The 72,089-nt window shown below is 37.0% G+C and overlaps 2 protein-coding genes across 2 annotated transcripts; both read left to right on the forward strand.

The window, feature by feature from the left end:
• Positions 1 to 25,596: 25,596 nt before the first annotated feature.
• Positions 25,597 to 26,526, forward strand: LOC144366558 (olfactory receptor 2Y1B-like). The gene has a single exon (XM_078020802.1). It carries the CDS (start codon positions 25,597 to 25,599, stop codon positions 26,524 to 26,526), a length of 930 nt encoding a protein of 309 aa, XP_077876928.1.
• Positions 26,527 to 44,941: 18,415 nt separating this feature from the next.
• On the forward strand, positions 44,942 to 45,880 carry LOC101959209 (olfactory receptor 2Y1B). Its single transcript, XM_013365484.2, has one exon. The coding sequence runs from the start codon at positions 44,942 to 44,944 to the stop codon at positions 45,878 to 45,880; it is 939 nt and encodes a 312-aa protein (XP_013220938.2).
• The last annotated feature ends 26,209 nt before the right edge of the window (positions 45,881 to 72,089 follow it).

The raw sequence follows: 72,089 nt of genomic DNA on the forward strand, positions 1-72,089 counted from the left end.
CTACATATGGTCCTTACCCATCAACTGATGAGCTGACCTCAAGGCGTCAGCCTTTTGTCTTAGGTTGGTACCATTGCAATTGGATCACACCCATCATTGACTACCGGCCCAGCATACAGCCATACTTGTGGATAGGCCTTTGCACCAGTGTGGGGGAGTTAGGTTCTTTGCCTCAACTCTGTTGGCCCCCAAATTTTAGCAGAATGACCATCAGAAGCAGAAGGGAGGAGGATACAAAAATGCCACAATACCAAACCAATTGATGGCTCCTTTTGGAAAAATTGTACCATTGATGACACCATCAGCAAAGATACCCCAGCACTACCACAATTCGCTGCACCAACAGATAGTTCAGAATGCATACAAGTGATACATAGTCCAGGCAAGTTCTGCAAGCAGTTCAGGCAGAGGAATCCATCAATATATTCATTTCCTCCCAAAGCAAATTGACTGCTTGATTGAGCATCATTTGTTGAGTTACATTATTCATTGATGCATCAGTTTATATAGTTTGTTGTGATAGATATCGAAGAAGCTGTAGTTTGGTTTTATCTTTGTCTTAACCTGCACTGGAATAAAGATAGGAATTCTGGCAATGATGGCTAAAAAAAAATTATGTAACATTCCAGCAGGCACTAAAAGAAAGCAATTGTCTAAACAATTTAGTATCCTGAATATAATAAGATATAATGAAAAGGAAAGGTGAAAGCAAACAAACAGATCTGTTAACCTCCTTTATTGCCCACATTTTAAAACAATCCTCAACATCTGTTTACCCAATTTAAATTAAACCATTTAAATCATGTGAATAATAAAAAATATATTTGGATCCATTTTTTCATAAGTGCTCCTCATATATGATATATGGACATACGCACATACAGACATACAACACAAAACACAAGTGTGCACACATAATACAGTACATACAACACATAACATAATAGTAAAGGCCTTGTAGCTTTTCACAGGTGAAATCCCCATTGCAATGCTCAAAAACTACACAGTCAAAAAATAGAACTGATCAGAAAAACATTAACCTAGGTCTGTATGGGCTCAAAAAATAAAATACAACTTCATGATGTGGGAGAGGGCAATAATAAAATAGATATTGAATAAAAGCATTCTGGTTACCACCTGGGTTTGACTTTTCTTTTGATATCTCATCTTTCTTTCTGTAAGTTGCATATGGGTCTGAAGGTATTACCACAAGCAAGCCCCAAGGTTTTTTACATTTGAAATAAGCCTTAATGGTGTTCATTATTCTTTAGCCTCCAGGTTTGGGAGAACCACTGTCGCAGATGTAAGAATAGCTAAACTGAAGTTCTGGATATCAGTTGTTATGGATTTGAGCCAACTCATCTTCTTTTTGGTCTGTAGAAATCACTTTAGTTAGTCTCTCTGGAATCCAAATCGGCTGCTGATCTCCCTGTGGAAACACACAAACAGACCCTTGACTCCAGACAATCACTGGGTCAGGACCTTTCCATTGTCCTGTTAGAATATCCTTCCAAAGTACCTTGGGCTTATGTACATTTTTTGGACACATATGCCTTTCAACAGAACTAAGCCCTGATGAATCCGAATTTAAAAAGTTTAGAGTAAAAAGGGTTATTTTAAGTTTATCTTTGGGGGATATATACCCCTTCCCAATTCCCTCTTTTTGCTTTAATAAGTACATTTAAAGAGTTTGATGAGCTCTTTTAACTATGCCTTGTCCCTGTGGATTGTATGGAATTCCTGTTATGTGAGAAATGCCAAATGATGAGCAAAATTGCATACAGAGGTAGAAGTATAGCCAGGGCCATTATCTGTTTTTAAGTGTATTGGAACGACCACAGTGGCAAAATATTGTAAGCAATGAGCTATAATATCTTTAGATTTTTCTCCGGCATGAAGGAAGCCCATCAAAAATCTGGAAGAAATATCAACTGTAACATGCAAATATTTTAATTTTCCAAATTCTGGCAAGTGTGTGATGTCCATCTGCCAAATATGGTTAGGTAACAGTCCTCTAGGACTGACTCCAAGACTAACTTGTGGTAAAAGGGTCACACAATTTTGACATTGTTTTATTATTTGTCTAGCTTGTTCCTTAGTTAAAGTGCTTTTTTAAAGTATTTTCATTGTCATGGATGGATTTATGAAAATTTGTAGCTTCTTCTAGCGTAGAAAAAATATGTATGTCATGTGTAGTTTTATCTGCTAAATCATTGCCCAAACTATGGGCTCCAGGCAATCCTATATATGGCCTTATATGTCCTATAAAAAAATGGATCTTTTCTGTCCCAGATTAGACATTGTATAGTGGAAATCAAAGAGAAAACAGTGGAGGAAGGGGAAATCCTACCAGCATCTTCAAGGGATACTATAGCATTAACTATATACTGACTATCAGAAACTAAATTAAATACAGAATTTTTAAACATCAAAAAAGCTTGTAATACTGCATTAATCTCTACCTTTTGAGCTGATTGTTTGGGTACTAAAAATGTAAAAGTTGATCAGGGGTAACTACTGCTGCTGTACCATTATTTGACCCATCAGTGAATATATTTGGAGCATTCATAATAGGTGTTTTTCTTGTCAATTTTGGAAAAAACTACAGGATGAGAAGACCAAAAATACAACAAAGGATTAGATGGTAAGTGGTTATCAAATGAAACATTAGATTTGCACATGATTATTGCCCAAGTATTTAACTCATTAGCTAACTCATCATTTTGATCCATTGTATATGGAGTGATAATTTTATTGGGAGAAATTCCAAACATTCCCTTTGCTGCTTTTATTCCTTTGAGTATTAATTGTCCTACAGCCTGAGGATACCTAGTAAGAATAATGTTAGGAGAATAAGATAAATGTATCCACAATAATGGACCTTCTTGCCAAAATACTCCTGTAGGAATATTTTTTGTTGGTAGTACAATAAATAATAAAGGCAAACTTATATCAATTTTATCCAAATGTATATTTTTCATATATGTTTCAATAATATTTAATGCATTTTTTGCTTCAGGCATTAACATTTGGGGTGAATTTGGATCTGATGGACCTTTTAGGATATCAAATAAGGGTACCAACTCTCCTGTTGGTATGCCTAGATAGGGCCTTATCCAACTTATGTCTCCTAATAACTTTTGAAAGACATTAAGTGATTTGAGTTGATCTACTCATATTTGAATTTTTGGTGGATGGAACATGGTTGAGGATAATAGAACTCCTAAATAATTAATTGGAAAATTTAATTGTACTTTATCTATTGCTATCTCTAGATTATAATTTTTTGATAAGTTTGTAAGTATGGCATAACATTCTAGCAATGTGTTTTTATCTTTGTGTCCTAATAGTACATCATCCATATAGTGAAATATTTGTAGTTCAGGATTTTGATTTCTAAGTGGCTGGATTACTTTGTTAACATAAATTTGACACACAGTTGGGCTGTTAGCCATCCCTTGAGGGAGCTCTTTCCATTCATATCTCTGATCAGGACCTTCATGATTCAGGAAGGGATAGTAAATGCAAAACGTGGACTATCCTCAGGATGAATTGGAATTGAAAAAAGACAATGTTTAATATCTATAACTAAAACATACCAGGCTTTTGGCAAAGCAGACAATTGGGGAATCCCCAATTGAGCAGGTCCCATAATAACCATCTCATTACTAATGGCTCTTAATCTTGCAATAATCTCCATTTACCAGATTTCTTTTTGATGACAAAAATGGGAGTATTATGGGGAGATATGGAAGGTTGTATCTGCTACTTGTTGTTTGACCAGGTCATGGGTTGCTTGTATCTTTTCTTTAGTCAGGGGCCACTGAGTGACCCATACTGGCCTTTCTGATTTCCAAGTAATTTTTATTATCTCAGTGACCTCTCCTGAAAACACAATCCATGTCTGTCTGTTCCTTGATCTATTTGTATTGGTGCTGCTATACCTTGTTCTTGTTCTCCTAATCTTTTTCCTTTCCTAAAACCTTGTCTAGCCATAATAGTGGGAGCATTTGGATTGATGTTATTGGTTAATGTCAAACCTAATTGATCTAGGACATCTCGTCCCCATAAATTTACGGGAAGATGATCCAATACATATGGCTGTATAGTTCCTTCACATCCTTCAGGATCCTTCCAATCTAATACCATTGCACTTCTATGGGGATTAGTCGCCACTCCTAGGCCTCTAAGCATTTGAGTGGTTTGTTGTAATGGCCAATGTTTTGGCCATTCTTGATGAGAGATGATGCTAAGTTCTGCACCTGTATCTAGTAGCCCATTAAATTTATGTCCTTGAATATTTAGTTTTAGCATGGGACAAGAATCTAAATTTAAAGAAAGCATAGCCCAATCTACACCTGTGGAGCCTAATCCCCTGGAACCTCTTTCTATAGTATGGCTGGAAAATTTGTCATGTAGGCTGGGTATGATTAATAACAGTGCTATTCTATCTCCTGGTGAAATTACTGATATACCCTTTGGAGAACTGGCTATAATTTTTATTTCACCTTCATAATCGGGTTCAACTACCCCAGGACTTATCATAAGTCCTTTTAGAGTAGAAAAACTGTGTCCTAATAATAAGCCTAGTGCTCCTTGGGGAAGAGGTCCTTTTACCCCTGTGGGAATGATTTCAACTCCCATCTTTGCAGTTAGTACTGCTCTGGCAGAGGTGCAGCTGTCCAATCCTATGCTTCATCTTGTTTATCTAATGAGGGACCTGAGGGATGTGTCCTGGGCACTGTCCTGATGGTGTTTCTGGGTTCTTCTAGTGCCCTATTTATTTGTGTTCATGGGCCCTGGAGCATTGGACCCCCCTGTCCATTTTTTGGCAATGGAGCCCGATGCCTTTCTCCACTATATTGTGGATAGACACCTGGTCCTTGTTCAATTTTTGATAATGGAGTACAATCTATGGTGGTTTGAAAATGGCATTCATTAGCCCAATGTCTCCCTCTGTGGCATCGTGGGCAAATACCCAGTATCCTACCCCTTTGATACCTAGTTTTGTTAAACCCTCCACCTATGGGGCAACTCCTTTTAAAATGTCCTGTTTTTTCACAATTGTAGCATGTTTTTGGCCTGGCATCTAAAGCCTGTTTTACTGAAGCTGCCAGGACTTGCCCTTGTTCATTAATGTCTCTACATAATTTAATATATTGTTTAAATCTTCATGTTTCCATGGTCTCATAACCTCCTTCACCATTTGTTTGCTTGCTCATAGGCTAGCTGTTTAATTAATGGCATTGCTTGCTCTGTATCCCCAAAACCTCTTGTAGCTGTTTGAATAAGCCTATCTACAAATTCAATGTAAAGTTCATTAGCTCCTTATATTACCTTAGATAATTGACCTTGTAAATTTTCCTGCCCTTATAAAGTTTTCCATGCCCTAGTCGCAGCTGAAGCGATTTGTGAGTATATGGCAGGATTATATCCAACTTGTTGCAGCTGACCCTCATAAGATCCCTCTCCTAGCAACATATCTAGATTTCTTTGAGGGTAACTGGGTGCTGCATTTCGTCTAGCCGTCTCCGTGCAAAATTCCTGATTGGCAACCTTCCATAACAGATATTGTCCTCCATTTAGCACAGCTTTGCACATGCTAGTCCAATTAGCTGGCATCATGTCCAAGTTGGTCATGGATTCGACCATGTTTACAGTGAAGGATGCTTGGGGACCATAGGTTGTTACAGCCCATTTTAGCTGCTTCACTGTTTTGAAATCTAAAGCATGGTGAATTCGCTGCCCTCCTCCCTGTTCAAATACAGGGCATGCTAATCTTTAAGGTCCTGTCTCAGGATCCCATCTATCAACTACGGGAATTGGGGGCCCCCTAGCCTATGTTGTCTCCATAGGCGGAGCTCTTGGTTGGACACTTACGCCCTCTGGTGATAGAAAGGTGTTAGTAGCAGCCTCCTGTTGTAACTTTTCCCCTGATAGCCCTTCCTCCTTTAAATTTTCTCCTCTGTCTGACTAGCTCGAGAGACCTTCTCTTTTGCTTGATCTAAAATGTCTTCTCTTTGACTAAGCAAACAAGATTGTACCAATGTCCATAACACTAATGTGCCAACTGGCAGAGTTCCTGGGCTTTCCTCTTCTATTCTTTTAAATCTTCAACGTATGCCCTAATTGTTCTTGATTTTACTGGGGTGCCTCCTTCCTCTAACAATTTACTTAACACTTTTTTGGTTTGTTTTTTACTAATTTTTAATTCCATATTTGCTATAAAAGTAACACAACCCAAAAAGATAACACAAAACAAAACCAAAGCAAAACGAAACAAAAACGGAACAAAAATTGTTGTATCAGTTTTCCTATTTTCTTGATATGTGTATCCATGGTTTATCTCTATCTCTTCCTCAAGGCCAAACAGCTTTAAACCCTGAGCCTAACACTTTCTCCAGTTTGCCTGAGAAAGTTCTAGGGACAGGCAACTTGAAATAAAAACAAAATTAATCAAAAAAAAAGAACACATTGTTTTTTGAAATGGTCACCCATTCTCTTGCCCTGTCCTCAGGGGCAAGCAATTTTACTTACCCACAAGCTTCAGGTGTCCCCCGCATGGGCCACCAAATGCCGCAGTCTGGCTGGGCACAAATCATGAGCCACTCCAGCAGGAACAAACTTTATTTCCTTACTCCTGCAAACACCACCCACACAGCCCCTCCAGGAACACCACACCCCGACCAGAACTCCCTCCACCAACTCCACCCACCAACACAAACTCTCCAGGAATCCCCAGAGGATCTCAACTGAAACTCAATGGGAACTCAGCAAGAACTCAAAAGTAGTGGTCTCCCAAGGCAGCAGGTGCTGCCCTATTGCCAGACAGCAGGAGTCTAATATAAAACTGAATACACAGCCTGTTTAAATCCAGCATCATCCAGTCACAGCAATTATACACAGCTTAACTTGATTTTTATCATCTTAATGGCTCGATGGTGTCACCTCTCGACCATTACTATTGGCAAAATTCCAGGGGCCATTCCGACTTGGCTGTCGCTCTCCACAGATAGGCACCTTACAAAGGTCCCAAATCTTGAAGAAGGGAGACTCAAAGTATTTTCTCCCCATTGCCATAAATTATTATGAATGCATGTATTGTATTGCCAACAGAATTATATATATATATATATATATATATAAAATTCTGTATATATATATATAATTATATATAATATATATAAATATATAATTCTCTCTCTGTCTCTCTCTCTCTCTCTCTCTCTATATATATATATATATATATAGAGAGAGAGAGAGATGTATAGATATACATGTATATGTATGGGTATATATATGTCACTCTTCATTTTGATTTCATACTTGTTCCCCTAGTTTTTGATACTGAACTCTCAACCCAATGAATTGCATTTGTTCCAAGCTTTCAGAGAATTAACTGGTATCATTCTGTGTTTTCTAAGCCCAGACTTACACTTGCTCTTCTTAGTCATTCTTTGACCTCTTATCTTACCTGCCATGGCCTCAAATCCCAATTTTTCTCTCCTCCACTTTTCCCCCTATATAATGTAGTAGTAACTTTACTAGATTTAATAATCAATTTATCAACCTATACTTGAATATTCCTAAGATAATATACCTGTCTAAGAGACTGTAGAGAGTATTTTCAAGTTTTGTTTTTCCTTAAGGTTGATAAATATGTGACTTTGCTCTGTTTAGTGTCTTCTCTCAAAATGATAATACTTTAGCATCTTCTCTCAAAGTGATAATATTTTAGCGTCTTCTCTCAAAGTGGTGCTGATACTGAAAACAGTAGAAGTCACAAGTTAAGTTGATAGTTTCATATCAACATCTGGATTTTCACCCAACCTGGGGCTCTTATGGGTGGACACTCTAAATAGTCTCTTGCATACAAGTAGAGATTATAATCATGCTGGTAGATGGGTGGACATAAGCAGTACAAAAATGGAAAGGAACAAACAATGCCAAACAGTTAATACTTCAACAAATGATCACAATGATATTGCAATAGAGAAAACGGTTGAGAAATTATTTAGAAAATTTGTACTTAAAATATTCCAGAGGTAAAAGAAGATGTAAAGCATGAACTTCAAAAATACAGAAAGTGGAACATCATGTGTGAGTGTGTGTGTGTGTAGACAACAAAAAAATATTTCTCACAATTCAGGAAGATGAGGAGTCCAAATGAAGTTGTGCACATTCTGTGTCTGGTGAGGGTCTATTTCCTTGTTCATAGATGTGACTTCTGTGTTCTCACATGACAGAGGGAACTAGCAAGATCTCTGTGGTCTCTTTTATAAAGGCACTAAGCCCAATTATGAAGGTTCTGCTCTCAAGGCCTGATCATCTCCACAGGCCCTAATATCTAATATTGTCACCTTGGATGTTAGAATTAATCTTTGGCATTTGTGGAGGACATAGGCAACCATATGTGCACCCCTAAAATCACTTGGATATTTCTTTGCTCCTGTGCTAATGTATTAGTCTAAGACTGCCATATCAGAATAGTACAGACTGGGTTGCTTAAATAATAGACATTGAAGCTGGGCATGGTGGCACACATCTGTAATCCTAGCAGCTCAGGAGAATCATGAGTTCAAAGCCAGCCTCAGCAATTTAGTGAGAATGTTTCAAAATAAAATGTAAGAGGCGCTGGGCATGTGTCACAGGGGTTAAGAGCTCCTGGATTCAATCTGCAGTATCACAAACAAAAACAAAAACCCAAAACAGACATTTAATTCTAAAAGTTCTATAAAGTGCAATTCCATGATGAACAGGCTGGCAAAATTTCTGGTGAGGGCCCTTTTCCAGGCTTCCAGACAGCCACCTGCCTGCTATGTTCTCACTTGGCTTCTTCTGGAAGACATTTTAATATATGAAATGCTTTATGCTGTAATACTTTGATTCTTGACTTGGTGAAACTGAAAACCCTGGCCTATTCTCAAAAGCCTTTCTCCTCTCAGGATGTCTGAATGTTCCATGTATTAATCTGGCTAGGGCTTTCATGGAAGCTTATGTATGACAAAATTAGGTCAAATGTCAGGATGGTCAGCATGGAATTTTGGAAGACAACTTTGTTCTATAGGAGCTCTGTGGCACAGCCAGTGACTGATCCACTGGAGTAGCAGGGCTGAAGAGATCTGGGTAGATATGTCGAGTTCTGGAAGAAATGTGTACTCAATTGAATGGGGTCCTGCCAATTGAATTGTGTCCTTCCTAGGGCCTCAGAATGTGACCTTAATTGTTGCAAATATAATTTGCAAGATGAGATCCTACCAGAATAGAGTAGGCCCTAATCCAATAATGCTGTGTCTTTATTAAAGGGAGAAGAGAGTCAAACACACAGGAAGGCACAGAAAGATGATTCAGAGCCATTTTGGTAAGAGTTAGCAATTCTGAAAAAGAAACCAAAAAGAACTCTTGGAAATAAAAGACACAAAAAATCAAATTAAAATTTGATGGAAGCATTATCAACAGATTAGGACAATTTGATGACTAGTTCTCAGGTCTCAAAGTATAATACTCTAAAAATAAAATTGACATAAAATAAAAGATATTAAGAGGCCATGAAAAGAATATTTTAAAATCTGGAATTACATTCATAGACTAAATATAAGAATTATTAGTATAGAAGAAGGCAATAAAATACAAACTAAAGAAATGAAGTACATTTTAAATAAAATATTATAAAATTTTCCAAACCTTAGGTTAGGATGGAAATTCAAACACAACAGGCATTTAGAGTAATGAACAGGCAAGATCAAAATTATTCTCTCAAAAACACATTTTAATTAAAATATCTAGTGTACATAAGAAGGAGAGTATTTTAAAAGCCCATAAGAGAAATGGAAGGTCACATTGAGAAATAAATCAACTTTGACCAAAACAGATTTCTCAAACCAGACTCTAAAAGTAAGGTGGTTTCTGAAAGATATCTGGTGCCAACCAAGATTACTTTATTAAGCAAAACTGTACTTCAGAATTTAATATGAAATAAAAAATTCCATGAGAAACAGAAATGAAAAGAATTTATAAACACTAAGTATACACTACAAAATATACTGAAATAAATATTTTATGCAGACAGAATAAATAAATAAAAAATAAAAACAGCATAGAAATGAATCATACTATAATATGCAATTAATGAGAATTGTCTGAAGTAAGCATTTGAAATAAATTAAAATGGCAGGATAAGAACCTATATCTCTACAATAATATTAAATGTATATGTTATAAACTCTCCAATTAAAAAACATAGGTTGGCAAATTAGATTAGAAAACAAGCTCAATCATATGTGGTTTACAAGATACTCACCTTATAGGCAAAGACATCCATAGGCTGCAGATGAATAAATCGAAAATGATACACCATGAAAGTAGAAACTTAATATAAGCAGGGGTAGCTACTATGAGACAAAATAGACTTCCTGCCAAAATTAGTCAGAAGAGACATATAAGGTCACTTCACACTGATTAAGGAAATCACCCAACAACAAGATATGATGATTGTAACTACTGGCTAAAACATCAATGTCTATGTACATAAAACAAAACTCACTTGACATAAAGAATCAAATAGGCACCAGTGCAATAATACTGAGTGATTTTAACACCTCTTTCACCACTAGATATGTCATCCAGACACAAACCCTTCTGAACTTAAAAACCTGTCCATCAAATGAACTTAACAGACACCTATGGAAAATTTTATCTATTGAAAACTGAATTTGTTTTCTTCTTAGCAGCATAGGAAACTTTCTCAAAATTGGAGGGCACAAAAATATTGGAGGGCACAAAGCAAGGTTTAGAAAATACACACACACAAAAAAACTAGAGATAAGCCCTTCAAAGCTATCAGATCATAAGAATAAAATTGCAAATTAACACCAATATAAAATACAGAAACAGAAACATTTTAAAACCTCAAAATTGAATAATACACTTTTGAATGAGGAATCACAAAAGAAATCAGGGTTGAAATAAAAAAATTTTCAGACACAAATGACAATTTGTGTCATTGTCCCACTGTCTGGGACAAAAAGAACAAAGTTTATAGCACTATGTTTTTACATTAAAAATAAAAATATCCAAAATAAATAATCTAACATTACACCTCAAAGCCCTGGAAAATGAAGAAAAAACTAATTACAAAATGAGGTGAAGACAAGAAGTAATTAAGATCAGAGCCAAAATTGATAAAAACTGAGGACAAAAAAACACTACAAAGATTAATTGCAACAAAGAGATGGCTCTTTGAAAAGATAAGTTTGAAAAACACTTAGCCAAAATAAACAAGAAAGAAAGAGAATACAGAAGCTAAATTGGAGGTGAAAATAAAGGGGATAACTCTGTGGACATTTCTGAAATCTAAAGGAACATTAAAAATTAATTTGAAAATTTCTACTTCAATTAACTAGAAAATCTTGAATATATTGACAAATTTCTAGACATATGAATTACTCAAAGTGAACAATGATGATATAGAAAACTTAAATGGACCAAATCAAGCAATGAAATTACCGCAGCAATGTTATGCCTTCCAACAAAGAAAAGTTTAGATTAGAAAGATTTGTAGGTTTGTGAGATCAGGCTCAAATTGACTCAGGACAAACTCATGACTCTATCAAAGACTTAAAAAATATATGTATGTGTGTGTGTATATATATATATATATATATATATATATATACACACACACACATACATATGTGTGTGTGTATATACATGTATATATATTTTTAATTGTAGTTGAACACAATAAATTTATTATTATTATTATTATTTACTTTATTTGTTTGTTTATATATGGTGCTGAAGATTGAACCCAGGCCCTTACACACACCAGAAAGTGCTCTACAACTGAGCCACAACTCCAGCCCTCAGAGACTTTTGTCATAGTTATTGGAGGCATGTCAGTGTAAGAATACTTCCTTTATAATCTCCCAGCATTATTTACTTTTGGTAGGGCTGACACAGGTACACATCTCAAATTACATTAAAAGAATCATTGTCTTTCCTTTTAAACATCCACATGTTAGGTAGTAGCTAGCAAAAAGCAGTGAAATACATGGCACCTACACAAGTGTTAGTTAAATTACTTCAGAGTCCATCTTATTCCATGTATTTCCTACCCCCTATCCTCTCCCTTCACCTCCCTCCCCCTTTGCCTTATCTAACGTTTCTTCCCTACTCCAATGCCCCACCCCCATCCCCATTATGGATCGGCATCCTCATATCAGAAAACATTTGGCATTTGTTTTGGAATATATTCTCCAATTCCATCCATTTACATGCAAATGTCACAATTTTATTCTTTTTTAATAGTGAGTCTTATTCTATTGTGTGTGTATACCACAGTTTCTTTATCCATTTATTTACTGAAGGGCATCTAGGTTGGTTCCACAATTTAGCTAATGTGAATTGTGCTGCTATAAATATTGATGTGGATGTGTTACTATAGTATACAGATTTTAACTCCTTTGGTTATAAACCGAGGAGTGGAATAACTTGGTCATATGGTGGTACCATTCCAAGTTTACTAAGCAATCTTTATATTGCTTTTCAGATTGATGCCACAATGGACAAAATTGAGACATCTGCAGTTGAGGGGAGAGATAAAGAATATCCATGTGATAATGTCCTTTTCAATATTTTATTCATTCAAAAATCACTCAATACAATTTCACTCTATAGGTTCTTAATCAAGAGATGACAATCCTTAATGCTGGAACTGCAATAGACATAATCAATTCAAAGCAAACAATTCTAAGTTAATTCTAAACACTGCAAACACACTTAATCTATTAGACCTACTACACACATTCCCTCTGCATGCTAAGTTTAAGTGCTAGATTTAAGGTCTTAAGTTAGGTCTTCAGTCCAGCACATGCACACTCACTTAGACTGCAGCGACTGGATCAGGAACTGATGGAGGCTACTCTTGGTGTGGAGCTGATGGCTGGCTGAGGTGATGTTCATAAAGAGATGTCGCCATCCTTACCAGGGTCAAGAGGCTGCTGTAAGTTTGAGAGTGGTGAGGATGATGCAGAGGATCAGGCAGATGAGGAGGAGAGTTGGATGTCAGTCTGGGTCCTCATCAGGCTCTCAGGCTTGTGTGCATAAAAGTGTCAGCAGACCCGAATATCTGTTTATTTGCTCCATCATTTATACTAAATTTTGGGAGCTTCTGTTCACCCTTCAGGTCCCTATCAGCTGTTACCAGGTTTCTTAGTGACATCTTACATCTTACAGTCAGGACATATGGTTTTTGCCCCAATCTTTCATTAGGGCAAAGGCAAATGATGGTGACTTCCCTATGAGTTTTATCAGGGTTATGAAAATGGTTTCTATTATCAGGCTATGGCTGATGACAGTCTTGAAGAGCTTTGTAGGCTTGCCTGGTGGGACTGCAGTTTTATTTTAAAATGGAGTTGCTTAGGCTAAGGCCATCCTTACAGTTGGCATCACCAATTTGGAATCCTGCCCGGGATGTATGAGTATGCCTTTCTCCTTCATCCTTGCCAACACATATTGTTGTTTGTATTCTTAATAGCTGCATACTTCTAATTTGCCTTTCTCTAATGCTAGAGATGTTGAACATTTTAAAAATTCTTTACATATCCTAGAGATTAGTGCTCTATCTGATGTGAATGTGGTTAAAAATTTGCTCCCTATTCACCTCCCTGATTGTTTCTTTTGCTGAAAAGAAGCTTTTTATGAAGACATGAGTATTGTGACTCTTTTCGTGCAATGAGAGTCATGAAAAATTGTGCTGTATATGTTTACTATAAATTGAAGTGCCTTCTCCTGTCATACATAACAAATTAGAATAAATACATAAATCTTTTTAAAAATGCTTCACAGTATCCATTAAATTCCCTCAAAGTGGATGGGAAAGCAAATTTGGGAAAGCAAATTTTCTATGGAAAATAAACAGAAGCAAAAGAGCTATTTGGGAAAATATACCAAAAGAAAATGTTTGAAACTAACTCTTGACAAGGTCCATCCACGTTGGTATGAGTTAGGGATTATGACTATAGATGTCTCCCTTTGTCACAAAAGGAGTATTCCTTCAGTAGTGCAGGTGTACTAAGGTAACTTCTGATCAGCTACTGACACCAATGCCCACTTTAACATGGGATTTACTTGTAGATGAAGATCCTTGAATAGAATGGCCACTATTACAGTCCTGGGGACATTTGTTCTCCTGTTCTTCTTATCTTTCTTTTTCCTGCTTATGTGGCTAGGCCCAGGAGATGTTTAGGTGGGATGGCCAAAGATGAGAAGCAGATGGAGGTATGTGGATGGAGCAGCCCAGGATACACGAACAACTTTTTTTCATCAGGATTTAGAAGCTTTAATGGGTTTCAATTTCTTAAATATTAATGGAACTGAAATGTATGATGTAAAGTGACTGTGAGCAGAAGACATAACAGTACAAGTTAGCAAGGAGCCAGGCATGGTGGTACATGCCTGTAATTTCAGTGACTTCAGAGGCTGAGGCATGAGGATTGCAAATTCAAGGAGAGCCTTAGCAACGTAGGCCATAGGCAAACTAACAAGACTCTGTCTCAAAATTAAAATTAAATACAATGTATTTCAGTGGTAAATGTCCCTGGGTTCAATCCCCATGCACATGAACAACTTTTCTAACTCCCTGGAGAGAGGGACAATTCCTGGGACAAATTACATTAACAACAGGTTGGAGCAGGAGCAGGTTATCTTGATAAGAGTGGAGGAGGGGCTCTGAACTCATTTCAATGCCTCTGGGGCAGTCTCCATCTTGCCAGACTCACTCAAATTGGCCTCCTTGACCCAACCTTACTGGATTTACCTGTCTATACTGACTGCCTTTTAATTCTGGCTTCAGTGTCCTCACTACACAGAAAGGAGGCAGTGAAGGTCACAATTGACTTAAAATATCATTATCTGGATATTCACCCAATCCAGGGCTCTTAAGAGAAAGAAGTGAACAAACTAAAAAGATTAGTTTTTATTGCTTAAAAGAATAATTGAAAGTTATACCAATAGATGGGTAGACAAAAAAATAACATAAAAAGGGAAAACCATCCCAAACAGTCCAAAAAGCTTCAACAAGTGATTTCATTAACACCACAGTGGAGTGGAGAAAATCCCAGAGAACAAATTTAGAAACTTTATAATTAAATTGTTCTATGAGTTTTAAAAAATATGTAGGAAGTTAAATCGCAAAACAAAAATATTGTAGAAGAAAATGTAAGTCCAACTTCCAGCATTTTGGCACAGAAATTGAGTTCCTTAACAAGACTCCTAAAGTATAAGAAATAAAATATAAAAATTCAATAAGTGGGATGACATTAAATTAAAAAGCTTCTTTACAGTAAAGGAAAGAATTAAGAGTGCTTGAGAGAGCTCAATGGATGGGAAAATATTTTAGCCACATGCTCTGCATGGCATTAATATTCAGGATATAAAAGAACTCAAAAAACATAACATCAAACCCCCACCCCCAACAACAAAACAACAACAATAATGAAAAACACAACAAAAACAAATAACCCAATCAATAAATTGGAAAAGACCTAAATTTCAGTTCTGAAATGAAGACATACAAATGACCAATAAATGTATGAAAAATGTTTAACATATTTAGCAATTAAAGAAATGCAAATTAAAAGTATATAGACATTTCATCTCACTGCAGTAAGAATGCCAATTACCAAGAATACAAATAACAATAAATATTGATGAAGATGTGGGGGAAAGATATACTGATATAAGTCCCACTTTTTTGGTGGGACTGCAAAATCACTCTGGTAAGCAGTATGGTAATTCCTTGAAAAACTTGGAATTGAATCAGCATATGACCCAGCTATCCCACTCTTCAGATATGTCAGAAAGATCTAAAGTCAGCATACTTCATTGACACAGCCATATCAATGTTTATAGCAACCCAGTTTACAATAGCCAACCTAGCTATCCTTCAACAGATGAGTGGATAAATAAAATGTGGTATATATACAAAATGGAGTATAACTCAGTCAGAAAGAAGAATGACTTTATGACAGTTGCCAGTAAATTGATGGAACTGGAGACTATCATGCTAGGTGAAATAAGCCAGTTCAGACAAAGTCAAAAGTCAAATGTTTTCTCTAATATGTGGAAGCCAATGCAAAATAAGGAGGGAGGATAATACAACAAAGGAAAGATCATGGAGTAGACATAGGGGAATGTAGGAAAGGGAGGATGACTGGGATAGTGAAAGACAGTGGAATGAATATGACCTATTTTCATACATATATAAGTATACTACAGTGAATCTCACCATCATGTATATCCACAAGACACTAATTAAAAAAAAACTGTAAGTAAATAATAGAATGATCAGTAGAATAGAAGGAAGCAAACAGATGTAAGGATTGGGGAGGGAAAAGAGAAGTCCTGAAGACTGATTTAGAACAATATATGTTCTATTATATACAGTTATGTCATAATGAATCCCAATGTTATTTATTACTGAAAAGAATCAAAATATAGTGCACAAATATGAAACCAAATTCTAGTTCTTTATATTTAAAACAAGGAATTCTCTAAAACCTTGATATGCTCTTAGCAATGTTTACAAACAACTGACTTAAATAACAAAGCTTTTACATTTTCACCAATATAATTTTCTATGCTTTCTGTTGATTTTGTTAGGTTTTATTTTATTTTATTTTATTTAGGTTTTATTTTTGATTGCTTAAAAGAATATTTAGGTTCCACAAAATTAGGGTTTGTTCAAATCTTTATTTGTTAATTCTTTTTTTGTGTATTACTCTGGTTTAATTAATTACTATTTTTACAACAATGAGACATACTTTGTTGTTACAAATATTCTGAAGCTTTAGACATCTGATATTCTAGATATTAAACTATAAATCATGAGCATTGTCTTAACATATTATAAAAGTATCACATTTTTTACTGCATTGCTAAACTCTCTATGTAGTGTTAGTATCTTATATATTGTTTTTGTTATTTTAAATAACATGATCCATGTCTCTGCAGTTAATAAGTGGTATATTTGTCTTGTTCATTTTACATCACAAGATGAATTTTATTAAAGATATTAATATAAGATATGTAAGGCTGATTATTTTTTTAAAGTTTTCTCAACTATACTGTTTACTTTATGACAGTTTGCAAAGCATATTTAAGATATGATAATGTACATATGTGTGCATGGATACATGTGTTATTTATTAATTAATTTTACAGTCTGTATTCAAAAATTTGCAGTTCTGTGGAACGTATCTAAAAAATTCTACAGATGTTGTTAAATGTGATGATGAGCTTTGTACTCAAATGATGTTACCTTTGTGGATTAGACAGTCTTTAGCTAACAGGCACTGTTTATTGCAATAATCTGAAAGAAGTTTTTTTTGTAGACATATTATTTTAATAAAATAGAACTAAAGGAGTTATGTTTATTAGTTCTAATGTACTATACAAACTGGAATTGGTTTGACTGTATTGGTGTCAAGATTCTTAACAGTGGATTGCTACTAAATTTCACCTAAGAACTGTTCAAATTTGGATTAGAAGGTGGTCTTTCATTGTTGGATTCACAGAGCCTTACTCTCCCTCTAACTGGAGACCAATCAGATCAATGAGTGGAACAAAGCTCCTGCTTCATGGAATCCTGTTTGATAAATAATCATCAATATCTTCAGAGGAAATCATTCAGAGATAGGGGAAGTTAGATAGTCACTTGTCAAATCCAATCAAAATCCACTCAGGCTAAAGAGGAGGTTTTTTTTCCTTGATTTAACACTGAAGTCTTTCCCATCAGCAGAACTGGTCAATATTTCAGACTTTTTCTCCTCCAGGGAAAGGAATCTGGCCCCTCCTGCTTCAGAGTTCCTTGATGGTATCTATACACTGATCCAATAATAAACTGTCAGCCAGATGACACCACACCACAGTACCCACAAGACTGAGGCCTAAATAAGATGAGGGAGCTGTAGCAGGGACCCATTAAAATTAAAAGCTCCAAGTTGTACCTAATCCCCAGTTTCCTGATAAAAGCTATTTTTTTACTCTCTGAATTTCCTCATGCTGAGAATGAATACCAAGAATATACCCACAGGCCCAGCAAACAGGAACTGTGACATGTTCCTTGGCTAGGACAGCCTAGCTAAATCTGCTAATCTAAAATCAATGGAGAGACAGACAAGCTGCTTTTCCCAGTTCTGGTCAAACCACAATAAATCCATGTTTTCATTTTGCATTTTGTGTTTGTTTATTCTGCACTGGGGATTGAACCCAGGGGTGCTTAATCACTGAGCCACACTTTGTATATTTTATTTTGAATATAAAATAAGCTGCTGAGGGTCTTACTAAGTTGCTGAGGCTGGCCTCAAACTTGTGATCCACCTGCCTCAGTCTTCCAAATTACACATGTGCACCTTTATGCCCAGATTATTTTTCCTTTTTATGTTTGCTTATTTCTTACATGGGGTGGGGGGTGGCAGCCAGGTTTATCCAGCTGGTATCTAGGCAGATTCCCTGGCTTGGCTACCAATAACAAATTCTTTGTGGTGTGAACGTTATGGATTGTAATTTCAGAAATCTAGATGGTTTGGCCTGACATAACTAGGCTATATGATGGTGGTGGTGGTGGTTGTGGTGGTGGTGGTGGTGGTGGTGGTGGTGGTGGTGGTGTGTGTGTGTGTGTGTGTGTGTGAGAGAGAGAGAGAGAGAGAGAGAGAGAGAGAGAGAGAGAGAGAGAGAGAGAATGTGTGTGTTTGTGTACAGAAACACTCCCTTCTTTTTAAAAAAATAAAAACCTTAAATCCACTGTAAATGGGATTCTACTTTATCTATTCATACCTGGCTTTAGTTTCTTGGGCTGGCCATGGACAGCTGTGATATAACCATGAAAAACTTAATTGAACCCTTTTGTGCCTTAGTATCTTCTTCTATAGAACAGGAATGGCAGTGGCTATTACCACAAAGTTAATGTGAGGATAAATTCTTAGAAGAGTGCCTGTGTAGGGTCAGTTTGACATGATTCCAGCCAAGATGTGAGGTACAACCATTATGATTCCTTGTGAGTAACCCTGGCTGAGTTATACCCTAGCTGTGTTTTCCTGCATAATTTTTCAGCAAACCATAAGTAAATGAAATCATTGGAGTCATATGCAGAACTTTACAACTGGATCCTGGTTCTAGGGCTGCCCCTGTCTCTTCAATATTATCTTATGATAAACCAGATACACTTCAGTCAGGACGAAAATAGTTTTGTTCTAACCCATAAATATGCTCCTCTTTCTGGCCCAAATAATGGGATATTCAACTGGTTTTGCTGCCACTCTGAATCACACTTCTGTCATTCTGTCACTGAGCCTTTTGTCTTTCTTTTGTCTTATAGCACCTGGGGGAAATCTTTATATTCTTAGTTGTTCTGGAACAGTGCCTAATACACAAGAAACACTACAAGGATTAGTTATTATTTTTCTTTTAGGCATGAGGTTTTCAAAGAGTTCATTTCCTATCCTCTTGGAAGTAATTTATTCCCCTCTTTCTCTTATAATTGTGCATAGTATTTTATGGTAGAAGTATGAAAAGTAGAAAAGAAAAAAAGAGAGCAACGACCTTGTCATTAAGGGGAAAAAAACACAATTTTATTGGATCAACAATATACATAAATGAAAATTTAATAGTTGTATAAAGATTCCAGAGAAGAAAAAGATTTTAGGTGTGTTGAGAACATGATGGCTTCAATTAGGTCATGGAAGATTGCATGGCTGGTGAAGGACTGTCAGGATGGGGGCTGAAGTAGGAAAGTGGGAGGAATCCCAGGCTGCAGAGACACATGAGCCAAGCAAGAACATGTGGTCTGAGGACAATGAATTGACTACTTTGGTTTGGGAAATAGAACTTAGGGCTCCAAGGCAGATCTTGAGCCAGTAAGTTGATTATAATTGCCCCTTTGGGACCCAAAGATCTCCAAGGTTGCACTTGGTAAACAACTCTCTCCCTCCACTGCTCTAAAGAAGACCTTGGCAATGCCCAAGGGCAGAAGTGGTGTCTTCAGCCTTAGAGTCAAGTGGTAGTCTGACAATACACCAGCTTCTTGCTGGTCAGCTGGCTAGCTTGAGCTGGGGTGGCTTACTGGTGGGGATGCACCCACCTTCTAGGTTTTGAGTCTCAGCAAGCTCCCTGCTGAAGAGGAACAAGCTGTAGTCATGATTTCTCCAGGACAGAACATCTGATCTAAGGTCTCACTCTACAAAGGAAATAAGCATAACAGAAGAATATGTCTAACTGAGACATCTCCAGATGCTAACAGGTTCACATCTGCTTTGAAATCAATAGAAAACTTGAGGGTGGTAAATTCAGTAGTTTTCTTCCCTGGAAGTCTGGGTGAGTACTGACAGGGTGGGCTCCTCTGGCTTCCCAGGAAATAAAAACACAAAATAAGAAATATTCCACTAGGCAATTAACCCTGGATTTAAAGCAAATATATATATTCTCTGATAAAGACTTTTGTTTTCTATGATGCATCCATCTATCCACACACCCAACTACAGGCAGCTTGTCAAGAATAAAGATGCTCACTTGCATCGTATTCTTTGCAACTGCATAAATTATAGGAGAACAAGATTTTATGTAGAGTATGAGTGTTGACTTAAAGTAATTTTGAATATTATGAGAAATGGATAGGGTTCAGACCACAGAATGTTTGAGTCTGTGTAGGAGATGGTTTTGGAGGCTGGTAGAAGAATGCTTTGGTGTCTAGTAAGGTTTTATAACTGGTTTAGTCTCCCCAAAACTACACATGCAGACATAATAGGAGGAAGTAAAACTTAGATTCAAATTTAAGAAGACATGGTTAACTATGAAGATGATGGGGAAGGAATTTGTATAATTTCCTTTTTTGCTTAGAGAGAGATTCAACTTTCTGGCTTTAATGTGGTTTCATTATAGTCTGACAAAAGTGTTAAATTAGAAGGATATAATACTAACTGAAGGATATAATACTAACATTATTGAGAAAAAATTTGAACAGTATTTCTGATGGAGATGTTTATTATTTATACACAACACGCAGAGACACATGAATGTGCACACATACAAAGACACAAACACACAGAGTTGAACACTGGTGGTCACTGAACTTTATAGTACAGAAAACCAAAGATACAAATGTCAAAGTGTGTTTTGGGTGTCGAGGAGATTAGGAATAGAGGTTAAGTTTTAGAAAGATAATTTAAGGTTAAAAAATGTAGATCAGGGCTTGATAAGATGCTCCAAACCATCTGTCAAAACTACATCTTTAAAATAATTCAGGAATATTTTTACAATATCCTGAAAGGATCAGCTTTCAGGCTCTGAACTAGCAGGAAACTTTCAAGTTACAATAATATCACTTCCTTTTCAGGAATTCTATTTTTCACATGGCTCTCTTTTTCAAACTTTTCTTTATACTGAGCTACTATCTGCAGTGTTGTGAATTTCACCTGATTGATGGCCTTTTGAGAAGAACAAAGCAAATTTACAGCTTTTCCCATAAGACACAAGTTTAAACACAGATACAAATGTCATGCTTGAATTTTCCTCTTCTAGTATAAAAACTCAAGAAACACCCCCTGTTTCTCATGCAGGAGGTTAATAGCTGTCCTTTTGGTTCAATTGTTCTATCAGTTCAATTGTCCTTTGGTTCTCTTTTGTCTACACCCCAAGAACTTGCATGGTACTCCTTATGCTAACTGATCAGTGCAGAGTTTTAGGTACTATACTTTTATTTCAATATGAAGTTGTAGAAGGATAAATCATGAACACAGTGATGTCTGGGATGCAAAAGTGAATCATTAGGAAACAATTGTATCAGCCTAACATTTCTATTCTTTACTGGGATGAAAGATTTGGGCAAGGTGAAAGGAAGTGGATATTTTCAAGAAGTCATCTTCAGTTAAGGAGTATGGAAGCCAATAAAACTTGCCTGTTGTAATTAGTTTTTCCTCAGCATTTGGAGGACTGTCAGTTGGGAGGTTTTTGCTTATTTGGGTACTCCACAAATAAGTTGTCCCCACCCTCCAGGGTCACGTCATTTCTGAGTTATGAGATGTAGGACTAGGAATAATGTATGGAATCTACAGAGGTCCATCACTGGATTCTGTGTGTGAGAGAGCTGTCAACTGTTCTTGAAAGACAGAGCATACTCCTGGTTTCCAGAGAGATTCTCTTTTTGTGATTTTCAGGTATGGGCATAAGATAAGCCATGAGAAATACTAAGACCATGAGAAATGCTCTATGAGGTATGGAGAAAGTATCACACTGTAGCAACTGGTTCTTGAATGACAGATGTGTGGCCAATACAAGGAGAACAAGGTGAGTCATGCTGAACACAGAGTCACTAGCATCAGTTTCAGAAGTTTAACAGAACACTTCATGTGGATATGTGTATCGATACTGTAGTTCTGCACCTCAGCCCATTTTCAGAAGGACCGTAGAGATTAGATAGTAGTACACAGTCTCCAAAGCAAAAGTTCCTGTTCAGGCAGAAGATAGTCAACATGATTGAGCAGTGATAGAAAAAATTCTTGACTTTGAGCTACATAGGATTGGGACTCTTCTTTCACACTTGATTCCAAAGAAATATGGACATCTCCACAACACAGTTTATAAATAAAACTGAAATTGCTATAAGTCTTCATGCCTTTATAAGGACCTGTGAAAGAACTGTGCACATGGGTTCCCACAGGTTCAGGGACATATGGAGCACTTTCATGTGCTAGTCATTTCTCTCAGTACTAGAACTACAAACCTGAACTAGATAGGTCAATCTATGAATCTGATGTTAATTATGGAGACCACAAACTAGTGAAAAATTTCCAGAAATGAATGAACAAGAAAGAAAGAAAATAAATTAAGGAAATTACCAAGAAAATAGTTGATATAATAGATTAAGGAATCAAACACAGATATTCCCATAAAGATTAAAACAGGAACCAAGGGATGCAAAGAAATAAAGAAGGAAAAAAACTATGGGTGAAGAAATGAGGCAAGAGCTTCATTAAACTAGTTCTCATTTTGAGATTCTTTATAAGGGAGAGATTACCAGATGGTACAAATATCTATGCAGAAATGATCTTTAGATTCTAAACTAGAGTGGTGAAGGTTATATATCATGATTTTCATCTAGTATGAGCTTTCATTTGGTAAATTTCAAAAGTGCTGCTGCCTTATTCTGAAGTTTTGATCAGTATCACCCACTGTTTATTTAAATAACTATCAAGCTTTCAATTGTGGTTTCCTCCATTCTATCTGTTCAACTGAGGTTTCAAAGCTTTAAAAGCTGGGTTCAATTTTCCCTGTTCAGTGTTAACTTATATACTATGGTGTCCACTTATTGCTTTATGACTTTGCTTCATGATTTTGAAATCCTTTTGGATTACATTTCCAACATTTTTCATGTAACCATCTTCTATGTCTACCTAAGCATTCCTGTATGTTAGTATAAATATCATTGATAAACATATGAAGCAGGAATAGTTAAAACCCCTTTGCCAATAAATGAGAAAAAGTGCGGATTCTTTCCTGATGAACAGAAAATAAATATTTCTCGACATTTATGTGCACTAAGAGCAGTACTGGGATGTAGAACTTATTCACCAGTTCATTCAAAGATCTTTACTAAGACCTTTTCTTCTCCAGGTATTTTATGAGGAAAGGGGAATAAAATGATAAAAGAACTAAGCAGGCCCCAGTTGGATGGTATGTAAAGATTACTAGTGTAGACAGACAAGTGTTAAAAGTATATATTACATAATTTGGTACTTCAGAATGTATGAGATCCTTTAATCCAAATCAAAATCTTGTGAAATAAGGATTTGTTTTTGCTTTGCTTTGCTTTTTTACAGTTAAGTGATTGGAGACTCACAGAATTGAAATTTCATAACAGGTGAAATGGGAAGTAATAAAGTTGATATGTAGGGATCTGACTGCAGACTTCAACAGTTAATTTACTGAGGTGTTCATCCAAAACCCATCTTGTTGGTCATATTACATGTGTATTAACACTTTGTCTTTATAATTTACATTTTCTCCATCTTTTCCACAAGGGCACGAACCATGGCACTTAAATACTTTACTGGAATCAGTCATCCTGCACTAAGGCACTGTTAATGATGTTTCAGTACAGCAGACATAATGAAAAGAAGAATGTGTTAATTTGGCAAAAACTTCTCATGTTGAGCATAGGCTAAACTTCTATTGTTCATGGGGTTTTTTTTTGTTTTTCATTATTTTGGTTTCTGGTAAATTTCCTTATATGTTATTCAGATTTTAACAATAAGAAATATCAATCTTTCAAGTAAAAAGCAATTTTACACATATTTCACTGCCATAATTTATTAAAGTGTGTAGACCATTAATCCTATGGTTTCGTAGAGGAAATAGATTTTCATCAGATGTAATGGGAGTGTCAAATGTTTCATTCAGAAAAAGTTCCTTAGCATCTAGTTATATCATGAACAAAAGTAAAGTGAATTTACCCCTAAGAGAGGATATTAGTATTTTTAAACTGACTGTGTTCTGCACATGGCTTGGAGTAGGATACAAATGTATAAAAGACGTCAAGTGGGTGTAACAAGTGCTAGAGAGAAACTCTGCAAAAAGGATTGGATTAGAGAGGAGAGAACAACTCTTCCTGGGGAGTGGAAGGATGGATTTGTGACTTAGATAAACAGGTGGAGATACTCCAAAGATGATGACTCATCATAAGGACTGTATCTGTTATGAATTATTTATGCCCTAAAGGGATGCATCTCTACTCTTTCTGGTCCTAAGTGACCAGATGGTAGTTGATCATGAGTAAGGATTTCAGGATTGGTGTATTGAAGTTATTCTCTGAACAGAAGAAAGTGGAGGAGCACCAGAATCCAATTTTTATTTTTTGTGGTGCTAGGGATTGAATAGAGGGCCTTGTGTACATGAGGGAAGTATTCTACCAATTGAGCTACATCCCCAGCCCCAGGAGACCAACTTTGGATCTCTGCCTCATAAGACCTGAACATGAACACACTGAAAAATCTTACCTACTAGACCAAGAAAATGACAAAGAGAACAAAATAGAATACTGATCTTACGTTTTTATACTTTAGATTTTTATTTTGTTTGTGGTACTGGCGATTGAACCAAGGGTCTCTGCATTCCAGGGAAGTACTTACTACTGAGCTACACTCTCAGCAACAAATTAGATTTCTTTAAAAGCAATGTTTACCTGATTGCATTGGATTCTTGTCTCAGTGGAGGGAGGCAATACATCATCTATATGTTCAGACAAGTAAGCATCATGTCAAAAATATTGAATAGATTGCCTCAAATCATGGAATACACAGGCAGTGGGAATAGGGCTCACAAAAAGGGCCATCATTCCTAATCTCCACACTACAGAAGAGAAGAGTAGGAATAGAAGACTGAATGGAACTGAACTAAATAGCAAAGTGTAAATTAAATGTATGCTTTAGGAATACATAGGGAATACATGTAGGAATACACAGGGAACAGTGAAAATAATATTTTAATTCAATTTCTTCAGAAGAGGCATCAATCTTTTTCTGTTGTTTGGGCAAGGAAATGACTATGAGAAGTAAGAATACCAGTATTGAAGATGGCTTCATTTTGGTAGGCTTCTCAGACTGGCCTCAACTGGAATTCACCCTTTTTGCTTTTATTTCAATTTTCTACTCTCTGACACTCTTTGGCAACACCAGCATCATTGCTCTCTCAAGACTGGACCCTCGACTACACACGCCCATGTACTTCTTCCTCTGCCACCTCTCCTTCCTGGACCTCTGCTATACCACCAGCACTGTGCCCCAGCTGCTGATCAACCTCTCCAGACTTGACAGGACCATCAGCTATGGAGGGTGTGTGGCCCAGCTCTTCATATCTCTTGCCTTGGGCTCCACTGAGTGTGTACTCCTGGTAGTGATGGCCTTTGACCGCTATGCTGCTGTGTGTCGTCCACTCCACTACACAACCATCATGCACCCTCATTTCTGCCAGGCACTGACTGTTGCCTCCTGGGTGGGAGGCCTCATGAACTCTCTGATTCAGACAGGACTCATGATGGCCATGCCTCTCTGTGGAAATCAGTTGAATCACTTCTTTTGTGAGATGCCTGTACTACTGAAGTTGGCTTGTGAGGATACAGGAGGAACAGAGGCCAAGATGTTTGTGGCTCGAGCCATAATCTTGGTCTTTCCTGCAGCACTGATAGTAGGCTCCTATGCACATATTGCTCAGGCAGTGCTGGGGATCAAGTCAATGGCTGGGGGTAGAAAGGCTTTGGGGACATGTGGCTCCCACCTCCTAGTGGTTTGCCTTTTTTATGGCTCAGCCATCTACACATACCTCCAACCTACAGGCAGTTACTCTGAGAGTGAAGGAAAATTTGCTGCCCTTTTTTATACTATCATTACTCCTATGCTCAATCCTCTGATCTATACCCTAAGGAACAAGGATGTGAAGGGGGCTTTCTTGAAGGTACTAGGGAGAAGCAGAGATTGAAGGTAGGAGGGGAAACAAATTACATTTTCCATGGTAACTTGCATTTCCTAAAAACTAGCCTTTTCTTTGGAGGCAATTGGCCACTAGAAAACAGCCTTCTTGGGTCCTCAGAATACCAATAAATTCCTTCTGGGATGTTGCAAGTGGGAATTTCTAATTCAGTGTTTTTATGATTATTTTTCAGGAGGGAGTAAGTCTTTTTTGTGTCACAATATTCAAAAAGAATGAACTTGACAAGAGAGTACATTTTGCCATATGTGGAGAATAGGGATGGAGTCTATACATGTCTGAGAGCCAGGGAAGACTAACTAAATGTGGTAACCCTTTTTCAAAGAGACTGAGTTCCAGTATTGTCATTAACTCTCAGTGTGCCTAAATGGGAAAGGCATATGTTCACTTGTAGTTTTTTTAATAAATTGGGACCCTGACGACCTTCCCACACAACTCAGTCCTATTTCTACTGTATCAAACAATAGTTATTCCTCTAGCCTTCTGGTCATAACAGTTATTAGCAAATAAGGAGTCCTGCTCAGATGCCCTATTCTGAGCAGATATGGTCTCAAGGTGAATGTCATTTACCTACTCAAGGAAAAAAGCAAAATATGTAGTATGGCATTGAAAAAAGAAAAGAATAAAAGTCTTATTACTTGCACCATGTGTGTTAGTCATGACATCTGTTTAGGCCAGGGGCAAAAGGACAGTCAGTGTAGGTAACTAATGAATGGGTGAGGAACTTGGGGACTGATTCTAGAGGAAATAAAATGCTAATACCCCCTGAACATACCCATCTTCTTCAATCTGTTCTCAAGGTTACCTACCTCCAGGGAATTGTTCCTCCCTGCATGGTGGTGGTAATGAATGCCCACTGGGCTGTTCCCTTCCTGCCTGTACTGCTGGGAGGCTTCTGTTGGCCCAACTGTTGGTCATGTAGGCAAGATAAGAGGAGGAGGGAGCATGAGAAGAAAGCAAAACTAAAATGTATGAAAAAGGAAGGACACCCCTACTCCCTTGGGCAAATCTAGGACCCCCCTGTGGCAGAGCCTTTTTCCGTGTGTGTGTGTGTGTGTGTGTGTGTGTGTGTGTGTGTGTGTGTGTGTGTTTTCTGTCTTTTAAATAAAACTCTTTGCCCTTGACTCAACATTTCTGGACAGTTCAGTCTTAAACACTGGCAGAAGAGAACCTGAACCTAATTCTCAACACCAGTGTCATCATAAAGAAATAATGTCCCCCAAAAAACAGAACACAAGAGAGAAGTTCCTGTAGTAACATTTGTCCACTTCATAGTGTATATGTAGCCCTGGCTGCTCTGCCACTGAGGCTTAGTTCAAATGGGTATGTTTTCTTTTCCTCTTCTCCCTCTCTCTATCCCTAACCTCAATGGAAACTGGATTACCTTTTTCCTATCCTAGGCCTGAGTTATCTGTCTTTGAACACACACCACAGGAACCAAGTAATTTAAATAATTTACTCAAATTCTGTCCTCAGTACTTCTTTCAATCTCCACTCCCTCTCCCTGGTCCCCTTCCTCTACTGTAATGGTCATCCTTCTATTTTTTTTTTTCTTTATTTGGGGACCAAGGATTGAATTCCAAGGATGCTTAGCCACTGAGCCACAACCCCAGCAGCTTTTTACTTTTAATCCTTTTTATTTTGAGGCTAGTGTATTGGTCAGTTTTTTGTAGAAAAACTGAATCAACAAGAAGTGTGATTATAATCAGGGAATTTATTATACTGGCTGGATAGTTCACAATGGCCATCTGTAGGCTGGACACCTAGAGGAACCTGTAGCTGCACAGTCCAAGATGCCTCGAAGCAAGAAGGATCAATGATGCTACCCCAGTTAGAGGTCAAAAGCTTCTGGAAACTCCCTGGAGAATCACTGGCAGAATCCCCTGTGGAAGAGTGAAGAAGCAAAAATCTGATATCCTCAGGTGTCCACAGCAGCAATCAAGAACCTGTTCAAGAAGAATGGAGCTTGCATCTGCTGCTGCTTCCTTGTTCTCCCAACCTTTAAGCCATCCAAGCCTCCAGCATATTGGTGCTGCCCATGCTTAGGGAGGTTTTCACTTTAGTTCACTACCCCATCTCCAGTCATTCCAAGATACCTCACTGACACACCTAGAAGCCTCATAATCTTTGGCATCTCTTAATTCAATCAATCAAGTTGACAACACCTCCGTTAGGCCCATACATCCTTTGGTTCCCAACCCATACACTCTGCTGTCTCAGATCCCCCACACTACCACCCACTCCTCCGTCATAGCTTTAAAGTATATCTTTTTGCCTTTAACCTGGACTGTCCTTCCTCAGGGATTTTGAGATAGTTGACATCTCTTTGGACAAACCTTGGCCTCCGACCTCCAAACTTTTCACCCCCAGTGCCCTGAATCCACCCTCTTGCAATATGTTGATTATCATCTGGTAAATCTCTTTGCCCACCTGCGGGGAGGAAAGCACCCCACCACAGCCTTTAAGGCTATGGTGGCCCTCAGGGACACCTTCCTTGGGCAGATTCAAAAGTCCTAGTCCTCTCACCTTAAGACTTGGCCACTAGAGAAACAATTACCCTCCACTTGCTCTCCCCTTTTTCCAGCCCTGGGAGTATCTGGCCTCTCCAGGAGGGGTCCTGAAAAGCCTTGGCCAAGGTCTCCCATGTCTCTGGCTCCGTCCAGGATGAGAGCTTCAACTGTCAGGATTCAGTGATGACCAATCTCTGTAGCTTAAACCTGCCACTTAGGCACTCCTGATATTTTGGCTCTAGCGGGGACGCCCCTTTTGCCAATAAATCAGTTTCCTCCTTCTCTGAGTCCTCTTCTCTCCTCCTTACATAGGTAATGTGTCCTATCTGCTGGTCAACTCTCCCCTACAATGCCTCTTGTATCAAATATAGCACCCAGGCCTGGCCCACTTATCCCTTAGACAACCAAAGCAGATGGCCCCTTTTTGGGTCCCTGGATCCCATTCTAAGTGATCTCTTCCAGGCTTTCTTCTTGCTCCAATCCATTCCTGCTCTCTCTGCCCCTTGCAAACCTCTACAAATTCTTAGTGCCAAAGGGCACTCAGCAGATGACACAGTTCTCCTACTTAATTTCTTGACACAGTTCTCCTACCTAATTTCTTAAAGGGATATTGGGCCTCTCCATAAAAGGCCCAAATAGCATGTATCTAGGGTTATCTATCTCTTAAGGGGAAAAGGCCATTACAGTAGACAGAAAACAGCTTATTGTGTCTATACTTACACCAAAGACCAAAGATGACTCTCCTTATTGGGTTTGGCTGGGTCCCTTTACAAAAAGACCCTCCTCAGGGCACCCGCCCTGCATCTCCCCAACCTCTCCCAACCCTTCACCCTCTATGTACATGAAAAACAGGGACAAAGTCTGGGCATTCTGGGTCAGGAATATGGCCCCACATTTGCACTAGTGGCCTGCCTATCCAAACAGTTATACCCTACCATCAGGGGCTGGCCCCCATGCCTCAGAGCCCTAGCAGTAGCCCATGACCTCCAGAAAGAAGCACACAAGCTTACCTTTGGCTCCCCACTAACCATCTCATCTCCTCACCATCTAAAGGATTTTCTCACGTACAAGGGGCTACAGTCACTTCGTCCTTCCAGAGTTGTAAACTCTGCCTCTCTCCTCCCATCTTTTCCCTCAGAAGATCCCATCCACAAATGCTGGGAGGTATTAGAGATGATTTTTCCCTGCCCTACCACCATTTCTGAGGGACCCATGCCCTATTCAGACCTCATCTCGTTCTCAGATAGTAGCTCCTTTTACATGAAGGGGTTAAAGTGGCAGGATATGCTGTCATTTCCTTCTCATCCATCATAGAGGCAAAACCTCTCCCACCCAATACCACCAACCAACAAGCTGAACTCATAGCTGTCACAAGGGCATGTGAGCTCTTGAGGAAAAACCCTCTCCCTATATACAGATTCCAAATATGTCCTCCATATCCTCCCATGCAGCCATTTGGACTATGGGAAATTCCAAGGCCTATCAAGTGGCTCGGCCCCCTACTTGCTTGGATCTGGCTGGTAGTGGGACCATTGTGTGTTGTCCTTCTGACAAACAAACCACTTAGGTGTCCAGAGCATGGTGATCTCTGAATATCAGCCATCCTACAGAGCTTTAAAGGCAAGTGACCCTAAGAGCACCCTCTAGCCAGACCCCCTTCTCTTCCTCACAGAAGAGAGCACTTTACCAGTTGCCTTTTGGGCCTAAGGAGGGACATGTGTGTTTTGTTTACCTTCCTAGTTTCATAAGAATTTCAAGTATCAGTATTTAAAGTTGAGGTGTTTCACATAAAACCTGGATAGATCTGACTGCTCTCAAAGGGAAATATGGAAACAATGGGCCACCATTCCTCCCTTGGTCACCTTTGAGAAAATCAAGCTGTTACACCCAGTTAGGAGAAAATTTGAAGAGCAGCCTTAACAGAGAGGGGAGGGAGCTAGATTGTACTAGGAATGAAGAGTGGAATTGAGGGTGTTAGGTGCAGGACAGGCTGGTCTGCAGGTCATGCCAAACAAAGTTAGCTGCAGGATGACCTGGCTTCTCAAATCCTCTGTCTGGTTCTTTATCACCTATTTGCTTCAACCCCAAATGCCCAAGCCCTCACTCAAGGCTGAACACTTAACCCTCCTTGTGCCAACAAGGCATCTTGCAGATCCAGAGACCCCATTAGATTTGGGCTATAAAAACTCCCTCTGTCTGTTCCTTCCCTTTATCATAGAGTTCATTCAGACTCAGGTGGGTAAAATTTCTAATCAAGCTTTTAACCAGCTTCTCCTCAGGAATTAACAACTCCTGGCTAATGATGATACCTCCATTTGAGACCTATGCCTAATGGGGATTGACATCATCATGGATCTGTGGTGGCAAGAAACCTTCCTTGATACCTGTCTTCTATGCCCCGCTGTGGGGGCTCCTTACTTCTCTCCTCTCTTTCTCCCACATTGACCCATCTCAGCAGGAAGCAGCCAGAATGAGTCAGCGCCCACTCTCATTTAATAACAAAGAGGGGGGAATGTTGGGAGTAGCCCTGGCTCCAAAGACTAATTTCCCCATCCCCCAAGAATAGCTGTCCAATGATGAGCCCTGCTGGCTCACATGACCCTTACCCACCAATCAGAAAGCACTCCAGCCAACTGTCAAACTGTTCAATCATTAAACTGTCATAACTGTCAAACTGCCCCCGGCTCTATAAATATGCAGAGCTGTTCCTCAATAAAGGGGTATTTTCTCTGATGGCAAAACTTGATCATTTTTTCAATGTGTCCTGGAGGAAGTTATTTTTTTATGATATCTGGAGTTCTAAATGTCTCTTGTGAGAGTGTAATAGCATTTCTCATCACTCAGCTACCTGGGACTCAAGCAGCAGCAATATTGCTTCTCCCTGAGGTAGACAAAAAAGAAATTTCATTAATATTCAATTTTGGACAGAGACTCTTAGAAAAATGGAAAGTTTGGGCATATTAAGCAAAAAAAAAGGTACAAAATTAGAGATAAGTTGCTTACTGGAGCAGTGAAATTATCACACAGGGATGGAAAAAGCTAAGAATTTACTATGAACAGACTGGAGAGGCAGACTTCCCTAGCCAGTTCATGGACTGTTCAACTCATTAAATGGTCCACAAAGGACATCCTGAGTTTATCCATCATCCACAGAGAATCAAGTCTGGACTTAACTTGAGATTATGTTAGAGCAGTGCCAACAGAAACTGGAAATTCAGATCTGGTCTGCAACTGGCTCCAGGAGATCCAAAGGCTTATCTGAGACTAGAAAAATAGGGGAAATTCAAACACAGAAAGCAATTTGCCTGGGTAAATACAGGCTGGAGAGACCAGGGAGGACCTGGTTCCCTTCATCTCTTTGACCCCAATAGCTCGAAGGAACTCACAAAGTGAGGTATATTGTCTTAGCAATTTGAACAGATGGGTGGCTCAAGAAACATATTAATTCAATGCAATAAAATACCTGGATCCTTATTGAGTTCATACTTCAAGAAGAAATAAAAGACATAGGGGAAACAAGATGGTGGAAGTGGCTTTTCTCACAGCTCCATGACACAGTAGTTAGACAGCAAGAAACTACTTCTCTGTGAGGCAAGTGAGACATCCTCTGAGACATGAAGATAAGAAATGGAAAGATAATTTTGCACAAACAGCAAAAACATACTCTCATTGCCTATTTAAATATTGCTTTTGTTTTTCTCTTAGAATATGTACTGATGATGATATGATGGACATTTGTACACATACATGTTTGTTTCTGCTTTCTCATTTCGAGTCATTCTTGAAGGTAGTTACTTTTCTTTATTCTGTATTTTGAGGGTTATGGTTTTTGACTGGTATATTTTGGATTGATTTTATATTGTCTGTTTCACAGCTCTGTTTTCCTTCATTATTTCTCTCTTTTCTGTTGCTAACAGCCAAATTCTACTGTTCTCTCTTTCATCTTCCTTCAGTTCTTTTACTTCTATTTTGCTCCTCATTCCTCATAAACAACATATCCTATACCATCTTGCTTTTGCCCTACTTACCTCCTGAATCTACAGACCATTTTCTACACTCATATCTTTTTCTTTCCCAAAGCAAAATAAAAATTCAGTAAAAAGCATCACCAATAGTCTAGACCACTTGGAAGATGGATTTTCAGGCAACAAATATGAAGTGCATGATCTTGAAAATAAAGTTAATCATGGAGAAAAATGTTAAGAGACCATGAACATAATTTTCAAGAAATATGAAATATCACTAAAAAGCCAAACTTAAGATTTATAGGGGTAGATGAAGGCTCGGAGATACAAACCAAAGGAATGCACAATCTTTTCAATGAAATAGTAACAATTTCCCAAATCTTAAGAAAGAAATGGAAAATCATATATAGGAGTCATATAGGAATCAAAATATATAAAATTACAATAAACCCACTTCTAGACAAATTATTATGAAAATGCTTGACTACAGAATAAGGATACAATTTTAAAACTGTCCAGAAAAAAAATAACTGGTCACAGTTATTTGGAGGTAAAAACAATCTGGACCTAAGCTTATTTTTCAACCCAAACCCTAATAGCTAGGAAGTCTTGAAATAATGTTTACTAAGCTCTAAAAGAAAATGTATGCCAACCAAGAGTTTGCAAATAGTATTTCAGCAAAATTAAGCTTCAGATCTGAAAATGAGGTAAAAACCTTCCACGATGAACAAAAAGTTAAAAGAATTAACCACTAGAGATCTAGCACTTCAAAATACATGCAATAAAATATTTCATGAAGCAGAAATGCAGAATACAATGAAAACTGGCAGAATATACTAAACTGGAAGAATACTATATCAAAGGAGAATCAATTTCAACTTAAAAACTAGAATAGGCCTGGGGATGTAGCTCAATCAGTAGCATGCTCACCTGGCATGCACAGGATGCTGGATTCAATCCTTATAAAATTTTACTACCTAAAAATAAAAATAAATATTTTTTAAAAACTAGAAATAAATGAAAATTATAGACAATAAAAATCATCTTCAATAATAACAGTGAATGGTAATGGACTCAACTCATCAATCAAAAGACATAGGCTATCAGAGAGGATTAAAAAACTAGACCCAACAATATGCTGTCTCCAAGAGACCCACCTTATAGGCAATGATACCTAGAAATTGAAAGTGAAAAGGCATGAAAAAAACTTATCATTCACATGGGTCTTGTAAATAAACAGGGTTTTCTAGTCTCATATCTGATAAAGTGAACTTTAAGCCACAGATAATCGGAAGAGATGAAGAAGATCATTTCATACTGCTTAAGGTAGTTGTACACCAGCAAGGAATAATAGTCACAAATATCTGTGCCCCAAATATCTGATATATGGAGCATCTACACACCCTTCTCAATATCAAGAATCAAATAGAACACAACAAAATAATACTTTAGGTAGAGGGGAGAGAAGGGAAGGGAAAGCACATGAAGGTAGGAAGGACAATAGAATGAATCAAGCATTTTTGTCCTGTGTACATACATGGCTACATGATCGGTGTGATGCTGCATCCTGTACAGCCAGACCAAAGAGAAATTTTACTCCATTTATGGAACTACAGAACCAAAGGAAATACAATTAATAATCTAGATTGAATAGACATCTATAGAATATTTTATCCAAAAATGACTGGATACAACTTTATCTCAGAAGCAAATGAAACATTTTCTAAAACCATCAACATTTTAGGACACAAAGCAAATCTTAGCAAACACAAAAAACATATATAGGGCTGGGGATATAGTTCAGTTGGTAGAGTGATTGCCTTGCATGTACTAGGCTCTGTGTTCAATCTCTCTCTCTCTCTCTCTCTCTCTCTCTCTCTCTCTATATATATATATATATATATATATATATATATATATATAAAATACCTTGTATTATATCAGATGCTAATGGAACAAAATTAGAAGTCAATTACAAGACAAAAAGCAGAAACTACTCTACATCTAGAGACTAAAAAAAATCACTCTTTTATGATGGAAGGAGAGCAAAAGAAATCAGGGATGAAATTAAACAATAAATCTAGAAGTAAATGAGAATAGTGATGCAACATACCAAAATTCCTGGGACATTATGAACATAGTTCTGAGAGGAAAGTTCATAGCATTGAGCTCCTTCATTAAAAGAGTAGAAAGTCACCAAATAAATAATCTAACATTACTTCTCAAGGAACTAGAGAAAGAAGAGAAAATCAACACCCAAATCATGGAAGACATGGAATAATTAAAATCAGAATCAAACTCACTGAAATTGGGAATTTAAAAAACTCAAAAAATTAAGGAATCAAAAGGTTGATTCTTCAACTCAAAGTGGATCAAAGTCTTAGACTCTAGAAGAGATATCTTGTACATACTAGAAGAAAATGTAGGCCCAAATATTCACCATGTTGGCTTAGGCCATGACTTCCTTAATATGACAGCTAAAGCACAAGAAGTAAAATTAAGTATCAATAAATGGGATAGTGTCAAACTAAAATGATTCTTTTCAGCAAGGCAAACAACCACAACATAATGAGACAGCCTACAGGTGGAAAAAAATCTTTACCACATGCACCTCAAAACACTAATCTCCAGGATATACAAAGAACTCAAAAAATTTAACACGAACTAAACAAATAACCCAAACAATAAATGGACCAAGAAATTCAACAGACACTTCACAGAAGAAGAAATACAATTGATCAACAAACATATAAAGGAAGTTTTTCGTCTCTATCAATTAGAGAAATGCAAATCAAAACTACTCTAAGATTTCATGGCACTCCAGTAGAATGGCAACCATCAAGAATACAAGATATAAGTGTTGGCGAGGATGTGGGGGAAGAGGTACATTTATCCATTGCTGGTGGGACTACATATTGGTTCAACCACTTGCAAAGCTATATTAAGATTCCTCAGAAAACTTACATGGAAGCACCATTTGACCAGCTATACAACTCCTTGGTTTATACCCAAAGAACTTAAAATCAGCATACTATAGTGATGCAGCCACATCAATGTTCATAGCAGCTCAATTCACAATAGCTAAACTAGGAACCAACTTAGAGGTCCTTCAACTAAAAAGCTTCTTTACAGCAGAGGAAACAATCAAGAACATGAAGAGAGAGCCTACAAAATGAGAGAAAATCTTTACTACTTCCATATCAGGTAGGACATTAATTTCCAGGATATACAAAAAGCTTAGACATCTTAACATCAATGAAAACCCAGATTACCCAATCAAATGGAAAAGGAACTAAACAAACAATTCTCCAAAGAAGAAATATAAATGGTCAATAAATACATGAAAAAGAATTCTACAATTTTTACAGTTAGAGAAATGCAAATTAAACTTCACTGAGATTTCTTCTCACTCCTGTCAAAGTGGCACCTAACAAAATTAGCAGTAACAGGAGTTGTTAGCATAGATGTGGGGGAAAATGTATACTTCTGCATTGCTGGTGGGACTGCAATTTGGTGCAACCACTCCAGAAAGCAGTTTGGAGATTACTCAAAAAAACGAATCACTATTTTGCCCAGTGATTTCCATCCTCAGCATATATCCAAAGGATTTAAAATCAGCATTCTACAGTGACACAACTACATCAATGTTTATAGCAGCACAATTCACAATAGCTAAGCTATGGAGAGCACCTAGCTGTGCTTTGACAGATAAAGGGATAAAGAAATTTTGATTAATATATACACAATGAAATATTACTCAGCCATAATGAATAAGGACTTTATGATATTTGCAAGCAAATGGATGGATCTGGAGAATATCATGTTATATAAAAAAAGCCCATGCCCCCAAATCACAGATCAAATGTTTTTGTTGACATGTTGAAGCTAAACCACAATAAATGGGCAGAGAGAAAAGAGAAATTCCATAGATTAGATAAAGGAAATGAAGGGAAGGGAGGGAGAATAGAAATAGGAAAGACAGTGGAATGATCTCACATACTTTTCCTATGTACATACGAGAAAAGACCTAAGTTAATCCCACCATCGTGTACACCCACAACAATGGCCTCTTGTATTTGAATTTCTGTGTCATTCCTAAGATTTGGATATTGTCCTCATATTATTTCATTGAAAACATTTTGCATTCCCTTAGGTGACTTCCTCTATAACAACAATTCTTAGATTTGATCTCTCAAAGTTATTTCAGACTTTTTGAATTTTCTGATCATGGTCTCTTAACATATTTTCTAATTTTTTGGCTTTATTTTAAATATTTTATATATATATATATATATATATATATATATATATATATATATATATATATATATATTTGGTGGGGAGTTAATCTGTTTTCTATGTGGTCTAATCTATTAGCAATGCTTTGAATTGGATTTTAAATTTGCTTTATTGAGTCTTCCATTTTCAGGATTTCTGTTTGGTTTTTTTTTTTTTCGGAATCTCTATGTCTTTACTGAAATGTCATTTCACTTCTTGTGTTTTCTCTCTCAGATAATTTCTTATATCTTCTTTTAACATTGAACTGTCAACTATCTTTATGTTTTTATAACATTTTCTCCACATTTCTCAATGGGATCAGCTATGGCACTTGGGGCTATTTGTTTAGTTCTATCGCTTGCTTTTTCATATTGTTTTGTGTCCACCCACCTTCCTGGATGATTATCTCTTCCACTTTTATGCAAGGAATGACTTAGTAAGCTACTTTCTCTTAAATTCCCTTGGTGGGGAAAATATTCGAGTATTAATATTCCCAGTCAGTCTGTATCTGCTTCTATGTTCAGTATCAGAACTACTTTGAGAGAAGATACTAAACTCTATTAATTAAAAGCCATGTAGTAATAATCAATCAGGACATACAACTTATTGAAAATTTCCTACACAAGTTCTCTAATCCAAATATGAAATTGTAGTCATGTTCTTAAATAATTGAAAAAATAGTTATTAAAGATATTAAAATTAGTATTATACTATATAGAGATTGAAAAGGGGAGAAGAGAAAAATGTGCAAAGAAAAAAAGAAAGAGAAAATATTTTTAAAAATATAAACTAAAACATAAAGAAGAAAAATGGGGGTATTTGAAGGAGGAGCAGGTAATTTAAGAGGGAAAGCAAAGACTAATAGGAGCAAGTGTAAACCTGACTAAGAAAAAAAGATTCCAGTTAATGCTTTAAAACACTAGAAGAAATACAATCATTTGGATCAAGGCCTATGATATTGTAGGCAGATCCAAGGTGGTTACAGTTAAGTTCTGTCACTGACACTTCCAGCAAGCAGTTTTTAGTATGTAGTCAAGATCACAAACACACTGATTCAGTATATGTACTGAAGGTCATAGACATCTGCCTGTGAACATGCACTCATTTATGTAACCTGTTGGCAATGAGCCTTCTTGTTTGGCCTACAGATTTTAAAAGATCTATGCAAAGAATCAGGCGGCTGCTGCCATCTCTAAATAATACATGTCTGCCATCCCAACTATTCCTTGCTCCTTCTTCTTTCTACTGCCTGCCAGAACATCAAACCTTCTTCCCAGGGCCTAAGCCTCAGGCAGACAAATATCAAATAATCAGGGAACATCTACCGATTTAATATAAAAAAATCTGTAAGACCAAAATTGACATTAGAGCTATTTAAGATATTCCATGCTGAGGTAAGGAAATTACTTACCAAGTCTTATTGGTTTGGATTTTATCAGGATTTGGAGACTTTAGAAGATGCTGACCATTCCTCAGTTTTACCTCTGTATCCCTGGATGTGAGGATAGTCATCACACTACCTCCCAATCCCAGGAAGTACCTCTCATTTTTGGTGTGTCCAGATACCTGCTAGCTTTCTGATGGGTCAGAAGACATGCTCTCTGTGATTTAGCAGCCAGGTTACTCCCTGATAGGGGATGCAGTTCTGTATTTCCTCCTGAAGAAAAGCTACATGTATCCATCACTGTCAAACTCAAAGTGGGCTCTCTCATGCATATATCAGAGTGTTCAGGGTATCATGTTCTAGGGTAGAGTTATTGTAGTCAGGTTGATGTGTATTGTGTAACTCATGGGAGGTAGTTGGCTTAGGCTCCCTCTGGAATGTACAGGTCACAGGTTAGTGGACTTGTAGCTGAGCTTACCAGGCAGTGGCTGATGTCTGTGGGACAATCCTCTGCAAGCCCCTCTGTGAGGTGCACTGCTGTTGTGTGTGCTCTGAGGCTTTCTGCTGGCTGCTAGAGGTTTCGTAAGCAAATGCCTTAAGTGGGTCATGTGACTAAATGAGAATTGAGTTAGCTGACCATTCTGGGACTTGAAGCTGTGAGCCCTCTTACAGGGAGGTGCTGGGGTACAGCAGCTACATTCCTGGTTGCTATGATTTTCTTGCCAACTGGTACTTGTATGTTAGACCAGAGGGCTTAGTCTTAATGGTTGGAGGGTGCATCATCTGATGCTTGATTCAATGGGTGCAGGGGTGAAAGATGCCTGAGTGGACCAGGGTGCACGTTGGCCCATCTTCTCCTGTGCTGTGGAGAGCCCTGGGTTAGGGCTGCACTCCTGGGAGGGATTAGCTCCACTTCACGCCTCTTTTCCCCAGAGAAGGGCAGGGCTTTCAATAGCCTATATCTCAGACTGGGGATGTGGCTCAAGCGGTAGCACACTCGCCTGGCATGCTTGCAGCCCGGGTTATATCTTTAGCACCACATACAAACAAAGATGTGTCTGCCGAAAACTAAAAAATAAAAAAAAATAGCCTATATCTCTCAACATTCTCTCTACAAGTTCCTTCCAGATGAATTACTGAGACAACCCATTTCTAAGGTATTTTCTTTGGTTTTATTTGTTCCTAACAGGAGGAGGGGAAAACTGTATTGATTGAAGTGCTTTCAGGGAATGTGGATAGATGTGAACTCTACAAAATGGCTGCCCTGTCCAACACAGCTTTCAGGCCACAATGTGGGCTGAAGTGTGTGATCTCCTTCACTGTCTTTGCTGCTCCTGTCCCATTTTAAATTGGTCTGCTTTTCTTTCCAACTGTTAAGTCAGCCTATGTGGTTTTTCTCTCCCTCTTTCTTATTACCCATCCTTCTAAACCATGCTGAGTGTTTAGGTTAAAGAAATTCGATTCTTATTTCCTACTCTAGTATACTAATCTTTAAGTTCCTCCACATTTCAATGTGACCAGTGCTAACTTTTGCAGTGTTTGCTCTATCATCCACCTCTCTGATCAGCTGCTCTTTCACTCCTTCATTTCTGGGCTATGGAGGAGTCAAGGGTTGATAGCTAGATCTGCTTCATTATCTTCTATGTACCTCACATTGCCCTTTCTGGAGTTCTATATCCTCTCCTGATTCAGCTTGAAATAATCTATACAATGTATAGTGATGAGATCAAGGTAACTGAGATATTCATCACCTCAAACACCTATCATTTCTTTGTGTTAGGAACATTAAAAATCCTCTCTACTAGGGGGTGCAGTGGTCAACGCCTATAATCCCAGCAGCTCAGGAAGCTGAGACAGGAGGATTGAGAGTTCAAAGGAGCCTCAACAATGTCAAAGCACTAAGCAGCTCATGAGACTCTGTCTCTAAACAAGATACAAAATAGGGCTGGGGATGTGATCGAATGCCCCTTAGTACAATCCTTGGTACCCCCAAAAAAGAGTACTCTCTAATAACTATTTTGAAATATTCAATTAAATGTTATCAACCTTAGTTATCTGACTATGCTCTAGAACATAGAAATACTCCCTCCTATCCAAAACATATGTACCTGTTAACTATCTTCTCTCCATTTTCCTAGAGGTAGTTTTTGTTTTGTCAAGACTCAAACAAAAAAGGGCACATATGTGAGCACACACATTTCATAAAATGAAAAATTAAGCTAGAACTTAGGATATGTTTGCTATGTACATCCTACAAATATTTTATAAAATTGAAAATATTCCAATAATATGCAAAAGTATAGGAGCAGATAATCCAAAAAGAAAATGAAATGTACAATAAACCATATGAAAAGGTATTCAGTCCTACTTACAATCAATGAAATGCAATGAATTTCAAGTTTGAATAACAGTGAGATGTAATTTTATACTCATTAAACTTATTTAAGGTTGAGGTAGGAATGAGACAAAGTTAACAGCTTGGAATATCTTTTTTTTTCTTTTAACCTATAACAATCCATGGTAGCCACCATTAATATTTTTGAATAATCTTTCAGTCTCTTTTCTATATCACCTTACATAGTATTAGGAATACCTTATATTAATTCCGTGTTGACTTGGTGCCAAGTTCTTTTTTAAATTTGCAGGTAAAGGTATGCAGTTGGAGAAGACAATGCTAAGTGAAGTTAGCCAATCCCCAAAAAAACAAATGCTGACAGCACATTTCAAACTTTCTCCATCCTCATGGAAGTTAACTCTCATATAAAGGTATACATCATACTGTGCCATGTGCATTGATTGTATACAAAGTTAGACTCAGTAAGGTAATTATGTTCTAAGGTTTTTAATAATGATTATAGTCTCTCTGAATGAAAAAGAAGAGTGCAGCACTTACGACTTTAAAGGCAATTATTTCAGTTCATAGCTGACTCTCCTTGCACTGTGGATTTCCTTAGTGTCCATGATCATGTTTTCTGAAACTTTTTCAGGCAAAGGAAAGGTACCAAATAAATGTTTGTATTATGTAACACCACCTCTGAATACATGAGCACCACACATCAGTCACTTCCCATACAATGTGCCATTAATCATACTCAAACAGTGGTGCTAGATAGGACACATAAATAGTGTCTTACTGATGGGGAGACTGAAGCTCAAGTATATCAGGAAACTTTTTGACAGTCATACAGCTCACAATGGCAGAGCTATTTCCTTGTATTACATAATGATTCTGTAAGTGAATGATGAAAATTTTGAATATTTACTTTTTTATTCCTGGTGAACACGTACTTTGTTATTCTACAGTGTGTAAAAAAGTATCATTTGCTCAATATAAAATTTCAAGGGAGTAAATTCATTTTACGACTATTAGAAATAAAAACAGGATATATTAACAAGAAATATTAATACATTATGAAATAAAAGCATCAAACTTCAAATCAAAGAAAAAATATTTACTTGCATCAATGATACACATATTCTCTCTTTATATAAGCATTATATGAGGAATCCAGAGAAGGAAGATTTGAGGTATGGCAAACATGGTGGCTTCAAGTGAAACATGAAATCTGGTCCATTTTGAGTTCAAAGTAAGAAAAGTGACAGGAATCCCAGGCTGCAGAGATACATAAGTCAAGAGAGAACATATATTCTGAAGACACTGCACAGAGAAGTGTGTTAGGCAGAGTATGGGGAATAGTGAGAGATGAGAACTGCAAGGTAGATCTTGGAGGGCCAGTCAGTTGATTATAATTATGACATTGGGGCCTAGAGGTCTCCAAGGCCACAAACCTGGTGAGCAACACTCTCTCTGCTGTTCTTAAGAGTCTTTGGCAGTGCCCCCAGGGAAGAACTGTGTTCTTAGCTGTAGGGCCAGGAGATAGTTTAATACTACACAAGCTCCTTCCCAGTGTCAGTTGGTTGGGGCGATCAACTGGGGTTCAGTGAGAAGATGCTCCCACCTCCTATATTTGGAGTCTCACCAATCTCTTCTACTGAAGGAAGGAACCATAAGAAAGCAGGACTTCTCATCACAGATGAAATCAGGACCAAAGAGGAAAGAGTTTTTTTTTTCAAACATCACTAGAGGCCACCAATCTGCAATGGGTTTCACATATCCTTTGAAACCAGTTGAGTTGAGAGTTGTAAATACAGTAATTTTCATTTCTTGAACTTCAAGTGAGTGATGACTGAGTGGATAACTCAGCTTCCAGGTAAAATCTAGAAGACAAGAAATATTCTCTAAAGCAATTATCAAATATCTGTGTTCAGATAGTAAACTATATATTATGGTTTTAAAATTTGGGTATAAAATTGGTAGACTAGACAGAAGGATGTAGTACCACAGGTGATTAGAAAAAATTAAAAATAATTTCTGATCAGGAATTTTATTATTTATAGAGGTGATACATTGACACACAAATGGACACACATTTGGGCACAAACACACAGAGAATTGAACACAAGTAATCACTGACGGTTGAATTGCAGAAAACCACATATGCAAATGTAAAATGCATTCTGTGCACAAAAAATATCAGGAGTAAGAAATATTTTTTTTAAAAAAATTAGATTAGTAATTTAAAGAAAATCATCCTACCTATTTTATATTTGATGCAAGAACATTGTTATACCATCCTCATGGGTCAAATTTCAGTGTTTGAACAGGAAGCATTCATGTTACAAGGATATCAATTCCTTTCTAGGCAACCTAATTTTAGACTGAACTTTTTTCAAGTTCTCTCTTTATTGAGTCACAACTGTCCTATTATAAATGTCAGCACTTGTTCTGAGTTTGTCTTTTGAGAAAAACAAAGGAAATCTACCACATTTTCATATGACAGATCTTTAAACATGTATATAAACCAAACTGTGTGTCTTTAAGCAATTTCTTTTCTAATCTGAAAGCTGTCAGGAACACTTGTTTCTCATGCAAAATGTTTAAAATTTCTTATTAGTTTTTTTATTCTTTTAATCTATTTTTTCAAGGTCATAATGTATGTCTATGGCCAAGAACTTTAATAATGCCCCATGTTCTATCTGTAAGTGCAGACTGTGGGTTACTAACACTGTTTTTTTTTTTAATGTGAAGTTGTAGTAGTATAATATGTGAACACCCAGCAATGTCTGGGATGAAAGTGTGAGTTATTATCAACCATCTGTACCAGCCTAACATCATTTCTTTCTTTTACTGGGATGAAAAACTTAGGCAATATGAAAGGAAGTAGATATTTTCAAGCTGTAACCTTTGGTAGAGGAATATGGAGGCCAGTAAAACTTGTATGTCATGATTCTATTCCTCAACTCCAAGTGAAAAGATGAATTTACAAGAAGCCAAAGAGTGGAAAATATTTCAATGTATCATAACTCATTATAATGAACTGATGTGTTTTTAATTTTTTTCCAAGATTAATCTAGACTCTTCTCAATTCTTGGAGACAGATGGCAGCTGGTCATGAGGTGGACTTCCAAGGATTAATGTTAAATTGACCACATTCTCTGAGCAGAAAGAAATAAATGAGCACCTGTGTTCAAACTTGAGCTTTCATCCTGGGTAAACCTTGATCCTAATCTAATATAAAAGTCTACCTAATTAAGAAGGAGGGCAAAAGAGAACAATATAGAATACAACTGTTATATCCATCCTTCAACTCTCCAGAAAGAGTTGTTTGCTATCTGTAGCACAGTCCTCTTTGCATAATTTTTATTTAGGATTTTTTTTAACATTCATTGAATTCTTTAAACATGTCCTTTTCTATGAATTGTGTCAGAAAATGTATTGGATATAAAAACATTCAACATTTGAATTTTTATCTTTAGTTGTATGTGAACAAATTATCTTTATTTTATTAATTTCATTTTATGTGCTGCTGGAATCCAACCAAGGGTCTCACATGTGCTATGCAAGCACTCTACAACTGAGAGACAACCCAAGTCCCACATTCTACATTTTAAAAGCTTGGTTCCACATGACTGCAGTAGATCCTCAGTGCAGTGAGGGAGGCGATGCATCCTTGACATTTTCACACAAGAAATCTCAGACACAAGACCTTTGCTATAGTCATAGAACAAACAAGCAGCAAAACTAGAGTTCAAATCAAGTTCTTATCACTCCTAATCCAGTGCTATCTTCCTTCGAGAAGAGCTAGGAAAAGAAGACAGGACAAAAATGCATACAATAGCAAAACAGTGTTAGGCAATATTGTGACATAAAAACTTGTTTTCAACAAGAGCATTGAATTGTCTTCTGTTATTTGTGCAGGTAAAAGGCTATGGGAACTTTCAATACCAGTTTGGGAGAGGGATTAATTTTGGTGGGCTTCTCAGATTGGCCTCACCTGGAGCTCCCCTTTTTTACTTTCATTTCAGTATTCTATTCTCTGACTCTCTTTAGCAACCTCACCATTATTACACTTTCACAACTGGTCCCTCGGCTGCACACCCCCATGTACTTCTTCCTCTGCCACCTCTCCTTCCTGGACCTCTGCTATACCACCAGCACTGTGCCCCAGCTGCTGATCAATCTTTCTGGACTTGACAGGACCATCAGTTATGGAGGGTGTGTGGCCCAGTTCTTCATTGCCCTCACTTTGGGTGGAACTGAGTGGGTGCTCCTGGTGGTGATGGCCTTTGACCGCTATGCTGCTGTGTGTCATCCACTCCACTACACAACCATCATGCACCCCCTGCTCTGCCAGTCACTGGCTATCACCTCCTGGGTGGGAGGACTCCTGAATGCTCTTATTCAGACAGGCCTTGTGGCATACCTGCCACTCTGTGGCCTTCACTCCCTGAACCACTTCTTTTGTGAGATGCCTGTGTTACTGAAGTTGGCTTGTGAGGATACAAGAGGAACAGAGGCCAATCTGTTTGTGGCTGGAGCCATAATCTTGGTTGTTCCTGTGGCACTAATTCTAGGATTCTATGCACACATTGCTCAGGCAGTGCTGAAGATCAAGTCAATGACTGGGCACAGAAAAGTTTTGGGGACATGTGGCTCCCATCTTCTGGTGGTTTGTCTGTTTTATGGCTCAGCCATGTACACATATCTCCAACCCATGGGCAGTTATTCTGAGAGTGAAGGAAAGTTTGTTGCCCTTTTTTATACTGTCATTAGTCCCATGCTTAATCCTCTGATCTATACCCTAAAGAACAAGGATGTTAAGAGGGCTCTGTGGAATGTACTATGGAGAGATAGCATTTCCAGGTAGGAGGGGTAATGAGGCCAAAGAACATTTTCTGTGATAACTTTTATTCGCTGAAACACTTTCTGTTATTTAGAGTTAGCTGGTCACTAGAAAACAGTATTGGTGGGACTCAGTATTTTAGCTCTTTCCTTTATGGAATGTTGCAAGTGGGAATCTCATGAGTTGCTTTGTAGCTCGTATCTACCATTGTTGTTCAGGAGGGAGTCACTGCTGATCTGTATCACAACATCTCACAAAAATAACCCTGAGAAATGGATGTGTTCTGGCCAGATGTAGAGATTAGAGTAGGAGAAGGATTCTACACATATCTGAGAGTGAGGGGAAAATTAATTGTGAAAAATGCCTTTTCCAAAGTCAATAAATCCCAATGTGGAATTATGTAGATGGCACTGACCTTAAATGTGGAGGACTTGAGTTCACCACTTCATTTCTAATAAGTGGCCCCTGGTCACTTCCTCAAATACCTTAGTACCTGTTCTAAGTTCTCCTACAGTGATTAATCTTCTAGGATTCTAGTGGTTAGCATATATATGAGTGTCATTTATCTGAATGAAGAAAACCTCAAATTCATTAGGATGGCATTGAGTAAAAGAGGCACCCAAATCTAGTCAGCTGAACCTAGTCTTAGTCCATGCAACTTGGAGTCATGGAGGGATATTTTCATGCAAGAGAGAGGAGGATAAAAAAGAAATGAGCACCAAAACCACCAGCAATGTGTTCCAGGCTATAAAATATAAAAATTATTCATTCTATACAACTGCACATCTGTGCCTATTAACTATCTTCTCTCTAGTCCAAAGAGATTTTTTGTCCAAACTTAAATGATAAAACAAATAAATTTATAGTAAATTCACATATGTGAGCACCATGTAATGGCACACAAATATTTCATTAGTAAAGTGAAAAATCAGACTAGAAATTAAAATACATTTGCATTGTATATAACAAACATCCTACAAATCTTTTAGAAAAAATAAAATAGTCCAATAGAATGCAAAAGTATATGAGCATATAATTCATGAAGAAAATGAGATGAATAATAAAAAAGGAATTCAGAAAATAAAAGCTAAAAATATTAAAAATTTTTAAAAATGAGATGAACACTAATCCATGTAAAAAGATGTTGAGTCCAACTCATAATGAATTAAATGCAAATTATAGTAATAATGAGATACAAGTTTATGCCCATAACATACATTTAAAAGTATCTTCCAATAAAGTTAGCAATGAGGAGAAGAAAAGTTGGAAGATCAGTGCTAGGCTGCAATCCCTGAACCCTCCATAGCCCTGAATGAAAGCAGGGAAAGAGCAAATGACCAGGGGGTGATGATAGTGTAAATATTCTAAAACTTAATATTGAACAGCTTGACACTTGGAGGGACTGATGTTTGGTTACTGGAGCAGAAAATAAGTCAACATTCCTTGATTCATAACCCTGACCAGGGCGGAGTTTTGGGAAAGGGAGAAGAAAACACATGTGCTTACTTCCTTAACAACAGCTGGAAAGAAAAGCAGGCTGAATTAAAATGTGACATAAATAACAAAGACAGTGAAAGAGATCAAGTAGCTTAGAACAAACTGTGGACTGAAAGCCATGCCAGGCCTGGCAGCCATTTTATAGAATTCATAGCTAGCCAACCTCCCTAAAAGAAATTAAATCAACACAGCGCCACTCCACCTTCAGACAGCAACAAATAAACCTAGAGGGAATACCTCTGAAATGGGTTAATCTGTCTAGAAGTTACCTGGGGAGGAATCACTGCTAACTGAAAGTTACTGAAACCCCCTTTCCCTCACCATGGACAAGAGGAGTGCAGTGGAGCTGACCAAGAGCTAATTGCTCTCAGAGCTGCTAACTCTGACCCAGCACTCAACACAGCCTCTGTGGGAGCTCAGACAAAGATGGGCCAACTGACACCCCACCCCATCATGGTGATGAGTAAATCCCAGTGGGCTGTACCCACCAGAACTGAGGCTTCTGTAGTACAGGGAGGCCAGAGACATCTTGTACCTGCAGGCCTTATGGTTGCAGAAGTGTTCAAGGTGCTTGAATAGCACAGTATCAAGGATATCCAAGAAGAAGGAAGCAGCACAGCAATTCAAAACTGTGAACAGTAAGAGACCGGGGCATACTGACTCTTTTTCCCATTCATCAGAGGGGAACAGAGCTCACTCTTCATACTCACAATCATTAAGAGCTCTCTTGGGCCAAGTGTCTCTCTATCCCAGTCAGAGGGTCAGTACCCCAGAAATCTAGATCAGCCTAGGTATAGGGTCAGTACCACAGATGACCCATGGGCCCCATGGTTTCAGGCAATCACCAGGTGCTTGGTTGCACCACTCCAGGGAAGACCCAGCAGAGGGGAGCCTGCACTGGTGATTAACAACCACGGGCAATTGGAACTCAGACACAGGAAGGCCAAATGACTCTATAGTACAAGTCACAGGGATGGTATCCCAGCAATTTACAACAGTCAGGAGAGAAGCTTCTGCACCACATAACACCCACAGAAACACACCATCATAGGTTCCACACTTTCAGACAGTTACAAAGCTCTATGCCATTTTAAAGAAGGCCCTTAGGAGGAACTGAGTGTCCAGTGGCCATAAGCATTGTGACAACCCTGAACCCCTATCCTGTGCTCCTGAACCCAGTAGAAATAACCAACAGACAACAAAACAACCCTGCAGGCATGCAGCCTCAGGTCCATGGACTGATGAAAAACATCTGGGTGTTTGGAAATCAATAGCAACCAACATTTGCTGTGCTCAACACCTCTAGGAGGAACAAAACATGAAGAGTGATAGGCATCTTCCAAATGTCCCAAATCTTGAAGAAGGAAGACGCAAAGTATTTTCTCCCCATTGGCATAAATTATTATGAATGGGTATATTGCCAACTTGGATTTATATACATCCAGACACACATGTATGTATACATATATATGTATATGTATGTGTGTGTGTGTGTGTGTGTGTGTGTGTGTGTGTGTATATATATATATATATATATATATATATATATATACATATATATATCACTCTGCATTTTGATTTCATAGTTGAACTTTCAACCCATTTAATTGCATTAGGTCCAAGCTTTCAGAACATTAACTGGAATCATTCTGTGTTTTTCAAGCCCAGATTTACACTTGCTCTTCTTAGTCCTTCTTTGTCCTCTTACCTTACCTGCAACTGTCTCAAATCCCAATTTTTCTCTCCTCCACTTTTCTCCCCCTATATAACATAGTAGTATCTTTACTAGATTTAATAATCAATTTATCAAACTATTCTTGAACACTCCTATGAACACTCCTACAATCTTAGAGACTGTAGAGAGCATTTTCAAGTTTTTGTTTTCCTTAAGATTGATAAATATGTGGCTTTTCTCTGTTCAGTATCTTCTCTCAATGTGATAATACTTTAGTGTCTTCTCTCAAAGTGGTGCTGATACTGAAAACAGCAGAAATCACAAGTTAAGTGAAAGTATGAACATCTGGATGTTCACCCAGCCTGGGGCACTTACGGGATAGGAGCTCTAAATCGTCTATTGCATAAAAGTGGAGATTATATTCATCCTGGCAGATGGGTGTAAATTAGCAGTACAAAAAAGAAAAGGAACAAACAACCCCAAACAGTAAATACTTCAACAAATGATCACATTGATATTGCAATAGAGAAAATGCTTGAGAAATTATTTAGAAAGTTTACAGTTAAAATTTTCAGTGAGCTAAAAGAAGAACTAAAGCATGAATTTTGAAAATACAGAGTAGAACATCCTGTGTGTGTGTGTGTGTATGTGTGTGTGTGTGCGCATGCATCCACATGTGCACACATTTTTGTAGACAACAAAGATTTATTTTTCACAGTTTTGGAAGTTCAGGTTTCCAAAACAATTTATGCAGATTCTGTGTCCGTTGAGGGTCTATTTCCTTGTTCATAGATGTGACTTCTCAATGTGTTCTCACATGAGAGATGGAACTAGCAAGATCTCTGTGGTCTCTTTTATAAAGGCACTAAGCCCAATTATGAAGATTCTGCTCTCAAGGCCTGATCATCTCCACAGGCACTAATACCTAATATTGGCACCTTGGATGTTACAATTAATCTTTTGCATTTGGGGAGGACATAGGCAACCATCTGTGCACCCCTAAAATCGGTTGGATATTTCTTTGCTCCTGTGCTAATGTATTAGTCTAAGGCTGCCATATCAGAATAGTACAGACTGGGTTGCTTAAACTACAGACACTCAAGCTGTGCACGGTGGCACACACCTCTAATCCCAGAAGCTCGGAGGATCATGAGTTCAAAGCCAGCACAGCAATTTAGTGAGGCCCTAAGCAACTTAGTGACATCCCATCTCAATATAAAATAGAAGAAGTCCTGGGCATTTGTCTCAGGGGTTAAGAGTTCCTGGGTTCAATCCCCAGTACTAGAAACAAAAAAGAAAACATACAAAAACAGAGGTTTAATTCTAAAAGTTCTGGAAAGTGCAATTCCATGATGAATTGGCTGGCAAATCTATTTTCTGGTGGGAGTTTTTTTCCAGTCTTGCAGACAGCCACCTGCCTGCCATGTCCTCACTTGACTTCTTTTTGAATATATTTTAATGTATGAAATGCTTTATGTTATAATACTTTGGATTCTTGACTTGGTGGAACTGAAAACCCTGGCCTATTCTCAAAAGCCTTTTCCCTCTCAGGATGTCTGAATGTTCCATGTATTAATCTGGCTAGGGCTTTCATGGAAGCTTATGTATGACAAAATAGGTCAAATGTCAGGTTGGTTACCATGAAATTTTGGAAGACAACTTTGTCCTATAGGAGTTCTGTGGCACAGCCAATGACTGACCCACTGGAATAGCAGGGATGAAGAGATCTGGGTAGATGTGTTGAGTTCTGGAAGAAATGTGTACTGTATTGAATGGTGTCCCGCCAAACTTTGTGTCCTTCCAAGGGCCTCAGAATGTGACCTTAATTAGCAACAGGATTGTTGCAAATATAATTAGTTATGGCAAGATGAGGTCCTATCAGAATAAGGTAGGCTCTAATCCAATAATGCTGTGTCTTTATTAAAGATGAAAGTGACTCAGACTCACAGGAAGGCACGTAAAGATGGATCAGGACCATTTTGGTTAAGAGTCAACAATTCTAAAAAAACAACCAAACAGAACTCTTGGAAATGAAAGATACACAAAAAAAATCAAATTAAAATTTGATGGAAAGCATTATCAATAGATTAGGACACTTTGATGACTAGTTCTCAGGTCTCAAAGTATAAAATCCTAAAAATAAAGTTGACAATAAATAAAAGATGTTAAGAGACCATTACAAGAATATTCAAAAAATCTGGGATAATATTTAGAGACCAAATATAAGAATCATTGGTATAGAAGAAGAATAAAATACAAACTAAAGACATGCACAACATTTTCAATAAAATAATATAAAAGTTTCCAAACCTTGGGTTTGGGCGTAAGATGGAAATCCAAACACAGCAGCCATTTAGAGTAATGAACAGGCAAGATCAAAATTATTCCCTCCAAAACATTATAACTAAAATGTGTAATATACACAAGAAGGAGAGAATTGTAAAGCCACAAGAGAAAAATGGCAGGTCACATTTAGAGATAAGTCAATTTAGACTGCAACAGATTTCTCAACCAGACTCTAAAAGTAAGGAAGGTTCTGAAAGATATCTGGTGCCAACCAAGATTACTTTATTCAGCCAAACTATACTTTAGAATTTAAGATAAAATAAAAACTTCCATTAGAAACAGAAATGAAAAGAATTTAGGGGCTGGGATTGTGGCTCAGCAGTAGAGCACTCTCCTAGCACGGGCAGGACCTGGGTTCGATTCTCAGCACCACATAAAAAAATAAATAAATAAAAAGGCACTGTGTTGTGTCCATCTACCAAAAAAGAAAAGATTCTCTCTCTCTCTCTCTCTCTCTCTCTCTCTCTCTCTCTCTCTCTCTCTCTCTCTCTCTCTCTCCTTAAAAAAAGAATTTATAACCACTGAGACAACACAACAAAATATGTTCAATGAAATATTTTATGCGGAAAGAATAAATAAAAATGAAAAACAGCATAAGAATGAATCATACTAAAATATGCAATTAATGAGAATTATCTGAATTAAGTATTAAAAATAAGTTAAAATGGCAGCAAAAAAATCCATCTCTCTACAATAATAATAAATGTAAATGGTCTAAACTCTCCAATCAAAAAACATAGATTGGCAAATTAGATTAGAAAACAAGCTCAAACATATGTGGTTTACAAGATACTCTCCTTACAGGCAAAGACATCCATAGGCTGTAGATGAATAAACTGAAAATGATACACCATGCAAGTGGAAACTTAATGTAAGTAGGTGTAGCTACTATCAGACAAAGTTGACTTCATGCCAAAATTAGTCAGAAGAGACATAGAAGGACACTTCACACTGATTAAGGAAATCACCCAACAACAAGATATGATGATTGTAACTACTGGCTCAAACATCAATATCTATGTACATAAAACAAAACTCACTCAACATAAAGAATCAAATAGGAAAGGTAGCAGAATACAACAATTACTAATTGGGCATTATGTAAAATTGTGGATGTGTAACCGACGTGATTCTGCAATCTGCATTTGGGGTAAAATTGGGAGTTCATAACCCACTTCAATCTAATGTATGAAATATGATGTCAAGAGCTTTGTAATGTTGTGAACAACCAATAAAAAAATAAAAAATTTAAAAAAAAGAATCAAATAGACACCAATGCAATAATACTGAGTGATTTTAACACCTCTCTCACCACTAGATATGTCATCCAGACATAAAACCTTCAGAACCTAAAAAGTCTATCAAATTAACTTAACAGACATCTATGGAAAATTTTATCTATTGAAAACTGAATTGGCTCTCTTCTTAGCAGCATAGGGAACTTTCTCAAAATTGATCATATTGGAGGGCACAAGCAAGTATTAGAAAATACAGAAAAAAATAGAGATAATTCCTCCAAAGCTATCAGATTCTAAGAATAAAATTGGAAATTAACTCTGAGATAAAATATAGAAACAGAAAATATTTTAACTTCTCAAGGTTGACTAATACACTTTTGAATGAAAAATGGATCAGAAAAGAAATCAGGGGACAAATAAAAAATTCTCAAACAAATGACAAGAGATACAACATATCTGATGATGACATAATCCTTTATTTAGAATACCCAAAAACCTCCACACAAAGACTTCAGAGATGATAAATTCAGCAAAGTAGCAGAATATAAGATCAACATACATAAATAAATTTCCTTCCTATACCACAATAATGAAACTGTTGCAAAAGAAATCAGGATAACAATCCCACCAACAACAGCCTCAAAAAATGAAATAAATAATTGATAACTAATCTGACCAAGGAAGTGAAATACCTCTAAAATAAATAGTGTAGAATACCTAAGAAAGAAATTGAATAAGTCCCTAAAAGATGGAAAGACCTCCTATGTTCTTGGATAGACAGAATTAATATTGTAAAAATGATCATATTATTAAAAGCATTATATAGATTCATTGCAATCCAATTCAAAATATGAATGACATTCTTCAAAGAACAAGGAAAAAAACAGTTCTAAAAATCATTTGGAAGACTAAGAGACCCAGAATAGCCAAATCAATCCAGACAAGAAGAGCAATGCCAGAGGCATTACAATACCAAACCTCAAACTATACTACAGAAATATAGTAATGAAAACAGTTTGGTATTAGTACTAGAAAAGACATGAAGACCAATGGAATAGAATATAAGACACAAAGACAAATCCATCAAGGTACAGTTCTTGATACTTGACAAAGGTGTTGAGAGCCACAGCTGAAGGGGCCCCACCAAACTTCCAGCTGCCAGCTGATTGGCTCCTCTGCGGTGATGCTCATTGAGCTGTTTCCTTGCCCTTTCAGACCATGGAGCTTCTCATTTGGGGACTCTTTTGGCTCCTCCCATGTGGCCCAGCCAATTGGCCTCAAAAGCGGGAGGAGGGGGGGTTGAGAGGCTCGCCAGAAGTGGTGGTGGCAGTTGGGCTCTGAGGGAATTCCTGGAGAGCTCATGTGGTGCAGCATGTGTGTTCTGAAAATAAAGTTCGTTTCTGCTTGACAAGTGGCTTGTGAATTGTGCCCAGCCAGACTGCAGCACAAAGGTACAAAAATATCAGTGGAGAAAAGATAAACTTTTTATCAAATGGTGCTGGAAAAACTAAATATCCAACACAGATGTTTGATAAACACTAAGCTAAAATAACCAAGAGAGAGAGAGAGAAAGAGAAGACACAAACAAAATTGGAGGTGAAAAAGGGGGATATCACTAAGGGCATTTCTGAAATACAGAGGAACATTAGAAACTATTTTGAAAATTTGTTCTTTAATAAACTAGAAAATCTAGAATATATTCACAAATTTCTAGACATATGAGTTACTCAAAATGAACAAGTCATGTGTCTTGGTGAAATTCCAAGTTATCAAGTCATAAATGCTTGGTGAGTATGGACACTCCTCAAAAAACATATTACCCAGCTATCTCACTCCTTGGAATTTTTCCCAAAGAACTACAATCAGCATACCATAGTAATGCATCCACATAAATGTTTATACCAGTGCAATTCGCAGCAGCAAAGTTATGGGACCAACCCAGATGCCTGTCAACAAGGGGATAAATTTAAAAATGTGATATATACACACAGTGGAGTTTTATTCCATTATAAAGAAGAATGAACATATGGCATTTGCTGGTAAATTGAGGGAACTAGAGAATATCATGTGAAGTGAAGTAAGCCAGACTCAGAAAATCAACGGTCAAATATTTTCTCTCATATGAGAAAGCCAGACCAAAACAAGGGGCAACGTACGAGAGATTAGTGGAAAAGAGGAAAGGGCTAGAGAGGGAGGGAAGAGTGATCAGAAAAGGGAGGAATGAGGGAATAATTTTACGAACACTATTTTATGTAAATATGTGAATATACTAGAGTGAATCTCACGTTTATGTATATATAAAGAACCAATTTTAAGAAAATTACAGATAATAGAAGGAAGACCATTAGAGTAGAAGAAAGGGAATAGGGGGAAGGAAGACAGGAAGAAAAGGGACTAAAAGTACCAGGGACTAAAATGGAGAAGATTATACTACAAAATTGCATAATTATGTAAAAGTGAATCTCAATATTATGCATAACTCTAATGTGCTAATAAACATTTGTCCATGATCTATCAAATAAATGTTTAAAAAATGCAGGGTTGACTACATTAAAATTGGATAAAGAATAAGGAAAACTTAAAAACAGAGGTAGGAATGAGACAAACTATTACAGAGTAGAATATATTTTTACGTCTACAGTCTATGAAGGATAGCCATCATTAACATTCTGAGTAACTTTTCATCTTTTTTCTATGTACCATTATGTAGTAGTTAATATCTAATAATTCATTTAATGTTTACTTGATATCCATCATCATATTAATCATCCCTCATTCCTCCCTTTTCTGATCACTCTTCCCTCCCCCTGCAGCCCTTTCCTTTTATATCAGCTCAATTCACAATAGCCAAACTATGGAACTAACCTAGATGCCCTTTAACAGATAGATAAATAAAGGAAATGTGGTACATATTCACAATGGAATATTAACTTTAAAGAAGAATGAAATTATGGCATTTGTGCAGGTAAATGGATGGCACTGGAGAACATCATGCTAAGCAAAATAAACCAACCCCCAAAATCAAAGGCCAAATGTTTTCTCTGTCAGGTAGATGCTAATTCACAATAAGTGGGGGAACTAGGGAAAAAATAGAGGTACTTTGGATTAGGCAAAGGGGAGTAAAGGGAGGGGAAGAGGTATGAGGGAAGGAAGGACAATAAGATGAATCAGACATTATTACCCTATGTACCTGTATGATTCCATGATCAGTGTGATTCTACAAAATGTACAACCAGAAGAATGAAAAGTTGTACTCCATTTATGCATGATGTGTCCAAATGCATTCTACTGTCAAGTGAAACGAATTAGAACGTTTTAAAAAAGTTATAGGCATGACCAAAGTGACATCATAAGTATGACTAAGTTTATAGGCCTGAACATGGAGAAATTATCCTGGATTATCCACAGGGATCAAATATAATTACATGAATTCTTAAAAACAGAGAGCCTTTCCCGGTAGTTAAAAAAGACACAGTGATGGAAGCCAAGGTTTGGAGAGATTAGACAGGAGGAGTTAACTTGTTTGGGGTCAATACCTATGGAATGCAGCACTCTGTAGAAGCTTAGCTCGGGAGCCTCACTTTGCAGCCAAAGAGAGAACAGGAACTTGGATTCTGCAAACTCAAGGAACTGAGTTTGTCACCAATTCAAATATGTGAAATCATATTGCCCCTGGAGCCTTCAGAATGGAGAGAAATCCACTTAAATCTTGATCTGAGCCCAATGGGCACCACTCCAGTCTCACCAATGTGAAATAAATTTTTATTTCACAAATAAAAACAAATATGAAAACATTGAGGAAAGAAACAACAGACCCATATCACTTCTGAGCATAAATGCAAATGTCCCTCTAAAAATGTTAGCAATTTGTATTTTAAAAAAATAAGAAACTACATCATAATCAAGTTGATTTTATTCCAGGGATGCAAACATTATTAAACTTATGTAAATCAAGAAATGTAATTCACAACATAACTGAAAGTAAGGGAAAAAACCCACACGATCATGTCAACAGATACAGAAAGAGTCTTCTGACATAATACAACACCCATTCATGTTAAATAACATTGAAGAAACTAAGAAGAAACTTATCTATACATCATAAAGGATATATATATATATATTTATGTCTCATTATCATAATATATATATATATATATATCCATAATAAAGGATATACACACACACACACACACACACACACACACACACACACACAACACAAACACACCTAAACCAAACATCATAGTGAATGGTAGACACTAAAAGCATTTTCTCCAAAATCAGGAAAAAAAGGCAAGTATGTCTACTCTCACACCTCTTATTCAATTTTATCCAGAGCAATTAGGCAAAATGAATGACATAAAAGAAATATAAACAGGAAAAGAAGTTAAATTATAACTGTTAGCACATGATATGATCCTATATTTAGAAGATCCAAAATGTTCCACCAGATGAGTTATAGAAGTAACAAAAAAATTAGCAAAGTATCAGGACACAAAATTGGCACAAAAATCAGCATTTTTTCCATTTGCTAATAATGAATTCAATAAAAAAGAAATCAGAAAACCAATTCTATAATAGCCTAAAAGGTAAAATAATATAGATAAATCTAACCAAGGAGGTAAAAAAACTTCTATGGTCAAAATTATAGAACAGTGAAGAAAGGAATTGAAAAAGACACCAGAAGATGGAAAGACCTCCCATGTTGATAGATAGGCTGAGTTAATATTGTTAAAATGGCCACATTACTGAAAGTATTCTACAGATTCAATGCAATTTCCACCAAAATGCCAACAACATTCTTCACAAAACTGGAAAAAACTGTCCTAAAATTCATGTGGAATATGGAAGAGCCAAAGCAATCCTAACCAAAAAAATCAATGCAGGAAATTTTAAATTATACTACAGAGCTATAGTATCAAAAGCAACATGGTACTGACATCAAAATAAACACAAGCCAATGGAATAGGAGAGAAGACACAGAGACAAATCCACATGGATGTAATCATCAATCCTTGACAAAGGTGCCAAAACTATGTTGGAAAATATATAATTTTATAAATGCTATTGGTAAAACTAGATATCCATATGTAGCAGAATGACACTAGATCCCTATCAAAAAGTCAACTCAAATGGATCAAAGGCCTAGGAATAAGGCCAGAAACATTGAAGCTGTTTAAACAAAACATAAAGTCAATTCTTCAACATACATGTACATAAAGCAACTTCCTCAATAAGACCCCTCAAGTTCAGGAAATAATAATGAAAATTAATAAATGATGGCACCAAGTTGAAAATCTTCTATACAGAAAGGAAATAATCAAGTGTGAAGATAGAGCCTAAGGAATAGGAGAGAATATTTGCCAGTTACTCTTCCAACAGAGGATTAATATCCACAATGTAAAAAGAACTTAAAAACCTACTATAAGAAAAAGAACTTGTCAGTAAATAGGCAAATAAACTAAAAGATACTAGTCAAAAGAATAAATTCAAACAGCCAACAAGTATATGGAAAAATGTTCAACATTTTTAGCAATCAGAGATATGTAAATCAAAACTACACTGAGATTTCATATTGCTGCATTTGGAATGGTAATCATCAAGAATATAAATAATAAATAATGGGGAGGCTGTGGAGGGGGAAGGAACACTTATACACTGTTGGTGAGGTTGTAATTAGTATGGAGTTACGGGATGCTTAGAGAAGTCCTGTCCTTCCCTGAGTTTTGGCTGACCTTACAGGACAAGGGCCAAAATATTGGCTGATTTTTTCTTTCTTTCACCTTTTTACTTCCTTGGCTTTGGTCTTTAAGCTTTGGTTTTAACATCCAGTAGGCCAGATTCCACCATTCTTGAAATGGAAGTAATGGGTTGGCATCTGTACTAGAAGTCAGCATTATATCCTATCTGTCCTGGAGATGATGTCTTATTGTTTTAACTCAGGTTAGTTTGTTATAAGTAGTATTTCTTTAAAACACTAATGGGTAATAGTTAATAAATGAAATTAGCAAGAGCAAACTCAAAATTGATTTGTGAATCTACCAGACACAAGAAATTACCTTAATAGGTAGGGTTATCAAAAACTTGGGCTGTATTTTATTCCTATTGCAAATCCAACTGAAGACAGCATTTTGAGGGAAAAAAAAAAAAGAGAAAAAATTTTCTTTGTGAACAAAGGAGAAATGTAGGTGACTACCTACCAGGGGAATATTGGGCCCTTAAAAGCATGATTCAATGGCACATGATTAAATGGCACATTTCAATTGTGGCCACTCAGGGTCACAATTTACTTGTAACTTTAAGAGGTAGCTGCTTTGTTTTTAGATCTTCTGGCACCACTGAAATCTGAATTACTTCATTCCTATGGTGTGTGTGTACTCAAGGACAGATAACTTGGCTTGAAATAGGAATGAAGATAATCTTGCTTTGTCCAAGGTTAGGGAGGGGGAGAAAGAGAAGAGAAAAAGAAAAAAAACAATGTCAATTTAAAAATAATCTGCAGTGGCAGGACTTATACTGAAAGCATAAAGTAAACTCCTGTTACAATAAAAGCAGATAAACATTTTAAGGAACACTTTTTGTTTTAAACGTAGGGGATTATACTTTCTTTCCTATCAATGCATTACAAGTTGACCTTAGAAAAACCCTCAAATAACTTTAACTGGCTGTGCTGATTATAGCCAACTTAATATCACACAACTTTTTGAGATTTACCTTACACAAGCATTTTGTACCTTACTTATACATTCTAACAATTGTTTACATCCTTAGTTTATTCCTGTCTTTCATCTTGAACATTAGGACAAAAATATTACTTTATTATAGAAAAAAATCTTCTCATTCAGAAACATTCCCTTTACCCTCTAATTTTCCTTTCCAAAATATATTTTCATACCTATAAATTCCTTATATCTCTTTCTTAAGTTGAAAAGTCTACATTTTAAAACAATCCTTAAAAACTTATGTATGTATACAAATTTCTCTTTTTTCTCAATGCAGTAAAATATCATATGATTTCCTTATAGTTTTCTTATCAAAACTTTTATGGTTTATTTTTGTTCGTTGCACATAGAAAAACATATGTTAGGGCTGGGGATGTGGCTCAAGCAGTAGCGCACTCGCCTGGCATGCATGCAGCCCGGGTTCGATCCTCAGCACCACATACAAACAAAGATGTTGTGTACGCCGAAAACTGAAAAATAAATATTAAAAAATTCTCTCTCTCTCTCTCTCTCTCTCTCTCTCTCTCTCTCTCTCTCTCTCTCTAAAAAAAAAAAAAGAAAAACATATGTTAGTAGAATTTTAAACCTAATCATTTTGATCTTTTTGATGACCCAGAAACAAAACAATCTTACAATATCTTTCCATTTACCAACAATTTATAAAACACATTTAATAAACCAAAGTATTTCCTGTCTTATAGAATTCAAAAAGCCAATAGTACTTAAATTTATATTTAGCAGTTGATAATTGAATATTTTAACTTTGAAAATTAATCAGATGTCTCCTCTACAAACACATTTATAAATGTTTGTCCAATTTATGTTAAATCTAATTTACCCATTTTTAACTTAGGTTACTCATGAAAACCAAATCTATGAACATTTTAAATCATCTATTTTTTCTGTTGAAGAAAAATCCTAAAAGCAATGAACATTACACTTTAAACACTTTATTGAAAACAATGTCCTTATTGACTGATACCTAGGGAAAAAACCATGTGGGTTATTAGTTTTGGAGACAATTTTGTTATTACAGATTGAACCATTTTAAATTGCATAAACTGAAAGGCATTTTGGATCTATTCCTTCTTTTTATCTATGAGCATTCATTCATTTGTATACTAATTTTGGTACTATGTACGTGATATATAGACAAAAGCACACATGTAGACACAACATACAACACATAGGTATGCACATATACACATAAAAATCACCAGGAAATAAAGACTTTATAGCTTTTTTTCAGCTATTCGACTCCCACAGATAGGAGACAAAAGAGCTGCTTGTTTATTATAGAGACTGTCAAATTTAACCCTTTAGATATTAAAAAATATCCAGCTGAATATTTTTACAGTATGACTCAGACATGGGAAGGGCCTCTGCTGTTGGCTGTGATGGATGCTGAAATCTAAGGTTGAGATTCCCACTCTGCTATATTGGGGCAGGTTCACTCCTACCACCCCATCACTATTTTGGGGGGGGTATCGACAGACTCTGGCTTTGTCTTAGAATTTAAATGACCCGGTCCTTTCTTCTTCAAAAATAATGATTAAACAGTAGTATGTTTATGACTTATAATTCTATGTAGCAATTAAAACCTGCCACAGTCTGGCTGGGCACAAAATCACGAGCCACTCACAGCCTTGCAGATTCAAACAGCAATTCTTTATACCCGAACTCTCACCAGCACTCTACACGCACGTTCTGGGAAAATATACTCCCTCCACCAGGCTCTGCATCCCAAATACTCTCAGAACCCGGCAGAACTCCACGGGAACTCAAGGAGCAGGTGCCTGAGGCAGCAGGATACGCCCTATTCCCAGCAGGATCCACCCTAAACCTGGAGCCACTCTAATCCAGCAGGATCCACCCTAAACCTAGAGCCGCCCTAATCCCTGAGCAAGGTCACCTTTCAAACCAAAACTCTCAAACATTCATGAAATGTCACTGCAAATGACCTGGGTCCAAGGCAAGCCCATTTCCACAATGGAGAGTCCTCCCTCTAAGCAACATTGGGTAGGCTGACAAGAAAATTGCCATGCATCATTCCTACTTGGCTATGGCTCTCAGCAAAAACCAATTACATTAATTATTAATTAAGATAAACTCCAAACTTGCTCCTTCTCCCTAAGCGAATGACAGGCACTTTTACTTGTTGCTGTTTACTTCATTTTTTAATCCTCATTGTTATATATTTTTAGTAGACTATGCTCTCAAAATCAAAATCAAATTTGCTCACTCAAAATCAAAAGAATTTTATTTTAATTATGGCTTGCCCTACCTACTAGTTTCTTGGTCATGAACAATTTGTTACATTATTCTGTGTTTGTGACTTAAAGGGTCCACAGGACTGTCTGTTGTTATGAGTGAGAAAACAGTTGTGAACCTGCTCAGGTTTCATCCTGGTTGAGGAAAAGACTATTCCCATTGAATTTACAGGAATAATGATGAGAAAAATTAATTTGCTTTAATGATTATAATCTAAGAGTACAATTTTACCATTGTTCATTCTCATTACCAATATATTTTTCATCCAGGTGTTACAAAAATTATGAAGGGGATACATACATTTTTTTATTAAATTCTTATGATGAAGGTTGAGAGAATATGTATTTCTGTTATTAATAAGTGATTGTGCAAAACAATAAAACAAACAGTACCACTGAATTATATACTTAAAAATATATACAAAAGTAAATTTCATTCTCTGTGGGCTTTTTTTTAACCATAATTAAAACTTTAAATATAAGTGTAGTATATTTATGCAGAAAATATACTTTGATCGATTTGATTTTTTTAGAAAGAAGAGATTGTGATCTTTGTATTTGAAGGCCTACTATGAGGAGATGGAATGTAATTTTCCCTGCGACTCCAGGTAAGTATAAGCATGGATACATTTTTATTATGATTAGAGCTTTATGGTTTTACATAGTAGTTGGGTTACTCCCTCCAAACCCATTCACATATGGATATCAATTTCTGTTCATGATCCTCCTTTCTTCCCTCACCCTCTTTCCCTCCCCATTTTCTACCCTTCTCCTTCCACTACTCTTCCTTTTGCTCATTTATTAATTGGTATTTTAATTATTCTTTATGTAATCTTATTCTCTCCCAACTTTCCTTTATTTTACTCTAGCTTCCACATACAAGAATGTTTTCACATTGGACCTTGGAGTTTCTGAGTTTGGCTAATTTCTCTTAGCATGATATTTTCCATTTAAGGGCGGATACATTGAAGCTTGTGGGAGACTTAATTTGGCCCTGTGTAAGGAAGAATTTACAAAGGCAAGAAAGAATCCAAATTGTAAGTGACTGGGAGACAGTGAGTGCCCTTCCCAGAGTATTTAAATAAGAGCATTATAGCCAGGGTTAGAAGGTTTGTAAGTTAGGTCAGAACCTCAATAGTTGCTTCAAAATCTGATGTGCAATCTTAAAAATTTCTGTCTTTCCCCCCTGTATAATTCTTAACTCAGGGTTGCCCATTCCCATGTCTACAGTTATAGAGATATGATGTGAAAAATGACGGCTGGCTGGCTGGAGAAGCTACAGGATCCTTCTAAGAGAAGGGGCAGCTGCTGCTCAGTTCCCACTGACATCATTCAAGACAATTTGAATTCAGTGTTTCCAGGTATTTTGAGCTACCAGAAAGATGGAAATACATATCCCAAGTGGATTATACTGATTTTTGATGTCAGCAAAAAATTCCAGGCAAAACCTGACTGCTATGTTGACCAAACAGCTTTTCAGATATTCACCAGCTTGTGATCTCTGCATACAAAGTTGGAATTTGTCTCCATCCTCTTTCTTTATTTTTTTAAATGTTATTGAAGAGTAACATTATCTGTGCAAACATTTGTCTTTTCCAAGTTTTTGAAATAAATGGTTAGCATCTTTATTTTGACTAAAATGTTTTATCTGATTTTTTTGAGGTCACAAAAATCCATAGGTGCATAGAATAGCTCATATCCAAAAATTTCATAGCAGCATTATTTGTAATAAATAAAAAGGTAGAAGCAACCAGTGTCCATCAATAGACAATGGATAAAGAAAATGTGACCTATCTGTAAAATGGAATATTATTGAGCCAAAAAAATAGCAAGTAACAAAAGCTACTACATGGATAAAACTTGAAATCATTATCCCAAGGGAACCAAAGCTAGAAACAAAATGTCATATTTTGTAAGAGTCTATTAATCTCAAATGTCCCGAAAAAAGAAAATCTATAGAAACAAAGTATATTTATGTTTGCTTTTAGACTGAGAATGGTAATAGCAAATGGGCATGAGGTATCTTTATGAGACAGTGAAAATGATGGATATGAAACTTTATGAACATTCTTTGAGCCACAGAACTTTAGATGTTAAATGTGTGAACAGGATGATATATTAATTTAGAATTAATAAAGCTGACAAGGCAGTATTTGCTAACTATGATTAAGGATAGGGTTATGCTCTAAGAAATGCATCATAATCGATTCCATTATAGGTCCCATTAAAATGAAAAGACCATTCCCCCCAGCTTCCTGGTAAAAGTTATTATTATTATTTTTTTTTAATTCCTCATGCTGAGAATGGAAACTGAGAAGAAACCCACTAGAACAGAAAATAGGCATTGTGATATGTTCTTTGGCTATCACAGCCTAGCGAAATCCATGTATATATATCTCCTGCTTTCTGTTTCTATTAACCAAAAACACTTCAATAGGACTGATGGAGAGATAGAAGAACTGCTTTTCCCCAGTTCTGGCCAAACTATATTAAACTCTTTACATCATTTGCTAATTTCTTATGTGAGTGGGTGAACAAATTAAGCCAGCTGGGATTCAGGTAGGATCCCTAACTTGGTTGCTGGTAACAGAGTGGCAACACTAGTGGAACTATGTCACCTGCGGCTAGCCAACCCAGGAGGAGGGCAACTGGTAAGGAATGTCCCTACCACTCTAAAGCTGAGTTTGGGATTCAGGACTCCCCTTCTTTTCCCTTCAATCTGCAGGTTCTGTGGATTCCACATGTGACTACCCTTAGTCTCACTGGCAGTGCATCCTTCCTGTTCCTGTCATCTGGGATTTTTAGACAATTCAGGGTTTCTGAGGAATCAATTTGGAATCCTTGAACTTTTGTTTGACAGGAAAATTTTGGTTTCACCTCTGACAGGAATTGTTGGGTTGTGTTTGTTTCAAAGAGACAATTTGCATTAGGAACTAGAATATTTGTTTAGGAATCTCTCTTGTGAAAATGAAAAAATGCTAATTTCATCTTGGAGATCCTTAGAGAATTGGATTGAGGTATTTTTGATGGTGGTCTGTGCATCTGAAAGTGCACAGTGATGTGATGCTGCTGTTTTATATGGTTGTTAACAATGGCTTCACAGAAGTAAAAATCAGATGGCCATAGCAACAGAGATTTGTCTCTCAGCCTCTGAAGTGATGAGATAAATGCTCACTCTGTCCTACTCAAAGTGACTTGACTAGAGTCCTACCAGAGGTGTAAAGGCACCTGGCCTATGATGCAGAGCACAGTCTCATTGGGAATTCCATTTCAGAAACATACACTGGTTCCCAGGTTAGAAGGAATTTATTACAGGTTACCTAGGAGGTGTAAATAAGGGCCTGGTCACCCCTGCACCTTCAGCCACCCAGACCCCTTGGTGTGTGGGAGTTTCTGAGATATACAAGGAGGAATCTATGGCTCTCTGGTGAAATACAGGAAAGAATTCCTAAAAGCAATACATCTTACTGGCCCCAAAGACCTCCTTAGCATGAACTCTTGCTCCAGCCAGTGGATGAGGCTCTAACCAAAGTAGTTCTAGAAATGAGAAGTTTAATTAAAACGTACCCAAGAAGTCTGCTAGGATTTTCAGAAATAACTCTAGCTGGGATATGGATGATCATTTTATTGTTGAGATCTTGTTTTTTGTTTGTTTTTCCTCTAGTGAATTCACTTTATAATTTTACATGCTTAAATCACATGTTTTTGTTTCATCTTATGAAAAGCTTTTAACTTTCTATCTATCTATCTGGTTTTTTTTTCCCTTCTCTCTCTCTGCCAAATAAATAAATAAATAAATAAATAAATAAATCCAGTTATTTAAGATTTCTGGGCATTACTTGTAGTTCATTGTCTTTGAAATGTAAACATTCTACCTGGCCTCCAATGAGTCTTACCTTTGGAAATGCAAACCTAAGATTTTAACACTATATATTAGATCAACAGCCACGCTTTTTAACTTGCTAATGATAAATCAAAGCTTTGAAATTTTCTTATGTGTTTATGTTTACGTATTATTTACATATTATTTGTTTGCATGACACCAAATTCGCTTATAGATAAGTAAGCACATAATCTAAATTTAAATCTAAATTAACACAAATGCCTTTTGATTCACATGTCTTAAATAAATCTTTAACAAATAAGTTAATTTGAACTTATTAGCAATAAGGATATCTTTATGATATGATAACACATTTTTTTTCTGGTCTGCTAACCAACTGGGATAATATTTGTCTCTCTATATTTAAAAGACAATGTTTAGTGTTTTCTATGTGCAACAAATTTTAGAATTTTTGCAAAAGGGCAAAACTTATAATGTTAACAGTGCTTGATTTCTGAAGGTAATTTAAAAGTAGCTACTAAAATGAGTAAATTAGATCTATATATAGGACAGATATTTATGCAAGATCAAATCTGTTTATTAAAAAACATTTGTTGTTTTACTGTAGTATCCCATTGATTATAGCTATTCTAAATAGAAATGTTGGTTACCTTTTATCTAGCCTATTGATCACTATGTTGTATACTTTTTAGAATATATAATACTTATATCTATATATGTCATTCATTATTTGTCTAGAATATTAACTGTTTAACATACTGGAAATTCAGAAGTAAGACAATATGGTAAAATATGTAGACTGAGTTTGTATTGAGTCCTAAAACTTTTATAATTGAGTGTTATTTAAAACAAATTGTCATCCTTCTTTAACTCAAAGAATTTGATTTTATTTGGTATTTCTTTTCTTGTTCTATACCTGAAATAAGCCAAAGTAAATACAGATGACTTTTTAAAAACAGTAACATATGTATTTTCTGTTTCTAACTTCTGAAATAGCATTATTTTATAATGATCTAAAAATTGTGGGTGTTGTTGTGAAGTGATCACAGATCCTAGAAGTACTTTCAGTAATTAATTTCATCTGTTTATATCTTCATTCAGTAACCTGAATGTTATAAGCATTTATAGAATTTTGAGGGATTTTTTTTTCCTGTACTGGGGACTGAACCTAGGTGCACTTTACCACTGAACTATATCCACAACAATTTTCATATTTATTTTGAAATGAGATATAACTAAGTTGCTGTGGCTAGCCTTGAATTTGAGATCCTCTGCCTTGTCTCTTGAGTTTCTGAAATTACATTGCTATACCTAGCTATTTTTACTTTCTTATATTGAATACAAGAAAAATTTACTAGAAGTTTAGTGGATTAGACAAAGAGTAATCAAGGTAAGGGAGGGGAATAGGAATAGGAAAGACAATAGAATGAACTGGACATAAATTACCTATGTTCATGTATGAATATACCACCAGTAAAACTCCACATCATGTACAACCTCAAGAATGGGATTCTAATTAGAATAAGTTATACTTTATGTATGTATAATATTTCAAAATACGCTCTATTGACATGTGTCTCTAAAAAGAGCAAATTTTAAAAGTTTAAAAGAATTTGTTAAGTTTTTGTACATTAGCTTCTGAGGCTTCTTGAAGTTTATTTTCATGGTCTCCTTGTTAGCAAAGGCTCATGTTGATATAAAGGTCTTAATTTTATGATTGTTAAAATAAAATGGATGTAAATTAACCTTTAACGTCTATTTTCATTTTGTTAAAGAGCAAGGGCCAGTTTCAGAGCTGAAGCAGTCACGGGGTCCTCTTTCACCAGTTCTTGTGATCACACCAGAAAGATTTTTAGACATGTTTCTCAGAGTTCGGCTTCAGCTTTTTAGAAGGAATTGGGAAAGAGAAAAGGAGAAAGAATGGGTCCTCTCAGAGAGGAGAAGGGCAGCAAGCCCCTCCTTGCTGACCCTCCAGTTTTATTTTGGGGGTCACAGGGAAGTTCTAGAGATTCCCACCCAGATCCACCTCTTGACTTTTTAAATTATATCAGAATTGCATCGAAATTCCAAGCCTCTGTTATGCATGAAAAATGTCCATGGCAACATGAGGTCATTTTGCCCCATGATGAATAACTCTGATTGGAATTATTCTTTCAGATTTTAGGGGGAATTATCCTTATCTCCCAGGTTCTGGAACCTGGTCTGTGTAAGAGTCACAAAGTACATCCCCTACCTAAGTGTTACTGTGTTCTTCTCATCAGCATTTTGAGCCTGCATTTCTTTTGAAGATAACAGATTATTTGCTGTGGAATGTTAATACCTTGTTGATTCGAGCCAGACAGGGATGCAGATAAAAAGCATGATAAAAAGCATGCGGGGATCAGCAGAGTGTCCAGTTTTCAGAATCATCATCTTAATCTCATGTTCTCATCATTCACATCTGTCTGTTACTTTTCATCCCTATCATTTCCCCTGCAAGAACTTTAAATCTATACATTATTTTAGGGTACTTGGGCAATGTTAAAATCTGGCTTCTTTCTGCTGAGAGAAGTTAAAGATGGATGGGAGGAGGGAGTGACTCCAAATCCTTGTTCTCTATCAGGTGAGACAAGGACAGTTAAGGATATTTAGCATAGGGTAATCCAGGGATTCATGGTGATGGTTTTTGGGTGACTGGATGAAGCATACATAGGGTGGGGATCATGCTAGGACAATAATAAATTAAATATCCAAGCTTTGTTGTTTTCAAATAATCAGCACAAAAACCGTTAATATTATTAGCAAGTCTCTAAAAACCAAGAAGATGGTAACACATAAAAGCTTAAGGTGGGATCCAGCATGATATTGACTTGTGAATGGAGATTATTTAAAACTTGAGGAACATTAGCAGAGTTGTTAGAAATATATACACAACAGTTAGTTTTTATAATGGCATGTGTCCCCCTAATCCTAAATTAAGATATCTAATGGCATCTGATTTCTTTAAAATATTTTTTTATTAGAGTTACCTCTGTTTACTAGAAGGATTCTTTAAGCTCTGTTATTTAGGGCTTTCTAATTTGAAGTTATTTAGAACGATCCTATGCCCCATTGCATTACTTAGACCAATCTGAGGGATAAAGATAAATATTGGGGTTAAATGATCATACCAGCAAAAACCAGATTGAGTTTTCATATATATTGAAGGGTTATGAAAAATTATATTCCTGCAAGACAGCCCCTAGGAAAAATGGAAAGATGGTGTGGCTTGGGAGGAGGAAGGAAAATTAGCCAATCATTAATCCTCTCCCAGTATATCCTTTCCCAGTAAAAATGGGCCCCAGGGGAAAATAAAAGCAAACTTTCATCCCTTCCCAATCACAATAGATCCTGAAGCACTGGACCCTGGACTTTTACCCTTTCCCATTGTCAATGAGTCCTGGATGGAGAAAAACAGATAGAGAAGCTCTGGCTAACAATGAGTCTTGGAGAAAGAAGATAAGGAGTGAACACTGAGTTCTAAGCTTTTCCCAGTGACAATGAGTTCCAGGCTTTTTAAAACTTCTTTCCCGACTGTCCAAACCAACAAGCTTGCAGTTTTCAATGATTAAACCACCCTCATTGAAAACTATAAAACTCAAACCCCTTCTGTAACTGTGAACCATTTTTCTACCCAGAAAATGTGTTCTTACAATGTCTGATTGATTGAATCTATTGTGAAATAAAGGAAAGCTTGCTGATCCATTTGAGGTCTGCTTCCATCCAGTTATTTTTGCTTCCATAATGGTGCCAAAACTGTGTTGGTTATTTTTGCTTGCATGTATCAGGTTAGAAAGATTTGTAGGTTTGTGAGGTCAGGCTCAAATTGATTCAGGACAAACTCATGACTCAACAGAGACTTTTGTAATAGTCATTGTAGGCATGCCCATGAAAGAATACTTCCTTTATAATCTCCCAGCATTACTTACTTTTGGTAGGGCTGACACAGGTGCACATCTCAAATTACATTAAAAGAACCATTGTCTTTCCTTTTAAACATCCACATGCTAAGTAGTAGATAGCAAAAAGCAATGAAATGGCACTCACACAAAGGTTATTTAAATTACTTCAGAGTCCATCTCATTCCCAGTCTTTCCTACCCTCTCTCCCCTTTCTCCCACCCCCCCATTTCCTTTACCCTATCTAAAGTTCCTGCCTTCCTCCCATGTTCCCCCTTGCCCCATCCCCATTATGGATCAGCATCCTCATATCAGAGAAAACATTTGGAATTTGTTGTTTTGAGATTGGCTTACTTCACTTAGCATGATATTCTCTAACTCCATTTATTTACATGCAAATGTCATAATGTTATTCTCTTTTAATGCTGAGTAATATTCCATTGATTGTGTATACCACAGTTTCTTTATCCATTAATTTACTGAAGGGCATCTAGGTTGGTTTCACAATTTAGCTATTGTGAATTGTGCTGCTATAAACACTGATGTGGCTGCAGACTGGTGCTGCAATGGGCAAAAGTCAGACATCTGCAGTCGACCGGAGAAAGAATGTCCATGCGCTAATGCCCTTTCCAATGCTTTATTCACTCAAAATCACTCAATACAATTTTACGTTATAGGATCTTAATCAAGAAATGACAATCCTTAATGCTGGGCACTGCAATAAACATAATCAATCCAAAGCAAACAATTCTAAGTTAATTCAAAGCACTGAAAAAACACGTAATCTACTAGACCTACTACACACATTCCCTTTGCATGCAAAATTTAAGTGCTAGATTTAAAGTCTTAAGTTAGGTCTTCAGTCCAGCAGATGCACACTCACTTAGACTGCAGCGACTGGATCAGGAACTGATAGAGGCTACTCTTGGTGTACAGCTGATGGCTGGCTGAGGAGATGGTCATAAGGAGATGTCACCATCCTTACCAGGGTCAAGAGACTGCTGTAAGTTTGAGAGTGGTGAGGATGATGCAGAGGATCAGGCAGATGATGAGGAGAGTTGGATGTCAGTCTGGGTCCTCATCAGGCTCTCAGGCTTGTGTGCATCTGTGTCAGTAGGCCCGAATGTCTGTTTACTTGCTCAATCATTTATACTAAATTTGGGGAGCTTCTGCTCACCCTTCAGGTCCCTATCAGCTGTTACTAGGTTTCTTAAAGACATCTTACATCTTAGAATCAGGACATATGATTTGGTAGTTTTTGCCCTGATCTCTTATCAGGGTGAAGACAAATGACAGTGACTGCACTCTGAGTTTTATCAGGGTTGTGAAAAGTGATTTATTCTATCAGGCTCTGCCTGATGACAGTATTGGAGGGCTCTGTAGGCTTGCCTGGTGGGGATTGCAGTTTTATTTTTAAATGGAGTTGCTTAGGCTAAGTCCATCCTTACAATTGGTTGCACCAATTTGCAGTCCCACCCACAATGTATGAGTGTGCCTTTCTCCCCACATCCTTGCTAACACTTATTGTTGTTTGTATTCTTAATAATAGCCACAGTTCTGATTTGCATTTCTCTAATTGCTAGATATGAATATTTTCATAAAATTCTTTATATATCTTAGAGATTAGTGCTCTATCTGATGTGAGTGTGGTAAAAATTTGCTCCCTATTCACTTCCCTGATTGTTTCTTTTGCTGAGAAGAAGCTTTTTATGAAGACAGGAATGTTGTGATTCTTTGTGTGCAACAAGAGTCATGAAAAATTGTGGTGTATATGTGTACTATGAATTGAAGTGCATTCTGCTGTCATACATAACAAATTAGAATAAATAAATAAATTTTTAAAAAATTACTTCAGAGTACTCATTAAATTCCCTCAAAGTGGATGGGAAAGCAAATTTGGGAAAGCAAATTTTCTATAGAAAACAAACAGAAGCAAAAAGAGCTAATTGGGGAAATACACCAAAAGAAAAAGACTGAGACTATCTCTTGACAAGGTCCATCAAGATTGGTGTGATTTAGGGATTATGACTATAGATGTCTCCCTTTGTCTGAAAAGGAGTATTCCTTTAGTAGTGCAGGTGTACTAAGGTAACTTCTGATCAGCTACTGACACCAATGCCCACTTTAACATGGTGTTTACTTGTAGATGAAGATCCTTGAATAGAATGGCCACTATTACACTTCTAGGGACCTTTGTTCTCCTGTTCTCTTCCCCTTATCTTTCTTCTTCCTGCTTACATGACTAGGTCCAGGAGATGTGCAGGTGGGATGGCCAAAGATGAGAAGCAGATGGGGGTGTGTGGATGGAGCGGCCCAGGACACATGAACAACTTTTATAACTCTCTGGAGGGAGGGACAATTTTGGGACAGATTACCTTAGCAACAGGTTGGAGCAGGGGCAGGTTACCTTGATAAGAGGGGAGGAAAGGCTCTGAACTCATTTCAGTGCCTAAAGGGCAGTCCCTATCTTCCCAGTCTCACTAAAATTGATCCAGTCTTATTGGATTTACCTGTCTATACTGACTGCCTTTTAATTCTGGCTTCAGTGTCCTCACAACACAGAAAGGAGGCAGTCAAGGTCACAATTGACTTAAAACATCATTATCTGGATATTCACCCAATCCAAGGCTCTTAAGAGAAAGAAGTGCACAAACTAAAAAGATTGCTTTTTATTGCTTAAAAGAATAATTGAAAGCTATGCCAATAGATGGATAGACAAAA

The sequence above is a fragment of the Ictidomys tridecemlineatus genome, chromosome 1 (assembly GCF_052094955.1).
Source record: "Ictidomys tridecemlineatus isolate mIctTri1 chromosome 1, mIctTri1.hap1, whole genome shotgun sequence".
Lineage (NCBI taxonomy): Eukaryota > Metazoa > Chordata > Mammalia > Rodentia > Sciuridae > Ictidomys > Ictidomys tridecemlineatus.

Excerpts from the sequence above, each read along its gene's own strand:
- LOC101959209 (XM_013365484.2), top strand. The coding sequence starts at position 44,942 with ATGGGAACTTTCAATACCAGTTTGGGAGAGGGATTAATTTTGGTGGGC.
- LOC144366558 (XM_078020802.1), top strand. The coding sequence starts at position 25,597 with ATGAGAAGTAAGAATACCAGTATTGAAGATGGCTTCATTTTGGTAGGC.